This window comes from Ctenocephalides felis, unplaced genomic scaffold (genome assembly GCF_003426905.1).
Source record: "Ctenocephalides felis isolate EL2017-DRISC unplaced genomic scaffold, ASM342690v1 CF-g0.4_SCAFFOLD_01886, whole genome shotgun sequence".
Classification (NCBI taxonomy): Eukaryota; Metazoa; Arthropoda; class Insecta; order Siphonaptera; family Pulicidae; genus Ctenocephalides; species Ctenocephalides felis.
Genome location: NW_020538040.1, coordinates 82,415,160 through 82,476,107, shown reverse-complemented (window position 1 = coordinate 82,476,107; position 60,948 = coordinate 82,415,160). Strand labels below are relative to the sequence as shown.

The following is a 60,948-nucleotide window of genomic DNA, read 5'->3' as shown; positions in this document are numbered from 1 at the left end:
CAAAAAATAATTTTGAAACAAACAAGTTGAAAAGATGGTAACTGTTGTGAAAGATCACCCTATGTTGTGAAATTGTTAACATGACATTGAATATCATTTGTATTTATATTGTATTGTCTTATCATATAATATCCAATAATTAGAATAAATTACTAAAAATTAAATGATAACATATCTATCACTATGTAAAATTATATTGTCAATGAAACAATTACAATAAAGATATATTTATCGCATTATATTCTTTATAACAATAAAATAAAAAAAATAGATACATTGAAATGGTAAATGTAATATCATTTAAATTTCAATATTTTTTCAGACAAAACTTGAAAAGACAAAATAAGTAGCTTAATATTTCGTTTATACCATTGTACATTGTAATCTAAATGTGTTTTCCAATTTGTATCTAGAAACGATTTATAAAAAACACTCATTTCATCCGCTGTCAATGTAGAGATATTTTCCTTCGAAGGATTTTTTTGTATAAATTCGTTCCGTTCCTATAAATTAATAACAAGCAGTAAGATTATTTGGGCATAACTCTTTCATAAGACAGAGCATTGACTAATTAGCTTGTGATTGAATAACATATTATCGTACCTGGAAAAATCTCTGATTGTGTTTAAACCAAAACTCTTGGTTCCATTTATGAACTTCGATACGACTTTCTCTTAGAAGCTTTTCTCGAGGAGTCTCATTTTCTTTTTTGTACAACAATAATGGTCTTAAGTTTGATACTTTATCCGGTAGACCAATGAAATCACATTTTTGTTTTTGCGGATCAGGTAATGGGGCATTGCTTATCGATGACCTCTAAGACAAAGTGCATGTTATACTGATGGAAATAATTATAACACATTTTGTTGTGAAATATATAATAAGTTTATTTTGGTATATGGTTCATTGAAAGAATAGTTAAAGAACAAAGAGAGGTGACATAACAGATTAAATAGTAAGTAAAAGTTAACCTCAAAAGTTATTATTCACCTGGTATAAATCAAACTTGAAATGTTTTTCGAAATTATATATACATCTCCTAGAAATTGAATTCATTTTATGAAATTTTTGTAATATGAACATATAATCACTTTTTACATTTTAAATACAAAGTTATCTAGCATAATAATTAACTCGCATAGCTGTCAGTTTGACAGCTCAGGTGACAGCTAAAATAAGTCGCTGTCATTGGCTGCCGCATGCCGTTGGTGCTCCTGAGAAATTGCATTCATTTCATAATTCGACTCCTGTCATTGTGAACCACGTTTTCATTTGTACTGTTATTATTTAAAGGTTATACTGTTTTATTTTATGTATTTACCTTCTTTTAAACACATTTATTTCAAGTCTTTTAAGTATTACTTGTTGTATACTTGTTTGACGTAATTGTGATATTTGACACAAATATTTAATTCCCATGTATAATTTTCTGAAAAGATCTCTTGTGAAACTGAAATGGAAACTGAAACTGGATATGTTGGAAAGAATAAACCAGGTGTAAGTATTTGATCCTGAAACTAATATGGTGCATGACATAGTGTCTTAAGGCAAATTGCTGAAACTTCTCGCCAAAAATTTGTAAAAAGATTTAAACTTTTTTTTAACTTTGAAAAAATTAGATTTCTAAAAAAATTTAAGGGGCACAACTAGTGTGAAATTTCGAAAAAATCTGTTTTTGTTTTTATTTTCATATTTCGGTAGATTACACCTTTAAAAATAACATATTTGAATTTCAAATCGATATCTCGAGTTACATCCATTTAAAATAGTATATATATAGTATATAGTATATAGATTACTCAAAACAAATGATCCGATCACTATCAATTTTTTTTACATGTTCATATATAGTTCTCCGTAAAATGAACTATCGATTTTTTGATCGGATCAAAAATCGAATTTTGGCAGTTCAAAAACGACCAAAATTTTGGGTAAAATTCGACTTTTATTTAAACGCCGCCATTTTGTCAATTTTTTATTTTTTTTCCATCGTAGGTCATTTTACAGACAATATTATCTAGTTCAACAAGTTTTTTTTTATTTCATCCACGTAGAAGGCCGGAATCACTGCAGCAGTGAAGAACTTTTTTTTCGCGCCGTTGGAGATCGACGATTACTTAAAAAATATTTAATTTTTTTCTTCAAAAATTTTACTATATATTCTTAAAACATGTGTAAATATATTCTTAAAATTTTAAAAATATAAATTCCCAAAAATCACATTTTTTTAGGCGGTTACACTAGTTGTGCCCCTTGAATTAAAAAAAATAACTTTTGAAATTTTGAACTTTTTTCGAAGCTATCGCACTGCTTTAGCTGCATAGAGGATAAAATCGTAGAATCGAATTGCCAAGCCTAGATAGCATTTATCTAATAAAACTTCTAGTATTCTAAGGAAAAGCGAATTGCCAAGACTGGATAGCATTTGTCCAATTGAGCTTCTGGTATTCTGAAAAAAAAACGAATTGCCAATACTGGATAGCACTTGTTCAATAAACTTCTAGTATTCTAAGAAAATAATAACAAAGCGCGTAAGCGTCGCGTCGCAGAATAAAATCATCGAAGTGCTTCTAGATTTATAAAAATATTTTTAGAACTATAAACAATATTTTTCAAAACTATAATTCTAAACTCATTATTTACTACTTAATATTTTTCCAACGTCAAATATATACGAACTAAACATTGATGTATGTTCAGAGAAGGTAATTCAGTGTTATATAAGAAGTTATCTTCGCGAAGAATATGTAACTCTTGTCAATTGTAGCAATTATGGTCTGGTGTAGTATTTCGATACTTATCCTGTTTATCAAACTTCAACAAAAATCAAGGAGGCCGTAAAATAGACCAATCTTATTGCAAGCTTTTACGTAGCAATTTTCGTATAAAATGATACAAAAAACTGTCAAAATGCTATCTATTTGCTATGCAGTAAGGCGTTTTACACATAAGATACTCAACTCGTATACTACATAAACATGAATATATTATATTCTAATATTGTCTAGACTACATCACAAAGAGCCAGTTATAACATTCTTTTTTTTACGTTTGTGCGTTTTGGAAATTAGGTTTTTTATCAAAAACGCCTGACTGTACAGGAACCACATGAAATTTTGAAAGTTTTTAGTACCACTTTATATGAAAACTGCTACGTAATATAGTCTTATCATAGCATTGGTCTATTTTACTGCAGAATCTGCCCATAGATGAGTAGTACACAAATAAAAGACAAGCCAAATAGTTTTCTTTTATAAGTCACTATTAAATAACAACCTTATTACTCAATGTCTTTCTATAGAATAGGCAGATAATGATTTATATTTTATATTTATCTTGTTAACTTCCCGTAGTTATGGTGATCGCAAAAAACCGAAAATGAAAATAATAGAATATCTTTACGTTTCAACAGTTTCTGAATATTTTGGCATAATTTAATATGTGTGTGTATGTAGTATGTCTCTAAAAGAGTTTAGCAGCGCAATTGCTTTGGACAAAATCAAAATTTTCAAAAAAATTTAAAACTTTTAAAAATATTAAATTATGGTACGGGAAGTCTGTGCAATTTGCCTTAAGGTACAGATGCCTTGCTCTAACAGTTTATATTGTTTTTATTCGAAATTGGTTCTCCGTTGGACTTCAGAAAAAGATTGTATATTAACTAGCACTAAAAAGAGCATTTGAACAGATTCAAATATCTCTAATAAGAAGTATATCCCTAAAAATCGTTCTATAAAAGGTACGTTGGCTGATAATTCTAACTAGTCGTGCATGGCATTGTGCCTTAAGGAAAATTGCTGAAACTTCTTGTACAGTTTGGGCGAGTTAAATCTATGTTTATCCATCTACAAGAACAAAAACATAAACACCGTCAACACAAGGAATATGCTTTGTGAATCACTCTAATCGGATACGCCGTTTTCTCAAAACTGCTACTTTCTGCAGTTTTTGCTTCTTATCTCCGAAACTGCTGGACCTGCTTTTGCAAATTATTTTCTCAATCAATAGGAATGTTTTTTTAATTATTCTAGTCGGTAAAAAGATACATAAAATAATTCATTTTCGATTTTTTTGCGATTACCATATAACTCATCCAACGGGAAGTTAATTATATATATATATATATATATATATATATATATATTTATTATAATAATTAAATTGTTATCAGTTTTAGTTTCTATAACGAAATGGTTGAATGATAAATTAATTTTTGTTTTTATTGAACATCAACCAGAACTTATGAGTTGCTGTAATGATGCTTTATGTGGTTTTTTGAGGAGCCAACTAAATGATTTGCCTATGCCTATTCTAATTTAATATACTTACATTTATTGGGGCATCGAAGCTGGAAACTTCGGCTAAAAGAACAAAGCTCTTACGACAGAGCCACGTAGAAATACCATTTAAAAATTATGTCCATTACCGCATTACTATTACCCTTTTGTTACTACTTGCTTATCAATAGATAAAATAATTGATTGCAATTCACAATTTTTCTATATCTGAGTATATACTAGTTAGTATAAAGCAGTTATAATCATCGTTGCTTATATTTAATTTTAATTTGATATTTGTAATTAAATAAATATATTTTTTCTTTTTCTATTTCACAAATACAACTGTAAATCAAGTGTTTGTTTATTGTGCGTGGTTTTTGTGTGTGCTTTTTAAATAGCTGGTGTGGTAAGTTTTCTATATTTTATTTATTTGTTACTTTTATTATCAAAAATTGAACGACTGGACCTGGATTAGGATTCTGGGTTCGATACCCACTTCGAGCAGCCTGTTGTCAGGCAGCAGTGACAACGATTATCACTTGGAAATATAGATAGCAATATGTTTTCAAGTGAAAACAGCCCTAATACGACATTGCTGTACCAATTAAATGCATCACTATTACAGTAATCGTAATAATAAAAATTCAGCTCATAGAGATGAGAACTGTTTGGGTTGCCATCTATAATAAAAACAAACGTAGTTTGTAAGATATTAATCACAACAGCTCATAGAACCGAAAAGTTCTGATCGCTGTTAAAAAAAAAACTGTTGTTATTCTGTATTGTTGGTGATAGTGCATATTATAAATATTTTGTTCTTCCGAATCATTTTTTTCATTTAGTTTCAGTCCTTTTTTGTTGAATATTTTATGAATTTTAGATTTAGAGAATTTATTCATTATATTTTCTTTTGTATTATTTTTTGCAGTATTATCCACAAAAGAGTCAAAAAGGGATCCGAGGTTTGATTTAAAAAAAAAAACAAAATTTTGTTTTTTTAGTAACTGGATGGATAATTGTTAGGAACCTTTTTTTGTTTGTTCACACAAATGTATATAGAAAGATATCACTCACTATGAGAAATATCCAATAATGATCTTAGCGCTACCTTTCCAATAACTTCAACAATAACTTGGAAGAAATCATAACACCACAGCTCATAGCACAATAATTATAAGAATAATGCTTTTAAAAATATTAATAACTAGAATATTTCCAATTTTACGCCGACCTGTGTAAATTATGCTTACTACGAAGCTTCTGCATCAACTCTTTTATACGCTGTACCATAATTGTTCCAAACTTATTCATGCTGAGAATTAAGGTCTTCGGCTGTCTCTTATATAAGTTAGAATTTATGTGCCGATTTTGCCGTAAAAATAGACCATTTTTATGACAAGATTATGTTACGTGGCAGTTGTCATACAAAATTGTACTGAATACTGTCAAAATGCCATACATTTTCGGATCTTTTTACACATAAAATACAACTTCACTCATGTTATTGAACCATGTCAGAAAAATCCAGTTATCATATCGTTTTTTTTACATGTGTGCATTTTCTAGGCTAGGTTTTTTATCTAAAACGCCTGACTGTATAGCAACTATATGGGTTTTGACAGTATTTAGTACGATTATGTACAACTGCATAACATTGGTCTATTATATAGCAGAATCGGCCACTTACACTACTTTCATAATATTTTTGTTAATCAAGCTATCAGTTGATGGTTTATAGTCTAGTCATTTAAGCTTAAATTAGGTATGAATCTCGGAACTCGAGATACTCAGCTGCAAGTCTGTAAATATTTGTATATTACCACCCTAAAGTTGTCTCAAAACCTACTTATGATAGGGTGTCAATACCATATGTAGGTTTTGAGACAACTTTAGGGTGTCAATATACAAGTGTTTACAGACTTACAGCTGGGTATCTCGAAATCCGAGGTGAACTTACTATAATGACTGGACTATTACGTTAGATGTATACAATTAAAATTTTGTGATCTTTAATTATATTTAAAGATAGAATATATAAGTAAATTGAGTATATTTAAATTCTGCTCGAGAAAGTAATTTAAATGTAATTACCAGCATATTATTACAACAATAAAGCTTTAGTCAATTTTTTGCTTTGAGAGATATTTGGACCGACTTCAATTGTTATCGCCCACCTTCTCTGAAAATACAATTGTTTACAAAAAGTTTATGAATAGTTCTCCTGCTTATGGTACACATTAAAAAAATTAATTGGATTATTTAGAACTTAAGACGTGAAATGATACCTACGAGAAGGGTGTATGAATTTAGGACTTACACCTTCTTCATTTTCAACACAACATGATTTCACTCGAAGATAACGCATAGAACTTTAACACTTTGGGGACGGCTGTCCACCTGAGTGGACAAACATACTTTGTGAGGCACAGGCTATTTTATAAACAATGACTCAGTTTGCATCGAAAAGTTGAATGAATTATATATAGCAATGATAAACAGCGTTGTGTTCTGAAAATAATTTTAAGTTATTTTAGTAGTATTTTTAGCCTTTTTTTGCTATATAGTCTTTTTTTAATATTTAAAACAACCGAGCGCTTTTAAATATGGCAAAACGACTGGTAAATTTTGTGAATTAAGCAGTAGTGAAGATGAGTTTCAAATAGACATTCATACAGACAATTTTTACGAAATTACTATTCGCACCGCAATAGTGATGAATGTGATGATGATATTATCCAACCAACAAAAAGAAGAAGTTCGACAAATTAAATGAAGAGCGGAAAGACATTAGCGAATGTGCCGATTCTGCTTCAATAATCGAGTTTAACATACATCAACAAACAACCCGACTACAAATACCAAGCAATATAAGACATCCAATAAATTATTTTACTTTATATTTTACAAATTAATTATTAGACAATATAATAGAAAAAACAAACCATTATGGCAGCACAAAAATGAACAAATATACTGACTAATCAGTAGCATATTCTAAATGCGAGAGAAAAAAAGGGATTGTATTGTCTGTTCTGACAGAAAAGCACCAGGAGGAAGGGGGCGAACAACATTTTATTGTAAAACATGTCAAAATCAACTAGCTATGCATTTTAGAAATTGTTTTGAACTCACTATTCTTTATAAATTGATCAAAAATAAATGAATATTATAAATGTATGACCTTCAATGACCACAAATTTTTATCAAACAAATTGCATAGCATACACAATGAAATCAAGTTTACAACCTGTACAGTAAATTGTTTTGAAATCGGTGCCGTCCCGTAAGTGTTAAATAATCCTGATTATTTTTTAATTCTGTTTACTAACACCGAGCAGGAAGGACAATGGATGTCGATCGCGCAGCAACTCTACTTCAACTGCGGACCAGGTGTGTTGCTCGGAGTACAAGAATTGCAAAGTGATTAATGTTAATTTGCATCGATAGCATTTAGCAACAATATCTAGAAGTGGCGGATTATGCGCTGCCGCGTAGGGAACAGGTTTCAAGTCTCTCAATGTGGCGGGGATCGACCGGGAGAGATCATCGCTGCTTGGCCGTTCTGTGAGTACCTGGCCGAAGACTATTCCGCGGTCTGGCGCCAGTAGCTGCGGGCAACTCGAAACAGTTGGTCGTCTTCTCTAAAGGATCTCTCGCTGGATTCTTGTTTGTACTTTGTTATTGTTGTTGTTCCGTAATAATACACGGGGCAATAGTGCTTACCCCGGAGTTCAAGCGTGAAGGACCTCTTCAACCTGAGCGCGGTAGGTGCGACATCTGAACTAGGATCTACTGAGAAGACACCGAAGGAAGAACAGTGCACGTTTGATCATGGCGCCTAGTTCTGCGCTCGGTTGTTTTGTGATATGTTTAGTTTACGGTATGTACCTAATTTTATTCTGACTTTTAATTATAGATTTGACATATTAAACTTTATATATTAAAATTATTATTGAATTTAAACGATTGATTGAAGTCACGATTAAAGTGACTTATTAAAAAATATTACTAAGTATAATAAAGTGGTAGCAGCATATTCTCAATTCCGGTGTGATATTATTTCGAACATTTTTTTTTTCATTTTATAATACTCCAAAATAGAGGATCATATTTAAAAGTTAATTTTGCTTAAACACTCACATATATCGTGAGTACAATGCACTCATCTCCGTTTTGTACACATGATTGATATCGAAGTTTTGTACAAATTGTAATACGTTGCATTGTATTATTCGTCCTTTAATTTTGTTTTTTTTTAATTTTTATCTATGTCAGTGTCAATATACAGTTTCGATGCGTTTTTTGAATATCTTCGAACCGAATTATTCATTGCATGATCTATGTTTGCGTGTAAGAACTCCCAATCCTTTCATATTATGTTGCGTATAATCGAGTTTTTTGTATTGTTTTTAGTTCATAATTGATGCTTCTAAGATTGTGATGCAATCTGGTACTTACTTGTAATTAAATAAATTACAGTTTGCAACTTTAAAATAAATTTTAATACCGTTATGCTCAATCATGATAGAATATAATTTATTACTGCTCATAATTTGGTTAATTTGTAACAGCAGATTATTTATAAAAATGCATCCTGTGCTAATGATGTACTTTATTTTCGAAACATTCGATTCAAAAATACTATTGAAATATTTAGGTAAAAATAAAGTTTATAATATATAACAATTATCTATAAATAAATTTGGATAATTTATAACGCGCATAAACACAATAAAATTAGAAAACCGTTAAAACCATATAAGAATATGCGAATAGTGGTCGTTATTGTCGATAAAATCTATAATTATATTGCGGGAATAGTATTTACTTAATTTTTGAATAATCATCATACAGTAGTAACGGATCTGCAATAAACATATAATTTGTTAAATATAAACGGGCAATAGATTGAGTAGGCCACTAGGCTATATTCCCTTCGGTTCACTGATTTAGAAGCACCGTTGTAAATTCTAGTTATTTGTACGGAAGCTTTATGATATATGGATTTAAACGATCTTAACATATTTACCTACATAAAATGCAAAAATCAGAGACCTACAAGCACAAAATGCTGAAGCTGTCTCGGATACTTGTGATACGGGCGAGCATGCAATCCATTGAAAATATCAAGTTATGTGTTAACCGTAATGTTGTTAAAATTACCGGATGATGCATTTATCTTCTACACTACATATGTATACACACGATTGTGAATCTAGAAGTTTTTTAAACAAACTTTCGATCAACACTCGCGTTTGTCCAAATTAGTTTTTTATCATGTTTTACGGCGGCATCGTCATAAAAATTCAATCGTGTGAATAGAGTTAATTTTAAGAATCGAGAGTGGTCATAGGTGAAAATTTTTTAATTAGAATAAACCGAGATATCGCTTCGTTTAAACTGGTATTGAAATTTTGCGTTGACCTTATTTGTTGATTTCACTGCAAAAATAACGTATTCTGACTGCAAGCAGAGAAAGTATATGCTATAGCCTCTTCACCTTTAAGAAATTGATGTGTGAATTAATATTAGTAAATTTTTGGAATTAGATATTAATAAAAATAAAACACCTTAGTAGCGGTACTGCATGTACAAGCATAATTTGATAAAAATAGTTTTTTTAATAAATGTATATAAAATGCATAAACTAAAGAGAGTGGTTGCTGAAAAGGAACCGCTACTAAGGTCAAGCAATATTTTCTACTCTGCATTGAAAAATAAATATTAGCTTTAGATGTTGGTAAGATTTAATTTTATAAATGATGAACATTACATATTAAATTTAGTAGATATAATAATAAATGTTACTGCTAAATATCATTTTATTGCAGTTTTATTATTGTATATTTGTCTAATATCATGTGTATACACATCTGTAAAATATTGTTTTGGCATATATGTGTTATACACAGACTATATTGTTACTTTGACTAATTAATAATTTATTCGTTTCTTCGAATTTATGTAATATATTCATATATGTAATGAGGTGGAGGGTAATTAAATTTACTATTTATTAATATATTTGAATTCGATTAAATTATATTACAAATTTCAAATATATTTTATTGTCGCATGCTTGGCAAACACTTACGGTTTTGGAATAGGGTAGAGCAAGGCTTAAAGGTCCGCGGGTGAAAAGGTCCACCACCGATATCTCAAAAAACAGTAAAGTCAGGTATTTTTAAAAATAATATTTAAAAGTAGACGGAAATAGATGTATGACCAGCCATCACCTTGATTCTTACAACGTCGCTATCGGGAGATAAACGTCGAAGTTTGAAAATCCATAACAAAAGTATTTTTATTTGTTGTTAGTTTTTTTGTTTGTAAGCCTAGTTGTTTAGTTTACTTTTTTAATTGTTTTATAAGAATTATTGGTAATTTTACATTAGATTCAATCTATATAAAAGCTTACATTTGGGTGATAAGACCAACTGAAAATTTACTTTGTCAAAGTTGTAAAAAAATAGCAAATAAATAAGTGAATTAAGTTAAAAATGTAATTTTACAAGAGATAAATTAAATAAATAGTCATGCCAACTATGCTGATGAATATACCTGACGAAATATCTGATCAAGTTTATATCCATTGTTATCTTTGTAAAAAAATGCACTTATGAAATTTATATATTGCATTGGTAGCTATTCTTTTGTAAAATCGCCTGTTTACCCCCTTGCCGTCCCAATTTACCCCGCCTATAGGGTAAAAAGGACCAGGTCACAAATTTTTGAAAGACAGCAAAAACACACATTTCTACAATTAGCTAGGAGTTTTACTGATCATAGTCAGATAGTTGTTTGTTTGATATGTGTCATTTGTTGTTATATAATTAATTGGTTTGATTTTCACATTATATTTACTCAAAGTTAATTTGGATCTTTGTGCCCCGCCCTACCCTAGTATTTTATTGTATAAGTAAATATTTAGGATAACCGTTTATTTTTACATTTATGTTTCAGTGGCAAGTGTTAGAGCAAATTATGTTGGCCGTAGCCTTGGCCCCCTGTCTCAGTTTCATCATGGCGTAAGAGGCGAAGTGTTTGCCGTGGATTCCAGAACCATATTCATCAAGGGCTTTAACTACGACGGAGAAGGACCCGGTGAGTAATGAACTAATTCTAAAAGTCTACAAGTTAATGTGTTCCGCGGGATCTGCATATCAATCTCGCAGCGATCGACACGGCTGCGCAACGGGTTGCGATAAAACGTGAGTCGCGCGCGTGGATTCTGATGCATGTCAAGTCAAGCACTCAGAGGCCCTAATTGTGATAGACGTTTAATCGATTCTGGCGTTTTGATTTATTTATCGACCTGTCGGGGAAATTTCATTCTGCTAATCAAGTGCAATTACTTATCACGACCTATTTGGAATCTTGTTGAATAATTTATTACGATTTAAATGATTTTGCAACAACTTCAAAATATCTTACATATTCTACATCAGAATTGTGAAATGCTTCAAGCTTATTTAACTATCGAGTTTAATTTTTGATTGAATCTCTCTAAATTATTTATATAAGGTAGTAAATATTACGCTGGTCTTACGACATTTGAATACTCTAGACCTCTAGTGTGATTGCTATGAATTCTTTACTTCTATTTCGGTTTTGTGATTTATATCTGTGTTGATGTTTGAATATTTGTGAAAACGGTAGTGCTTTAGATTCGAAATTTAATTCGATAGAAGAGATTTAATTAAGCATAGTCTATAGGTTATTGTTAAATAAAATACCGGTTATTATAAAAAGTAGACATATGGTTCATCTTCCTCACCACACAATTGATAAGTATCTTAAATATTTTTTTATGGAAGCAGCACTAAATAATGGATTAATTTAAAAAAAATAGAGCTAGTTTTCTCAATACGTCTGTCGAGTTTCTATATGGAAGAGCTGGGCTCAAAGATCCGCGGGCAAAAAGGTCCACCGCCGATATCCCAAAAACAAGAAAAGTTAAGAATTTTTCAACAATATTTTAAAGTATATCGGGAGATAAACAGCAATGTTTAAAATCCATAACAAAAGTATTTTGTTTCGTTGGTAGTTTTTCTGGTTGTATGCACTGTTGTTTTGTTCACGAGCTGTTAGTCGTTAATGTAGCTATTATTTCGCAAAATTTCTTCAAAATTGGACCTGTGTGCCCTTGTTTCGGGTTCGATTCCGCTACCGCTAGATTGATATTAAGCAGTATATCCGATTCTTACTTGATATTATAGATCTCAAATATGATGTCAAGTGAAAATTGTTTCAGGGGCATTGCAGAAAAATAATAAAGACAGTATGTTCAAAATATAGTACGACTATAAAGAACAACTACTATGTTCAGTTAAGTTAACAAATCAATTACTGAAAGTTTCATATAATAACAGAGCTATTATAATTCAATTGGAATTAAAAAGTGCAATACGCGCATTTACTCTGTACCGGATGTATTTTGCTGACAAAACGACCGGCAAAACATCTTTCTTGGCCGAGTGTCATTTCCGTTCTCTTATGCATACAAACAATACTGCAATTCGCGAGAATTTATGCGTCCATCGCGTGTTAATGACATTTTCTGTTCGGAAATTGAATTCTCAATAATTGAATTGTAATAAGTGAAATAACAACTGTTGGCCTTCTGGCGTGTGCCTCGGGCCATACGCCTGTTTGTTAACTGTCTAACGGCCTATGTCATTACAAATGCGTGTTGTATTCGTCGCGGACCTGCAGCATTCATTGTTGCGCTTTGAAGGGTATCACAGTATTAGAAAGGTGTCCTAAATCCATCTCTCATCTACTGGGACTTGACGGGTCTTGCTTTGCGGTATGCGGCAATCTCGTGCCATTGATACCCCATCAGCGGGATTCAATGATGTGACCTTGTTCGCGTTCGACGATTGCACGCTGCAATTTACGCTGCCGCCGCGTCGTTTCGCCTTTGACGCGAGTTTGCCAGCCTAGATGCCGACCGATGCGGCCGGGTCTTCGATCGCTTTAACAAACACTTGTCATCGCTGTCATTCATAATGTTTCGAAACGCCCTACACAATGACTCGGTGCTTCTTTTGTTGCCGGTCGTTTCTTTTTTATTGCGTTTGTTTTACGGCCGCTGAAAGGACTACATCTCGTAGATAAACGTGCTTTTACTATTGTTTTGTTTGCTATTAAAAATTACCAGTCTTTAGAGTTAATGTTTACACGATGTACATACATAAAATGTGATCGATATAAAGCCGCTATAAAATGTGTGAAGTGATATAATATTGCCTGAGATTGAAAAAAATATGCATTATTATTATAGTATTTTTTGTATGTATTAATGCATCATTTTACATTTTATCTGCTGCTATATATTTGATGAGTAGGTGAGACTGGGTCGGGTGTGGACTTTTTTTTCATCAGCAATAATTTTATTTATTTATCAGTTAGCTGGAAGAAAAGTCAATTCAATGGTAATTTGAACATTTGTCTACGTGGAAATAATACAATACTGTCCTAAGATACCATGTATATTAGTAGTATTAGTCAAAAATCAAATCATACAAGTAGCACAACCGTCAACACCCGAGGATAATGGTATTCAACGACTTTGTCAAAAATATATAACAACACAACACAACATAATTATTTAAACAACCCTTAGGAATATAGTATAACAATATATAACTGAACATAAATTTCTAAATAAGAAAAATTTGTAAAATCTTTTGTTTTATTGTATGGAATTTTTCTTTTCCTTTTTCTTCCGCATTTTATGTTAGTCAAGTTAGATTTTTTTATCTGTTTAATCTTCGCCCGTTTAACCTTCTTAAAGAACAAGAAATGCGTGTAACACATATACATATCACATAAAACATAATGCTGGTAAAAAACTACTAATGCTTACAGCAAAATAAAGAAAGTGATCTATCTGTATACAAGTAACAGTTAATATTGAAAGAAATCGAACAAAAAACATAATTTAAAGCAAAGCGGTCTACAGAACATGTTAATCGGGTGCTGATACAATGCAATAATGGAAACTTGTTCGAACAAACATACTTTATTATTCTCTATTTGGACCTCAAAATAAATATAGTTTAGCTATAATGACGACTGTCACTACCGTACCCTAGCAAGAACCGTGCCCAGTCTCCCCTACTTTGGATTGCCATATTATATATGCTACGTCAAATTATATTGTTAGTTAAAAAGATTTCTCTGAATGGTATCAATTACAAAATTATGTTAATGTTAAAATAGTTATTTAACAGGTTCAGCTTCTCGAATTACGCTATTTTATCTAAATTAAAATTTAACTAGTAATTGAAACAAATTAAACAATTTCAATCAACGAATTTACATAAATCTACACAGACAAAAAAAAATCAATATGACATTCAATTTATATTTAAACGGACTTCACAATGTACTCGTTTATAATATAGTTTTTAATTAAAATTTCAGCTTGCAGTGTTTTTGTTAATTTTTGTAGATTTCCTTTCATTTTGAAGCACTATTAAAATATTTTTTTGCAATAGAAAGTTAAAAAATCAATATTGACCAAGCACTTGAACAATCATTGTTTTTTTATGCTATTACATGTTTTGTAATTATTAACATAGAAGATTCATAATTACATCGTAATTGGTTTTGACAAAACATTATGAGATATAAATTTAAAAATCTAAAATAAATAAAGTAATTTAAAAAATTTATATTAAATTTTGTTATTTAACAGTAAATTATTTTTTAAAAATTTATTGTAATAATATGATTGAAAATATATTTTACATAAACAAATTTCAGCTTTGCATTGGAAAACATTATGTTTTTATTAGAAAAAACATTATGTTGTTAATTTCGTTTTGTCAACGTTTCAAGTCATTCTAATTCTAAATTTTAAATCGTTTCGCGCAAAATGTTAAAGAATTATGAATGCGCATAATCAAAAATTTGCATTTTGCTTACGTTTTCTCGAAAACTGTTTAAAAAACTTTTAAAATGTAATTTCAATCGGTTTTTACATAAAAATATAGATAGCACTACCTTTCCAAGTAGCCCTTACCCCGGCACTATTGCATCCAATAAGAAGTTCATCAGCATTACTTATTCTGATAATAAATTCTTCAAAAAGAGATAGACCATCTGTCGCCATCAATAAAACCACGTTATCAAGAAGCCATTACAATAAGGCAAGTTCTTATTGCTGTTAATAATATAAACATATTATGTTAATAATTAGTATATGTCAGATAAACCTAATAATTCATTTTTGAAAAAAAAACTCTCACAGTAGTTTTAAAAACAAGGCATATATTTTTTTACAAAATGGAAATTATTATCGATCCGAGTAGATATGCTCACAGGAATATTATGATGATTACATAACACATCGATTGCTTATTAGGAAGAGGTTCAGTTACCGACTTCATCCAGTCTGACATTTTATGCAAGAAACTCGTAAATTTGTTTGAGATTCTCCGTCTAATCGATCAAATTGTGTGTGTTGGCTTTCATCGTACAAGAATTACATATTTTGTGTTATGTGCAATATCTTCAACGGCAAAAAAATAATAAAAAAAACTTTCATTGTTTGTCGAATGCGTCGGCATACGTGTCTACATAATACTAACGCCGATTACATACATTACAACCACTTGTGGAAGCACACAGCATAATATTTATATATATATATATATATATATATATATATATATATATATATATATGCATGTGAGGGAGTTCATCTTCTAGAGGATTCAAGTATAAAATGCCAACGACCTTAAAAACTATTAGAAAGTATTCGATCTTCAATCTTTTCATCTCGATGAAGTAATGACATGTAAGTCAGATTATAAATTGCAACTGGTGCTGCACTGTTTCTTATGCAAAATATGGAATATAATTAGCAGGTTGTAACATTATGCATAGATGACCTTTCTTGTACACAAGAAATTGTTGAAATTATATCATACACTGTAGTTTCAGTCGGCTTCCTCTATTGTTATGTATTGGAATAGTCTGGTTGTCTGTAGTTACACAGTAGAAATAGAGCAATGTAAGAAAACATTTGTGAGCAGGAGTCACGAATTCTGTAACTTATTTTTCAAAATGTCTTTTCCTCGTGAATTAATGTTTTGAGCTGTGAGATTTTAAATCAAAGATTCAGGTTCGATATTCTGATCAAGCAGTGGTTACTTCGGGTTTCTCTTGGAAATATAGATAGCAATATGGTATCCAAGTTAAGATAGCTCATCAATAGAACATTCTTCACTATTAGAGAATTTGCAATAATGAATTTATTAATAAGAGGTAGACCAACTGTTCGTTTGCCTTCTGATGAAAACCGACGTAGGCCCTAAAGTTTTGGTTGCTGTTCAAATAAAAAAGAAAACAAATTCTTAAAGATTAAGTTATCTTTAAATCCCCCTATCTGTTTTATTTTACATTAACAATCAATTAACTCGATCTTGATAATTTCTCATTTTGCCGGGATGTTTTTCAGGTCAAAGTTAACATATTTTTATTAATAATTGCTTTTTACTAACAATAAGTTTTGCTTTTTGAATTTAATAATAATCGACGAAATAGTCGATATTTTTTATTTTTGAAAATGTATTGGAGTTACAAATTAGAAGTTTTTTTTGTCATGATTAGATAACTTCATAGCAATTGCAATATTTCAGTTAAAAACGCTCACATGTAAAATATTATAAGAATATCATAGTTATATAAGTCAGTCAGAATCATTTTACTTCCGATTAATTCTATCTATGTCAGGATTTCAATTAATGAAATTTTATATTTAGCCCAATCGCTATATATTTGAAGTAAAATTTTATTCAATAAAATTAGCGATATAGTTTTCTCCTCTCCTCATAGCACTTGTTCATTTCTAAAGTTTCTATAATTGGTCTATTTGCGTTCATGTGTTCAATAATTGATTTTGACATGATTCTCAACTTTTTTATCGGATGAATTTATTTTATTACTTTCACTATATTCAATTTGAGACACGATTTTAGTGCCAGGTGCTTCATCATGCTAATAATGTAAATGATTATCATTTGTGATTTTTCACTGTGACCTTTATCATCGCATTTAAAACTTGTTTTCGTATTAGTAAAAACCAACTGCTGTTTTTTTATGAATGTATTTTTTATGTGTTTTTGTTTATTCGCACTGATTTTACCTACAAACCATGGACATGTAAATAAGATTAATGTCTAGTTTTATCAATTGATTGTTGACACTAATTGACAGGGTACATTGTTAAACGTACATTTATATATTGGTAGCAACATACATTTGTATACTGATTGATTATATCTAATTTAATTTTTTTTCTCTAAAATTCCAAACACCACTTTGCAATCTGCAAGGAACAAGAATTGACATTCATCATATTTTTAAATTGGTTGTGATTTCCGAAATTTGATTAAACACCATTCATAAGGGTAGTCAGATTATTACATTTCATTCGTTATATACGATGAATGCTATAACATCCCATATCAAGGCTTCTATTCTACACATTGTGTAGTCATATATTAGGACTAGACAAGAAATTAGAAGATGAATTAATAAGAAAATACATAAAGAGTCAGTTAGTTATTACGTCGACAGGTATTACAATAACAAAAAAGTAAGGATATATAAAATTAAATTCGAAATCATTGACTGTGAAATTTGGATGCTATAGCATTCATGTGATTCTGCATTACAATTAAAATGAATGCTTTAGCATTCACGACCGCGAGCGTGCTAATGGGATGTTTGTAGCGTCGTGGTAAATTTCTGTCTTTGTTTTTATACAAGCCCGGGTTTAAATTCGCGTTTCGAACAACTTAATATCGAGGTGTAGTGATAAAATGTAAAATACAATATATAACAATATATAAAATACAATATATGTATATAAAATATACATCAAAATAGATAGAACAACCTTTAGTTGCCTGCTAAAAAGCGACTTTTACTAGAAATATATCTTAGCTCCGATTGCTGTTCAAAAAAAAAAGATTAATGTTGACGTTTATTAAATATGTTACGTGTTTCGTAAATTCAATTATATTCATCTTGCATATTTCTTCAAATTGCAATATTTCACCTCTTGCATTAGCTTTTAATTTCAAGATAAAACACCATCATGCGATGGCAATAAGCAATTATACGACCACGATTCAGAAAGGCTACTGGTACCTTCCTTTTTGCAATAGAAAGGTGCTTTACTGCTCGGTCAACAGCAAAAAACTGAGATTTTATATCGAGATTAATTCAATGTGCTTCCAAATATACCAAAACTTTATCCGGTGATTCAATATGAAGATTATTACGAAATGTAGTCATTACATATTGTACAAACATCACATATTCTTGCTCGTTTGTATTCACGCGATACATCTTATAATAACTTATAATCATCAGGTTACCTAATACCTGCAAAAAGTTTACAATTGTATAAGACAGGACGTACGAAATTTAGAGTATCATAATTTACATTTTGAAGAGGCAATAAATTTTAATGCACTCTGTTTAGAGAAAGTGAACTAGCAGCCGGTTGACCTTCACCGACATATATGTATATAAAACATACAAACAAATCTATATATATATATATATATATATATATATATATATATATGTGTGAGAAAATTATATTTGAGAGTATAACATAAATGAAAATTATTTCCGAAGAGATATTTTCCCATCGTCACAATACTTGTAATATTTGAAGCCCAAAGTATTATTACATTTAGATTTATTAAAATATATTTTTTTTCATACTTTAGCTATGTATATATATATATATATATATATATATATATATATATATATATATAATGTATGTATGATGTGAAGGGTGATGGTTAAGTTCACTAACTCTTGTCGACAGTGTCTTGTAAGTCTTGTGAGTTTGTTTTTGCATATAAATCAAAAATAAGTTACTAAGTTACTAGTTGTGTAATAGACACTCTTTTCAAAAAATGGATCCGATTCAGTTTCTTCTTTTTCGGGATCGTGCTCAGTAGAGTTCTTTCTTCGCTGTCTATACTCAGCACTTCTTCATTTGTTACCATTAATTTCTACTTTATCTTCTCCATTCGCTTACAGCACCATATTTAAAAACTATCCAGATAGTTTTTATCGGCATTTCTTAGATTCCAAGTTTCTGATCCGTACAGAGCTATGGTTCAGGTGTTACATTTAATTAGCCTTTTCCGCAAGTCGAGGCTCAGTTTGCTCGTCAGTGATGTTCTCTTCTTTGTGAATTTTTAACTTATTTTTGAATATACTTTTGGACCTACGTATTTGTGAGATTGTAATGTGTTTTGAATTTACTGCTTATAAAGACATAATTTATATTCCAAGTTTAAATATTATATCACTCTATACTATTGACGCTTCAATGGTGATCTTTGGATAGCTTTTAATAGATTATTGTAAACGTATACTATTTGATTTGCATTATAAACTTTAGACAATTTTCAATTACCATTCCCCGGTCTTTTCGGAATTGTTCACTCCGGTTGTGGACAGGGTTTTTTAGCGCTGACTTTTCATTCGGCCCGCTTTCCATGAATGATCGTGGCACATGTCAACCCAAAGAAATTCTCGATTTTATGTCGGGCATAAAATTGTTATAAACCTCGATGGAGAAGAGAATTCGCTAACTGTACACACATTTGTGTAGGTACAAATAATCATGATCGCGAGTAAAGCTGATAGCTCGGGATATACAGTTACAATCTGTAACGAGACAGTTATATATATTATATTATGCATCGACTCTGGACAAGTAGGCGCCCGCGCCGAGCCGAATTGTGCTCCAGATTGTCATAATCGGCCGTCAATCGTAAAGTTATGCTTTCTAGACCAAATGTTAGTGCATTGATAATGTGCTGATCCATACAGAGAAAATTGTTGTGTTGATCTTCAGTTGTGCTTAGCCAAACACAATTTTAGAACATTGATTGAGATACGATCATAAATGTTACCACAACTAATTTTTAGTATTATCAACCGTAGCGAAGTTGGTTTAGTTTCAAGATTCTGACACTGACATAAAGCCATTTAAAGATGGTTTTTATTTGAAAATACAGGAAAAATAATTTCAATTGAAAAAAGATTGCCACTGCTCTTGAACTTATGTAATATGTAACTCAGAATCGAGCTATAGACCATACCGACTGTGTCAACAGAGTACTATTTATCAAGTTATTGCTACATAACTATTTTTGGTTTAGACATCAATCAGAACTTAAGAGTCCTATGAACAATTGTGATGAAATTCTTGCAAACTACCTTGTTTTATAGATAGCAACCCAAACAGTTGTCCTATCTCTCTATTATCAATTTTGTCATTACAATTTTTGTAATGACAAAAATGAGATGCCTTTTTATAGAGTGCACTTGATAATATATTGATATCTATATTTCCAAGTGATAATCGATGTCACTACTGGTTGACATCAGGCTGCTCGTGACGGGTATCGAACTCTTTTCTGACTTATTGTTAGATCTAGTTGTTTTAACCACTTAACTATGGGCAAGCCCGCTACCTAACTTGAAGAAAACTAATATATATATATATATATATATATATATATATATATATATATATTACAATGTTCTTAAAGAGAGATTTTTATTTTCGGATCCAGAGTGACCAAATATACAATAGAACAATTTGTATGATTTATTAGAAAATTAATATCCGGATTTATTAAAAAAATATTTGTCTTTAGATTTTGCTTTTCATCTAAATTTTGCTACAAATGTAAATTACTAATTTAAAGTTATTGATATTGAGTAGTTAAAATCTTAATTGTTTAAACTTGTGAAATGCAGTTTTTTATAATTTTATGGATTCAAATTATTTTGGAAGTAAAAAACCAAAAAAAAAAAAATAATAGCTCTAAAATCATTTATGTATTTCTCTTCGAGTTGAATAGTAAATCTGATTTATAGCCTAACTAAAGAAAATGAGTGAAACATTACAATTGATTAAACTGCTATCTTTGAATCCTGTTTTTTGAGTTTCATAAACGACAAATTTTCATACGATATTTCTTTTATTAGGTTGTCATACGAATTTTATTTATTTTATGCAAATTATTGTCATAACTATTAAGTTTAAAGCACATCATTTTGTGCTGAATTTGAGTCAACGCAAAGTGAATATTTATTCATAGCCAAATGTGCACTCCCAATTTTACATGCTCTTCATCAAAATTTTACACCGTTTGATATTCGACGCTTAGCAGACAAGTCATTAATTTTACAAATAGTGTGTGATAAAATTTCTATCCTGAATCATAAAGGGTGTAGTGTATCAGGAATTATTAAATTAGCAATGCAATTCCAAAGTGTTATGAAAGTGCAGGATCTAGCACGACACCACAACTGGAGCCGTTATTATCGTCCGCTTGACGATTCTACGAGTTTTATGTACACTTTCCGCATCTAATATTAACATTAAACTATTTGGCATAATTATATATATATATATATATATATATATATAATATATTTATATAAATCAGTTATTACATCTATAAAAGTCTTTATAAATTTTTCAACCATTTTTGTTTAAAATCAATCGTTTGTATAAAGTCAAAGCTTTTTCAATTCATTGAAAAAGCAAGTTTGATATTTTTTAGCTTTGATAGAGCATGTACTCTCTTATCCCTTTCTACTCATCGTTCTAGATTTCAATTTCGTCAAACTAATTTCCACTTTTTGCACAGCTTTTGTGACCAATACGGCTATTTGCAATTGGAAATATATGTTTAATACAAATTTTAACATGATAGCGGATACAACAATTTAATGATTACCTTTGTCCCACAACGTAATTTGGATATTAGTCTCATAACCAAATAACACTAAATCAGTCCATGATTATAAAAATATTTTTAAATAATTTTTAAATTAGCAAAATCTGAACTTACATTTATGTTTGTACGATTCCCTCTCAGAAACTGTTTTACCTTCAGATTTCATTAATCAAGCTTTACATTTGTTCTGCTAAAATTGATTTTGCTGCAAATTATTAATGAACTATTTACTGTGTGTGCTCATCAAGAAATATTTATACAATGCGAATCCATGATTGTGCAATCTAGTTTTGTCGATGGTAATCTTTCCTTCGCCACGGAAGATCCACGAATTGTTTTGAAAATTTTTTAGCGGATAGAGCGGATAAATATAAGCTTTACCATAAGCTAAGAAACTTTTTGATCGAAATTCAATGAAGAACTTTTACAAAAATGACGATAATAGATCAATTATTGCTAGTTGTTCCCGTCGGATTTTACTTCAAAATACTGATCATTAATATGTTTATAATCGAATATATTCTTAAGATTTGAGTTGAAATTGGTTCACAAACAACAACTCTATCGTGTACTTATTTGTTATATTTTATGATTATGATTTACTTTTAGAATAAAAAACTTAACGATTTACTTAAGAAAATTCACATTATTTTGTTGATTTTTGTAAATGAGCGATGTTCCTTACTTCTGAAATTGCTTAGTATTGGCTAGTAAATTAGCTTAATATTGTCATAATAATGAATTTTCTCACAAAAACACAATTAGATTAAAGTTTTGATTGTAAAAATTAAATATAGTAAATGAAAATAACCTATAACACTCTAGTTTTTTCTACATAATTCTATATGTCTCTATGAAAAAAAAAAAAACAGTCAGTGCTATTAGGAATTTATATATTTACATATGTATTATTAATACACGTCTATTCATGTATATCTTCTCATGCGTAGATCAAATGCTAATTAGGAAATTTGTTTTCATTTATCAACCTCATGTATATAACATTGCTGTTCTCACAGTCAGTGATACATTAAAATTCTAAAAATATCGCACATTTGCTTACATGTGTTTATTTTCAATTGCTAATTTATTCTAATTCAAAATTCTCATGATCCGATGCTATACATAAACAATATTTAATGTCTCTGCATATCGATATTCGTTAGCATATTAGTCAAAGGAAGTTTGAGAAAGTGTTTGACCCACTTGTAAAATAATGCAAGCGATGCTAATTAATTGATCATTTATTTAACCGTGCAAATAATTAATGTATTAGATGAGTGTTTGAAGTAAACAAGTGTTTGCTATGCAAGAGTGGTAATACGAGTAGGTTCGGTGGGATGAGAGGAATAGTAACAGTGATCGGAAACATTTCTTGAAACTGCATATCGTTTTCATTCGCAGAATTTCTTATTAAAAATTTATATTTGTTTTATTTGATACCTTTATCAACTTCCCGTGGAGTAAGTTATAGTAATCGCAAAAAAACGAAAATATTTTTTTTTACATACCTTTAAGTTTCAAAGGATTCTGAACATTTTGGCATACCTTAAAAATGGATTTATATGTGTATTTGTGTGTTCGGATACAAATTTTCGTCGACGATTTTGGGGAGACATGCTGATTAGTTTTCGGCAAGGTCAGGTCCAGTTGTTTCGAAGAACTGCACAAAATGTGACAAAAATGATAATTTATTTTTTGAGAGAACAGAGCGCCGGATGTGAATAATTCAAAATCATTTCATTTGTATTGACGAAAAAAACTGATTAGATTTTTGGGAGGGCAGGTCCAGCGGTTTTGGAGATCCAATAAAAAAGTAAAAAAAGTTCATATGCATATAAAATTATCAGATATTTTATAAAGATTTTAATAATAAGTACAAATTTTCTTAATGTTTCTATGGTTCCGTACCAATGTTTATTCTTTAGATTCGGCGCTTTACGTGCTATGATATTTCGTCTTTAAAACAGCTGTGCAGCACGATTGGCTTGAAAAAAAGTTCCAAAATAATCCAAGTATTAAAAAAATTTAATTTTTTCAAAAAAGTCGATTTTTTCAAAAATTTCTTTATTTTCTACATATTATACTTGTTTGACGGGTGTCCAGAAATTGCCATAGAGAAAGAAATAAAATATAAATTTACAAAATTATATATACAAATTATATTCACAAAATTATATAAGAAATATTCGTTTGAACAAAAAATTTATTTAACATGCAATGTATGAGAATACTGCTTTTGAAAAGAATGCTTTTATTAAATTTCTCGAATATGGTTTAGAAAATATTTGAAATTTATTACCAGTTGAATAGAAAATGTGCATTAAATTAAGGTTTATGAGTAATTAAAAAACCAGTTTGCATGTATGATATATTTTAGGTTCGAATGTTTTTTTTTTTAATAAAATGATGAGATATGAAATATGAATCAATCAAGCTTTTAAGTGCAACCTAGAGCTTTAGTGAAATTATGACAATTTTGTGGTTATTCTGGTTAATCACAAATTTTGTTCATTTAAACTTTGGAACCGTAACTGTGAATAACATCCTCAAAAGTTGGCGCAATTATACAGTATTGTAAAATGATAATTCTATAAATTTTCAATACAATAAATATCAGACGTGAGTGTGTCTATTTGCAAAGTTTCTCAAAAAGGATTGCACTGATTTTTAAAAAATAATTCAGTTATTTTAGATTTTAAAATTTCATAATTTTTCTCAGAGTTGTCTACCGCTGGTGTAGTGCAATTATCGTCAGACATTCTATTGACAGCAATAAACTTTGTATTTGGACATAAATATTTGCGAATCATCGAGCGTTTTGCCTGACATATGTAAATTGCATAACAGAACTTCCCAGCTCAGCCGGTAGTTGGTGAATTGCAAGTTATTACATTCTCTACATAAAAATTTAATTTGCATTTACTAAATGCATACTATGCATTTATGACTTTTATTAAAGTGCATTTGCATGTGGTTACACAAATCTTTTATAGGTATATTTGCATACTAGATATTTTGAAAACGGATACACATTTTGATTTGTTTTGAAAGTATTTTTTTTTGAACATAGAAGTTAAGAAGGCACTTGTTAAATTCATAAAACGATTATTATTAATTTCGCTGATATAACACGATTATAGAGAAGAATCTCATTATTTTTAGGGATGTTTGTAGCGTCGCGGTATTCGTCTGGATTTGTAATCACAAAGTCACAAGTTCAAATCCTCGCTTCGGAATTGAGCAAAGTAGTTTTCACATCACATGAACATATATTAAACATAATATGTTTTCAAGTGCAAATAGTCAATAGTCAACAAGTTAAAATATACCAACAGTTTCAGAAAAAGAAAAATCACCAGGTTAGTTGCTTTCTAAAAAGCTGCATTGATGAGATGCATCATTAAAACAGATTATAGTCTCTTAGTTCAACTCTTAGTTCTTAGTTCTATAATTGCTGTTCAAAAACAATAAAAAAGCTGATAATGGTGTAAGCAATATTTTCCGGTTAAAATTTTGCAAACCAGTACTGAGTTTAGTAACATATTAACACATCTTCTCTAAACATCATGTTTACTTTTTCTATAGCAAATCAGAAAATCATACTGCTAATTGTTTTTAATACTAAATACTTGCTGTGCACTATCAATTGAATTTTTTCACACACAAATCTTGTTGTTAACTATATTATTAGCTTTCATAATAATGATTAAGTGATTTGATAATGAATAACAGATGATTATCAAAGATTTTATACATATAACTTAATATTTTGAAAATAAAAAGTGAAGCGTCTGTCTGAAAATTAATATTTATAGTCTCATGTTGACTTTGTTTAAATTATATGTCATCTCAATAATATCTTATGTTCTGTTATCTATTTATTATTTTTGAACAACCAACGTCGTATTTTGGTACTTTTTCACATTTTGTTAAAATTTGAATTCTATTGATTATTTAGGTAGTAAAACATCTATTGGAAAATTCATACTCAATTTGAAATATTATACAAAAACTAATCTAACACAACAATTTAATTATTCTTCGAGTCATGGTGTTCTATAGGAAATCAATCAATAAACATTGTTTTATTTAACTACAAAATGAATATTAACTGACTTCAATAGTAATCAAACAAAATTAACCGTAATACGATTGTTTTACTATCTTTATTCAAGCTTTGTTTTTTTTTTTCAAAGGAAATACAAATGCTTGATTCGTAATTTTTCAGGACACATTGTTTTACTTCAAAAGTTTTCAAAATTATGTTCAAATTTCTAATTTGATTTTGCAATATTCAATAAATAGTATGCATTATTGAATATACATTTATTCGCACAATGAAAAAAGGAAACGATACGATGTGTGCAGCTGTTTTTTTTAGCAACCAATAACCATAAATTATTTTACTTTTAGAGTCTGAGGTTTTTGTAACATTAGCAATGATAACATCATTTTACGCGTCAAGAATGAGTTTTTGATATTAATTTTTATTATATTTCTAGACCAATTTTTACTTTTATTAGTGTAATTTATAAATAGCTAATTTCATATCCCATAAATAGTACTTTTATTTATAGACTTCATTCAACAGTTTAATCACGCTATCATTAAAGCAAAAAATTTGCACGAATATATAAAATTAATCAGTAGAACATGACGATATATATATATATATATATATATATATATATATATATATATATATATACCATACCTGTATCTGTAACTTTAATAAATTCACAATATTTTGTTTGTTATGTAAGTATGTGAAACTGTTTAACATTCTTTTAAATATTCATGAGTAACATATTTGTGAAATGGATTAAAATCTACAAAATCATTGATAAATCAGTTTTGCTTTAATATTAAGTTGAAAACATTTAGTATGAACGAAAAAAAAATAGAATATCAGCCAGAAAATTATTTACAGAAAAGAGAAACGAAATTACAAGCTTTTCAAGCTTTAAAAAAAAGGAATAGATGGATAATGATTTTTTTTTTTTAATTTTTATTTGGCCTCGCTTACTCTGAGCATTTAGCCAACATTTTTATTTATTTACATTCTATACCAATTTTTATATCACATTTAATCTATATATATCGTATTCTATATTCTTTTTTTTAATTTCTTCAATTTTTGTTTTTTTCTATCAAATTTCTAATTCTATTCAACTTCTATCTTCATTCCATTTTTTCTTCTTCATTCTTCTTTTTAATCTCAGCAAATTCTGATATTTTTTCTTCCCAATACAATTCAGCTTTTCAAATTCTGTAATTCCTATTTTTCTTAATTTTTATTCAATTTCTACTTAACAAATACAATTTTTATTTAGTTTTAAATTAACTATACATATTTTTTTCCGATATTCTAAGTCAATGACAGGATTTGATCCGAAGATTCCTGCCGTGTGAATCGAACACGCTACCAAGTAAACTATGCTCACCACATGGATAATGATAAAAATCTATTAATATTTTATATGAAGAATACAAAAAAGAGACAACAGCGAAAACCAAATACTATTTACTCGCTCTTTGGTGTTCATTGTTTTAGGAGACCAAATAAATGTTTCATATAGAATTATAATAATATAATATTATATATATATTATTGCACCAATATATTTAAATATTGCATAAATTATTATAAACATAAACTATTCGAATATAACTTTATACATATTTAATTCAATATAAAAATTTCCTTTACTTTTCAATATTGCCAGACTATTTCATGACTGCTAAGAGCCTACATGTAATTGTTGATAGAAAAATTTGGCATTTTAAAGTTTTTAATGGTGAAAATGATTTCAACATAAATAAAAAAATCCGCAAGTTTTATATAATATGCATAATATTTTTTACTGCGATCGTAAATAATAATAATAACGACTTGAAATTTCTTTTGAGGTATAATAGGCAATGAATGTGAATTATATTACACATAACATTATACAGTATGCAAATTGCTAATACTAAAAGCTTTGAAACTTTAAATTGAAAACTGTATACATTCAAAGTTGTAGACGATTTTAAAATTTCCTTCATTTTCTAAGTAGTTAATGCAAAACGTGTGTAGTCCTAGCAATAACAATAAGTTATTGCACTTTTATACAAGTTTCTAAAGTAGTGAAATTATTGTACTTCCAGTAACAATAAAGCACTCAAGATGCATGAAAGTGCACGTTAGAAATAAATCGAACGAATTTTTCTACAATTTCACTTGCAACACGAGATAATTCAGCGGCATAGAAGTTGTTGATTGCATGCAAATCATCGATTGAAATAAATTATCCAAATCAACGCGAGACGAACTAGGTCATTGTTAATCATATTTTACATATTTATAGGTATATGTGCATTCAGGTGATTATATATGCGTGCTGATCTACGTATAAATTATAAACAATATATATATATATATATATATATATATATATATATATATATATATATCTATAACTTTTTCTGATCAATTAATATTATTTATGATTTAATTAATTTTAATTCCGTTTTTTTTCGAAGTGTTTTTTTATTTAATATTTTATTCATTTAATTATGTTTATTCGGATACAGGTTAAAACTTCTTACAGTAAAAAAAATAACACTAAGACGAAATTAATCCTAACAATAAAATTATGATATTCAATTGACAATAATTAAAAATACATAATAAGACAGATTACTTGTACCAAGATTATATAATGTTCCGTATTCAAAATGAAAAATAAAGTTAAAAAGAGAATAAAATTATTGATGATATAGAAATTAAATGATGGTTATTTTGATAAAGAAAATGGGGAAAAGTTTAACTTGAATTATATCATATATTGTTTATACTCAGCAATATCGTAAAAACATTGGACTTTTAAAATTTTGACGATGGTACATGTAATGATAGTAAATTTGAAAAGTGTACTTGAACACCAACTTAATAAAGTTACATATTTGGGGATTGATCCTTTGATAAAGGTCCTCTTTATTAAATAATAGAATTTGAACATAAAAAATAAGTGAGAGCGTTTGGGATTATTTTTATGAATGACAACTTGATTAGCAAAAATATGCAGGGGACAGAAAATGCTACAGGGATGTTAAATGTCGAAAAATATTCCTATGTATGGACCAAAAAACTCAGAAAATAAACTTTACGTTTTTTTAATCCAAGTATATTTTCTAAGAACAACAAAAAACAATTTTTTTGTTATATATTTTAATATTACGGTTATGAAGATACGGCAAAAAAGTGCAAAAAATGACAATTCATTTTGAGAGAACGGAGCGGCCGATTAGAATAATTAAAAAAACATTTGACTTGTATTGATTGAGCGCAGTTTCGAAAATACGGAGCACAAAGTGCAAAGAAGGAAAGTTTTTAAGAAAACAGCGCATCCGATTAGAGTGATTCAAAGAAAGAGTGCGTGTGTAAGGTTCACACGCGATTGAAGTAAAACTTATTTCCCACTGTACAAGATGGCATTTAAGTAAAAATAAATACATCATATAACAATTTTGAATAATGTTTATTTGTAACAAGGTAACACTCGTGATGCACACATTTATTAGTGTCAACCATTATTCACATTTATATATTGATAAATTTTAAATTATATATTTTTAATAGCATTAAAAATATGTATAATATTTAAAAACAATAATGTTAATGAAGTCATACGTCAAATATGACATGATCGGTTTGTCATTGTAATTAGCATTTAGAAATGAACCTTCATTAGAGAAATGAAGTAATTGGTGATTAATAAATTCTATAATATTCGTTCACACAGTGGATTATGTTAAACAACGCCTAAACAAATATTGTTTTCGCAACATTACTGATCATGTGAGTGTGTTTGAAGAACTTCATGTAATTAATATTAACATACATTCATTGAGTGCTTGTATTTTTTACTGTTTTGCTGGCGATATAATCTCATTCTTTGAACAGCTGTAATATCTGACTTGCTTAAAAAATATTTTCCATTTTAATAACTTCAAAGAATTATAGAAACTACTAATAATATAGAAATAATTTCTAATCAATAAACTTACGGCACAAATGTTTAATTTGTTTTATTATTTTGCCATATACCACTAGTTTAGTTCAATATGAATCATATTTTAGGTCGAGATACAAATCTATGCGTTGTATCTCGTAACACACATATTGTGTATTAATTGTTTTTATTATGTACATATCCCAATCATAATCACTCATTTTGTGCTTAATTTTTTCATCTGTATATTTTTATTTTATATGTACCAAGGCTACATAGCGTGTGCGAGTACCAGTTTCAATTAACAGAACATTTTTTATCAGCAGACAATCTGTCTAGATAGCAAAATACCACTTTTTATAGAGAATTGTAATAAATTGTTTTTACCGTTGTCTGTTGATGTAAGTGAGTAATATCTGAACTATGACCGATGCGGTTTTGTAACAGCAGTGAGTAATTTTAATAAAAGTTGTCGGCGGGAATGTATGATGCTTCAAGAAGTTTTTGACTGTGCATATTTTTTTAACACTTTGCAATTTGTATGTTATATATTATACTTGTCGCTACTACTGCTAAAACTGTAATGGACTGATAAGCTACGAAGAGTTCTCGCCAGTTTAATTAAATCTACTAATGATACTAAATTATTTTTTTGTGTCAGATTTTTTTGAAGAAAACTGTAATGGATACTGATAAGCTACGAATAGTTCTCGCTAGTTTAATTAAATTTACTAATGATACTAAATTATTTTTTTGTGTCAGAGTTGATTAATGATAGATTTTGTAGTTCAAGAAGTAATATCTAAGACTTTTCTGTCACTACATGTCATTTTATTCTTGATATGTACATGTTACGAACTTACTTACAGAATATATAATATAGTATAACATCTTTTAAATCAAATTAATATAAACAATGTGCATATAAAACTACTTCAAAAAGCAATCACACAATATTTGAAAATGATTAAAAAATTGGCAAAGAAGAAACACAAGATTTTTTAGTAATTTTATCTGATATAGAGTAGCGAGGGGCCCAAAGGTCCAATTTGACATGGAGCAATTATATTGTGAAACCAAACCAAATATATCACAACAAATTATACATATCAAACAAAAACTATCTACCTATGTTCAGTAAAGCCCAGCTAATTCATCATTGTATACATGCTGTTTTTGCTGTTTTTCAAAAATTTGTTACCGCTCCTTTTTACTGGGTAAAATGGGACGGACAGGGGGCAAACAGGTCCTATGTCTTATTTTTAATTTATAAGGGATTTTACGAAATATTTATCCAAACAATGCAAAATATAAATTTTATAGGTAAATTTTTCACAGAAATAACACAGAATATAACCTTTATCTGGTAATTTTCCACAAATATTCATCAGCGGAGTTGGAATAATTATTTATCTAATTTATCTCTTGTAAAATTGCTTTTTTAACTTAATTTACTTTTTTATTTGCTATTGTTTATTGTTTACACCTTTGTCAGGGTAATGTTATGTTAGTCCTTTTTACTCCACTCACGTATAAGTTTTTATAGGTGAGATATGAAAAAACTGTTGAATCTAACTTAACAATACATTTTATTAAATAACTGAATAACTTTGATTAAAAAATTATATTAAGGTTCCGTAAATTGAAAAACAGTGCTCACAACCAAAAAGAAAAAACGATCAACGAAAGAAATTCTTTTGTTACTGATTTTTAAATATTGTCGTTTATTTCCCGATAGCGACGTCTTAGGAATCAAGGTGATGGCTGGTTATACATTTTTTCCTCTACTTTCAAATGTTGTTGTGAAATTCTCATCTTTACTTGTTTTTGAAATATTGGTAGTCGACTTATACGCGGATCTTTAAGCCTCGTTTTACCCTAAATAGGTGTATTATTAAGTTTAATTAAATACCCCGAATGAAGGGCGAACTAGTTTATTAGAGACTAGAGTGCGCGTTAGAATCACACACGGTTGAAGTAAAACTTATTTGCTACTGTACAAAGTTAAATAAACTATTATTCACATTTATATAATGATGAATTATAAGTTATATATTTATAATAGCATTAAAAATAAGTATAATATTTAAAAACTAAATGTAATTAAAGTCATACTTCAAATATGACATGATCGGTTTGTCATTGTAATTAGTATTTAGAAATGAACCTTCATTAGAGAAATGAATTAATTGTTGATTAATAAATTCGATAATATTTGTTCACACAGTGGATTATGTTAAACAACGCCTAAACAAATATTGTTTTCGCAACTTCACTCATAATGTAATTATGTTTGAAGAACTTCATGTAATTAAAATTAACATACATTCATTGACTGCGTGTATCTTTTTTACTTTTTAGCTGGCGATATATCATTCTTTAAACAGCTGTAATATCTGTCTTGCCTAAAAAATATTTTTCATTTTAGTAACTTCAAAGATTTATAGAAACTACGAATAATATAGAAATAATTTCTAATCAATAAATTTACGTTAAGTACAAATGTTTAATTTGTTTAATTATTTTCAAGGAACAGGGTAAAATATTCTTCTGATTCAGGCATTTTTCATTAAATCAACATTTGTACTACGATGTAAAATGTTTATTTATCTATGCCGATTTCCTTGTTGGTATCGGTACGCATACAACGACAGATCTCTATTCACATACACAACGACTAATCATATTCGACCCATATAGAAATGATATCATCGAGAGCGAATGACGAATCATTGGCACTCGACTCTGCCGTAACGCACTTCCGTTGCATTTGTAGGGATTTACACCCTAGTCGCGCGTAAAGAAGTTTCACTTCAAAAATTCTTTGCTCGACGCTGGATTCAATACGTGATCTGGTATAAAAGCAACAATGACTATCAAAAAATCTAAGCTTATACAGTAATGTATCAACTTATCAAACGTGTATCTAAATTACATAATATGTTCCTGCTATAACATTAACGACATATCATTACTCACCCTGTATCATATTTCAGCCGCTTACTTCTACGCCGGCACTTCGAAGGCGCCCGGATCGAACGGCTTCCGTTTGCGGGATGAGCGCGGTAGTACCGGCGTGTTGCGTCGTTACCGCGACAAAGACATCACGCTTTCGCTACCAGAGGGACAGACGCTTAACTCCATACGCTGGTTTTCTGTTTGGTGCGATGAATTTGCCGTCAATTTTGGCGATGTTCGCATACCAAAAGGATTTGAATTCCCGAAGCCACAGAAGATCTCTGGACTATCCGGAGTCCATGGAGTTTCCTCTGACAACATTGTTATTGTGGACGCTCAGACTCTACTTGTACCTAACTTTAGCTACGATGGTGAAGCACCCGGTGAGTATGAAACTAGCATTATTCTGAAGCTATTTCTATAATATTTGATAGTGCCATTTCAAGTAATCATGTATTGTTATTATCAACTTCCCGAAGAAGTTTGTTTTCACCAAAAAAAACGATTTCTCAAAAACGGCTGGACCGATTTCAAAAATTTAAAAGCCATTCGATGTATCTCGATGAGGACTATCGTTTGTCAGTTTTGTGCGACAATCTGCCAAGCCGTTTCTTTGTCGTTTAGAGAAAAGTGTTAAACGTTTCGTCCACATTTAAGCTCATACTACCGAATCGATTTTGAAAAATCACAAACTGTTCGAAAGATATTAGTTGGACATGATACTGATTAGTTTTAGATGAAAATCTACCAAGCCGTTTTCTTGTAATCAACTGTTGAAAAGAAATTAAGCCGATTTTTATTGGACTTTTTTTGGCGATATATATCATGGTCTTATAGAACTTACTGAAATATTACGGCCTTACGACAAGTAGTTTAATTGTAAAAATTCATCAAAGTTTGACAACATGAGTAGTTTTTTTTGACGTTTGTTAAAATTAAAATTAGACGATTTACTTGGTATAATATACGATATAATATACGATAGAGTACTTGGTCTTAATGAATATACTAAACTATTAAAGTCCTACGGTAACTGCTTTAATTATAAAAAGTGTTGATTTTTGAAAATTTGCTCTTAGAATATATTCCGAGTTAACGTGTTCGTTCGTTTTCATACTTTAATCACACATAAATTAATTTATTTTTTATTGATTAAGCCGATTATTTACACATTTCGGGAAGTTCATATAACTTGCCTCAAGGCAAAATACCAATACCAACTAGTTATTATTGTAATAGATTAATTTAGCAATCAGAAAAATTACAATATTTTTATAAACGAAAGTGAAGACCAAGTGAATGTTCAAATAAGATAGGATCTACTGATCTATCTTTCAATATGTTGTTTAAAATGTATACACCTAAGTCTGTTTTTACACGGAGATTGGTTCCAGAAGAAGCCGTGTAAAAAAAGACATTGATCTTATACAAAAATGGGTGATTTGTCCTACTCTCTAAAACCTATTAAAATTAGTGAAAAACAAGTATTTTCAAGAACAAGAATTCATGTTTATTTTAATAATAATTCCCCTAAATTAGTGCTATTCACATTTGCTTTGACCAGTAAAAATTGTTTGTACGCACTAAAGGGGAATTTACTTAAATCTTTAAGCTAGTGTTCGCAAACTATCGATACTATCGATGGTTTCAGACTTTTTTCTTTCATAAATACTTTTTTGTGATATGAACATTCTTCGCAAAAATTAAATTTGACAAAAAAATTTAAGTACATAAAATTTCAAATCATGCTAAATGGAATAAAATCGTGTAAAAAAATTAAAACTATTCAATTTTCAAACCGTGTTATATCAAAACCGTGTACAAAAAGACCGTGTAAAAACAGACTTAGGTGTATCTTTATTTATTGTAATTTTTTATTATCTAGAGGCCATTTTCTCTTTAAACTTGAGTTTTGGCGGGGGCTAAGGATGTCCTTTGAATATTCATTTAGGTACATCTCAAATCTGTTGCAATATTTTGTTGGTTTAGGTAGATTTCGTACATAGTCAACATTTTCAGATCGCCGTAGACAGTTTGATTAGTGACATACCAGGGAGAGTCGAGTATTGTTCTCGATATTTTATGTCTCATTTTAGTTTGCATTCTCTGTATAATTTCTGTGTAGTGTTTTGTTTAAAATTTCTATGTTGATTGCATCATATTATTTTAATATATTAAATTTTGAAGCTATTTCTCATTTATTGTTAAATATTGAATTATAATTGTTTTTCGTATACACCATAATGTAAAAAACGACAACAATTTCTGCTTACACTTTTTATACATGAACTAAGATGTAGTTAATCTATATAAATATTGTACATGTTTCACACGTATATCTAGCAGCTAATAAATTATCGTTAAAGCATTTAAGGAAGTATACAAAATAGAAAAATCAGCAGTATTTTGGTTGCTTATATAAAGGGTGTCTGGAAATGGATTTGTTTTTTTATTTTAAGAATAGAAAGATAAAATAGAAAAATCAGCAGTATTTTGCTTATATAAAGGGTGTCTGGAAATGGATCTGTTTTTCTATTTTAAGAATAGATAATGCAATTTTAAAGTTATTTTATCGATTTTTAAACTATATCACGTTTTTCAAATGTCCATAAAAATGTTTGCTTAGTTAAAAATGGTTAAAATTTATAAAACGTAAGGTGTATTGCAAACCCAATAAAGATCGCTATCTAATCACATTTTTATGATAAAAGTGATATTGCTACAAATATTTTTTTATGAAGAAAGTCGAAGATATATACTTATAAACATATATATATATAGTCAAAATTTGAATTTTTTTTTCCAGATATTAATTAGAACTGAACTTGTAGTTTACTCTCTTACGGTAAATAAAAATATATGATATGTAAACTGTCGCATGTTTTTTTATCTATTTTGTCTCGTTTTATTTTGATTTATAGTCAAAAAAAGGATTGTTCGAATGTCCAGCGTTAATTAGTGCGAATGATTTTGTTTTCAATCCGCAGGCCATGAATTGTTTTAAATTAGAATCGAGTGCTAAATGTTGATTTAAAAATATACGTCAATCTCTTTCTTTTAATCAAAGGGAAATTGAAAACAAAACAACAGAAAAAACGATCTCCGTTGGTTAACCAGATAGAATTCCACTCGTGCTTCGTGTCGGTCTATTTACACCAAATGTCATTGTCAATTTACACGGGTTTGCAATTCGAGTTCCAAAATTAAAACACGTGCAGAATCGGTGGTTGAATTTCGGCACCGAAATTCAAAAGTCAACAATTGCCATCGGTGAAAGTTTTTCGTGACTATGCCGATGTAAAAACATATTTGTCAAGCGTAAATAAATCGCAGTGCAAATAAATTTTAAATGTATTATTATCGCTAGCCATCATCAGCATTGATTGACAATCAATCTTGAGTCTGCGGTTGTTGTATTTTGTGACAGGTCATAGTAAAAGCAGTTGAGATTTACGAACCGAGGAATTAATTGTGGCGTATGTAACACATGATTTGTAGTGTATTTTAATAGCATGTTACAAAACACATGGCACACGTGTAATTATACATAATTCTCGGTTGCTTTTTATTGCATTTGATCAACATTCTACATTTATTAGCAATGACACGGATTGGCATTAATGTCTAGTTTTTTTTTAATTCAACTTGTAACTTGGCTTCTTTGGCTATTTAAAGTAATTTATGTTAATGTATCGAATTATTGGTTATTAATAGTTTGCACGACAGCATAACTAGTTATAAGACCACCTTTTCGAATTTTGCGTTATTAGTAACTGATAATCAACTTTTCTTGAATATTCATTGGAATATCTGTTTTATATTTGTTTATATAAATATAGACTTTTTATGACATAGCTCGTTTTTGGCAGTATTTAGTTATAAAAATATTATTGGCAGTAATAACTTATAAAATTTAAAAACTATTTAATTATACCGTTTTATTGTTCCATAAGCTATTATATAGTATATTATGTGGATGAATTTATTGAAAGATGTTCGTAATGAATTAAAAAAATATATTTTAAAACCGCTAAAATAATTATGGAATAAGCTACTGCCAAGCACATCATATAGTAGATTTGCATCTACGAGTATATGTATATTGTTATTTTGCATTTGGATTGTATTTTTATATTTTACCGGTAATACATTACCGGTATAAGAGAATAAATTATAAAATTACTAGAAAATTATAATGTAACTCATTGAAAAAAATAATTTATTACTGAAGTGGAGAATTAAACCTTATAATTTATTTTAATTATTATAACCTAGACTGCATTGAGATGACTTATTTTGATCGGAATATATTTCAAAATTGTAAAGTCGTTAAACCTTAGCAAATATATAACAGAAATATACACACCATAATAAGAACGCAATAGAAAAGTAAAACTTAATATAGTATGTATATACTACATTAGAAGTGAGACTTTTTTAAATGGTTTTTTATACTTGTTTTGCAATTGTGTGATAAATTGAGAACTGGCAATTGACATGTACTAAGTGAATATTTGCCAATATATATTGATTCCTTAAATTGGTAAATTGGCTACTTTGTTATATAATTATTTTACTGACGAATATATATATATATATATATATATATATATATATATATATATATATAATGCGAATTTTGTTTCAGATGCAAAGTTTTGGGTAGGCCGTGGACCAAAACCGTCTCCAAATGGCATTCGCATTCCTGACGAAAATGGCAAAGAAGTCCCATTGCGGAAATACGATCGCAAAACGATCGTTTTAACTTTACCTGGAGAATTAACAGTTTTCGACATTGGGCATTTCGGTGTGTGGTGTGAAGCCTTTACCGTGGACTTCGGACACGTACAGATTCCTTCTCAAATGAATGTTCCTCCGTCACTTAAAATGCTGGGTGTCAGTCCTCAAGTAAGTGGAAGTTGTATATAGTATATAGATTATTTTGCGTGCATTTTTTTTCATATTTATTGATCATTAATTTTTGTAATTCTAAGTTAAAACGATATGTTCAACTTACATCACGGTTATAGGTATGTTGCACTCTGCACATCATATTGAACGAGGGTAGGTGTATTTGTTGCTGATATTATATTAGGGAGCATTAGAATATATATATATAATATAGATTAGCAAGACTTATATCATACCATTAAATATCTAAATCGATTAGAGCCCTCCATATTCATAACTTTATTACATCTAGTTACCATAGTTAGAATTGTATTATCTATTGACAAATTTTCACTTCGGAATAAGATTCTCTTATATCCAGTTGCAATTATTTTATCTAATTAACCGCAAAATTAGAAAGTAAATACATGCGTACATAATGCTATGTCATAGCCTTGTTTTAATGCATAGTCATACAACATTATTAAGACTAAAATGAATACCGTTATAAAAATTACTAGCGCAAGGGAAAAAGTGCAGGTGTCGTTTAAGATTTAATTTTAATTTAACATTTCATATCACCGAGGTTTTAATCTGCAAAATGTTCAAGAGCACGGACGTGAACTGGAGAGTTTTATACAATTGCAGGAAAAGTCAAAGTTTCGTTTTATTAGCGGTCGCGATGCTGCAGGAATTGCTAAGTAATGTCGGTATCATATGAGAGATCTGCCGAGTCTTAAGATTGGCCGTAAAACTAGCCGGAACTAGTGTTTTCTCCTTGTTTAGTTTCATTTCTCGAAGGAATAATGGTATGTTATAAAACTAGATTTCTTATTTTGACTCGGGTAATGTTGAATTAATGGCAATAAGTGCAGTTGCAAGCTCATGGCGTACTCATTAATTTTTTCCATAAATCGTGTGTTATTTATCATTTAACTGACATGTTACATATACAAATAAACAAACGGTACTATAGGGAAGACTAGGTACGGTTGTGCCACTTTATTTTGATCAGCCTTAATAAAAATGGATTAAAAAACAATAAGTAACACTTGTTGGTAAAACAATAAATTGGCGACACCAAAATGATTTATAACGACTTTTATTGCCATAAATATGTAACGCAACACGGCATAACCATTTACACAACGCTCATGAATTTACTTTAACAATATATAACAAAATATAATATTTCAAACAAAGTCAATAAGAAATCTTTGCAAAACTTTTTTTTTCTTACGCTGAATTTTCCCTTTCCTTGCATTTTGGATTAGTTGTGTTAAAAAGTTTATTGTTTCATCTTTACCCAACGCACACTTTTGGAGACAAAATATCGTTATAATCGAGCTAAATTATCTTCACAAAAACTGATTGCTGGTAATTAACTACTAATGTTTTACAAACATAGTAATTTATCTGTATACAAGTAATAGTTATTCTTAAAAGAAATCGAACGGAAAAACTTACTTTTGACTCTTTAAAAGCTATGCGGTCTACAGATCATGTTAACTTAGAGCGCCAACTGAAGGCCATAATGGGAACTTTTTTTCCGCTTGGACCCTTTATGTAAATCAGTGTAGTTTTGCTGTTATGTCGACTGTTTTTTTTAGTTATTTTTGAACAGCAATCAGAACCCAATAGTCTTATAAGCTGTTGTGCTAATTTGACTTAATACTAGTCTGTTTGACAAATGGCAACCCAATCAGTTGTCACTCTCTGTATGATATATATTATTATTACAATTTCTGTAATAGGGCGAGTATTTTTATTGGTACAGCAATGCCGGGTGTGGGCTATTTTCACTTGGAAACATATTACTATCTATATTTTCAAGTAAAAATCGTGAACTGTCAACAGGCTGCTCGAAGTGGGTATCGAACCCGGGACCTCTGATTCAAGTCCCATCGCTCTTAACCGTTTACCTACGGGCGATCCCATGACGACTATTACTGCCGTTACAACCGTACCCAGCCTCGCCTACTACAAATTTATCGTATCGCTATTTGCTGCTTTTTATGATTTTTGATGTAAATATTTTGTGCTGATCACGTTTCCGAATCCTTTTCGACTAAAGTTTCTGCAGTTAATGTACATTTTTCAAAAAATAAATGTCTCTATTATATTTTTTAGAATTTCACAGTATTAGCTGGTTTCCATTGCCATAATAATTTACAAAACGTAATTTATTTTAGTTGAATCCAAATTTTATTCATGACTATTATATCATAAAATCTTTTGCATATGTTTATAGTACTATTTGCTCATATAAATGCAGTTTACGCAATTTTTTTACATTGTTGTTTAGTTTGTATAGGTACTTTATTGACGCGTTATGTGAACTTGATTTTTGAAAAGTGATAATGCGGTAATTTAAAATTGTTCGTTATAAATCATATCGTATTTAATACGTTTTCAATAATAGAAAAACTATAGTTTACGTAAATTTAATTGAAAAATATAGCATTTATGTGACATTTTTAAATGCCGGCAGCGATTTTATTTCATATCGTTACGATGTCGCTAACAGTATTTTTAAATGATTTCAGAGCAAATTGGCAGTTTGGAATTATTGTTGGCAAAACAAATAACTTTTATGATTTGTGTAAATATTATAGTGTTGTACCATGAAACTATATATCTATTATTGTGTATATAAAATTTGTACGTGAACTTGATCGCGTATTTACGAGCGCATTGACCATGCGCACGTAGCGGCACAAATCGCCGAAGCGTGCCACTGCGAATAATATATAATTATTTACAGACCATAAAACGCGCGTTCGCAGAAAATCGTAATAACGCGTATTAAAACAGCCTTAATTGATCATACAGCATCCAATCGATATTTGGATATTTCTGAATTATTTATTCGCAATTCATGCGATTCATGCGATAACGTTACTTTAGCACTTTAATTAAATTATATACAGCGTATCACAGATATATTATTGAAAGGTTTCAAAATATTTATTTAATTTAAAATTGGTATGAAAATTTATTAATTTTTATTATGCGATATTAGATAAATTATATAGGAGAGACTGTACGATTGTGTTTTTTTTTTGATCTGGAAGAAAAGTATATTAAATGGTAATTTGAACGTCGCACTTCGTCCTTACTGTCATTGAAGACAATGGATTAGTCATAAAATCAAATTACCCAAGTAAAGGGCGAGTGTCACAACATTTAAACAAAGCTTCTGAATATAATATAACAATATAGAGCAACATATAATTTTTCAAACAATGTTAATAAGGAATCTTTGTGAAATCTTTTGTTTTCTTATATTGAATTTTCCTTTCCTCTTCTCCGTATTTTGTCTTATAATAATAAAGTTAGATTTTTCTTTATCTGTGAAAAACAAGACCCACAACCACATGCCACTTACAGCAAAATGAAAAACAAAGTGATCTATCTGTATAATAGTAACAGTAATTGTTTAAAGAAATCGAACAAAAAATCAACACCAAAGTGGTTTATAACGACTTTAACTGTCAGAAATATGTTACCAAACGATACATAATAATAATTCAAACAGAGCTTCTGAATATAATATAAAAGTATAGAGCAAAATATAATTTTTCAAAATTGTTAATAAGGAATCTTTGTGAAATTTTTGTTTACTTATATTGAATTTTCCTTTTCTTTTCCTCTTCGTATTTTGTCTTAAAATAGTAAAGTTAGGTTTTTCTTTATCTGTGAAAAACAAGACCCACAACCACATGCCACTTACAGCAAAATGAAAAACAAAGTGAACTATCTGTATAAAAGTAACAGTTATTATTTAAAGAAATCGAACCAAGAATCCTTTTTGTCTCTTTAGATGCAATGCAGTAACGGAAACTTGTTCCATCAGTATAGTTTAGATGTTATTGCGACTGTCACTACCATATCTTGCACAACCGTACCTAGTCTCCCCTTTTGCCCTTAACAATTATCTATATTTCTATTTATTTTATACACCTACAAATAGCTAGAGCCAAGATTGAAAATGTCTTGTATGAATCCTAATAGAAACTCTAATGTAAAGTAATAAAAAAGTTCATAATCTAAAAAAGTACTAGTAACGTTTTATATACCATTTATATATGCATTTTTATGCGAAGACTACTAATATATTTTGCATAATATTTTCAACTTGCACTATTTCTAACAAAAAAATGAAAAATTACCGCATTGGTAAAACTAAAATGCAAGGGTTGCTAGTATTCGGAGTCACATGATTTTGAAACTGCAAGCGGGTGATTGTTTCAAATATTTCCGATAATTTTTTTATTTTGTTATACAATACAATTTTAATCAACATGCCTAGAGTTCGTTCGATGGAATATACCGGTACATGTAGTTTTGTTCCGATTTTTAGTCGTGCCTCATTGCGTGCAGTAATTCTGGACTTCATGTGCACGCGATATACAAAAAATAGCTAGCTCGAAAAACTCGTTCGCATATTATGTATAATACGATTAAAACAGAAATTAGCTCAAGTATTAATAGTTTAATTTTTTGTGTTGCTTGTTTGTTTTATTACCTTGATCTATTAATAGCTATTATTTGAAAATTAGCATTTTTTCTGCATTGTGTAAATAATATTCATTGCGTTTAGTTTTTATATCTTTACATAATTAAATTTGTGTGTTTTAAATACATTGCAAACTATTTATGAACATGTCATTGAACTTCTAAGATGCAAGTCTTACTGTAAATATTTATTTTGGGTAATTAATTTTAAGATTATATGTAAATTATGATGCATGAAGGTATGTATGTGCATTTTGTATATATACATGTATAGATGTAAGATATTATATCTTTCTTGTTGAGTGTTCACATTTATGGCATGTTCAATGTATAAACTAATCTTTTTCAAATTGGATTGTGGTTACATATATGTTGATATTTTTTATTAGACTAATCTCATTAACAAAGTAAAATATTGTATATACTTAAATTGATTAGATTTTTACTTTTTTATCAACCAGACTCCAATCCAGTGTGAAATAAAATCCTAATACTTGTTTTCCTTCATGCAAAATGTCACTTGAATCCCATTAGGAGTTGTTTCTTTTCTGTTGTTACAGAAAAGTCTGCATCATTTTTCGCCATCAAACTTCGAAAACGCCAACGACCACCATCGTCACCATAATTCGCGCGCACAGCCACAAATCGACTATCAATCGCATTCGCAAACACAGTTCAACAATAATAATGCATTTGACGCCAACGTAAAACCGACCACATTTCGTCCGCCAATTCACAATCAGTTCAGTCGCATCGCGCAATCAGTTCAGCCGATCCAATCACAAATATCGCAACACAATCAATTCGATCGAAACAATCGCGCATTGGATATAGGACGGACCAATGTTCAGATATTGCAGTCGGTCGAATCGACCTTAGACCGCAGGCTGGATAACAACCCACAACAATATTTTAACTATCAATCGCAGCAGCGAGATCAGCACCTTGTTCAACAACCTCACTCTTTTTTCCCACAACCATTCAATCAGCAGCAGCAGTATCAACCTTTCCAGCAGCAGCGTCAGTACCAAACACAGCAGCAATTCTTTCAGCACAATAATAATCCAAATTATCAACTGCAACAGCAGCAGCAGCAGCCGCAGCCGCAACAAGGCGTGCAGCATTTCCAACAGCACCATCACATTTTCCAACAACCATTCCATGCACAATATAATCAACAACATCTCAATAATCAACTCGCACAAAACATTCAATACCAACAGCAGTACAATCAACAACAACAAACAGGAAACAACTACAACGATTATAGATTTAACCTAGGGCGTTAATGCTCTGACGAATCATCTACAGATCGTGTCATTGCCAGTTTTTGTATCTCGACAAATTAACTATTTATTGTAGCATTCTAATAATTTAAAAATTTAGTTTGTAAATAACATAATTCATAAAAATCACTGCTTTGCATTTAATAGTTGAGTGGGTGGGAAAGTAATTATTGAATTACTATAAAACAATTGTGATCTTACAATTAGTGCACATGTATATGTATAGAAACGTAACTAAAAGTAGACATGATTGATTGCAGTATTAACGAAGGTTGTTTAAGAGAAGCCATTAGTAATTACAAATAATTTGTGATAGAAATTGAAAATCTTGCAGTATTTTATTTATTATCATGAATATTATTGATTTAATTTTATCTTTGTCTTGGAATAAATATATTGTCTGTATACGCAATAGTGCTGTGTGCATCTTCAGGAAGAAGACTCCGCCGAGTCACAGAGAAAGTATTACATCAGACATATCCGCGTAGGGTAATAATTATACCACCGTACAGCACAGCTGCGTACATATTAGTATGTTTTCCGAGTATTTATGGATATGCGCATTCATATGGCCAGGAAAGATCAAGCAAATAATTAGTTTTATATAAGATATAAATGCCAAGCTAAGACGCTTGGGCATAATTTTCTTCCATAGTTTTGGTGACCGGTAAAATGCTTGCGTAAATTTTCGATTGATAACAGCTAGTGAGCTGACGAGTTATTGTCTTGATTTAAAAATTTACGTTGGCGTCAATTATGTCACAGAAACATGGTCGGAGGATTATTGAATGGTGTTTTATAATAATCTCACAATAATCGTGTGTTTATAATTAGCATGCGGAATGGTTTTTAATAACATGAAGTGATTGCCTAAAGAAAAATAAAAACAAATGCACAGAAAATTCAAAGAAATGTGTTGTCTCCTTTTTGCAGAAAACTTAATGATAGCTTCTTGATAGTTATTGTACTCACGATCAGTCACACACGAATTGCTCAACATGGACTCAACATTAATAGTGCTTCAAATTCGAAGATCTTCTCTTCCGCGTAAAATTAGTGTGTCGATTTACTGAATGGAATAAGCTATTATATAAGCACATAAACAGCCATTACATTACACAATATATTTTGAATCATCGCGCATTTTGTAACATTATATTTATTTTTAATTATTAATGCATGCACTTTTGATAGTAGTTTAGTTCTTTCTCATATTGGCCAGTTCTTTTCTATTATCTCATTTCATTCATATGATATATACTGACTTTATTATTTGTATTATATGTATATATTGTATTTTTATATAAAAATATATAATTTTGTAATATCATTTGTACAGTTTTTATCAAACGTAACCAGCCAAAATATTGCTAATACATTGTATCTTAAATTTATTTATGTAACAAACAATTTAGCTTGCATTTGTATATTAACAATAGTGTAAATTATGTTTCTAACGATAAGAATCGTTAGTAAAATCTGTTCAAGCTAAACGCAGTGAATCAACAGTTATGGGAAATTGCTGTGAATAAATCGGGTGCTTATTTTCATTTAATTATATTATATCATTTAATCTATTTTTTCATCTAATGTATATTTTTCACGCTTTTTGGTCTTTATATATTATAATTAAATGCAAATTCATTAAATTATGTAAATATGCTTAAATATAAAACCGGGAGTATTAAATTATAATGACCTAAATTGTCGCATAATATTACAGTTCTTACAATTTTAATTAAAAATTTAATTATTCTCAGATATATTTACGATATTTTGTCACATTTGTATTGCATAGGGAATTGTTAGTCAACAGTTTACAGTTTGTGATTCGATGTTTCAGTGACGTTTTATTTATTATTAATTATACTTATTAAAATACGTTAATGCATTTCTTGCTTTTAATTATTTTTGAAATGGAAAGTATTGGCTCTTATACTTTGGACAATCTATAATGACAATCCGTGGCAATATATATATATATATATATATATATATATATATATATATATATATAATTATACTCCGTTTTTTAAGTGATAAAAGTGATAGTTTTAGGTTTCAATTATATATTTGAATTTATGTGATCGTTTTACATTAATATGTTTTAAAAGTTTGGTTTAGTTAAAAAGTTCATGAGTTTAGCCATAAAGTATTTATGAGAGCATTTTCAATTACGATTTGAACTCACATCGTAATATCGCCTTTAGTAATGTTTAGCACAAATACCGGTTATTTGTTGCTTCGCCGGTGTAGGATTGTGATAGTTTAGTGATAGGAAGAAAAAAAGGAAACGGTTCACGCCTTGTGACCCGTTGACATTCTGGTTGCAGTCCAAGCTAAATTGCGAGGTGCTCCACGATGGTATCGCCTTCGAAGTGCGCTGGGCCGTCGCCGGGGAGAGCATCGTCGTCCAGCTGGTCTCCCGACTCGGTGAGTTCAATTTATTTATTTGAAAGACATATACATTTCCGGCAAATCATCTCACTCGGATAGGTGAAATAATAACTACGATGCCAACTAGTATTTGAAAGTTTTGGCTAATTCCATTGCATAATTTTGTTTGATTTATTTGAAATGATTTAATTTATATGGCTATTTAAAGTTATATGATAATAGTGACTTATTTATTATTTATTAATATTATGTCAATATGTCTCGGTAGCGTATTGGGTTGGTGCTAGGGTTTATACAAAAACCGACATTTCAGAAAACCGATTTTCGAATTTTAATTTTGCTAAAAAACCGGTTTTAGCCGGTTTTCGAATTTTATATAGGAAATAAATTTTTGCTCGAATATTCTGTAATTTTTCCGCAAATTTAGTGTGATTTAGAGCAGTATTTGACTGAATTTATTTATTGCTCAATTTTAAGGATAGTAAACAAAATTATTTTAATTTTAATTAGTAGAACTAAAAAATAATAGTTTATCTTGATTAAATAACTTTGAAAATAATTATTTGTTATTTATGCATCATTTACACATATAAGAATGCAAATATTTTTATGATAGTGAAAGGAAAGTTTTCGAATAAATAAAAATAATAATATAATAAAATAAAAAAATAGATACATGTTGATACATACTTGTTAATATTAATTTTAGTTTTAAAAACAATTAAGCTAAACTCGGGTATTGCCTGTTCCGAGCAATTTTAATTAAGTAATTTTAAACATTCTAATTGTTTTTTATTTGTTTAATAAAATATGATTTCAAAAACTGAGAACGTCTATCGAATTGCAACTGAAATAGAAAATACTCTCATACTTGGGACCAAATTATGCTTAATTGTTTTTAAATCCTGATATAATAATTCTAAGCTTTTGCTTCTTTTATTTGTGGCTTCTAGGGTTTAAAACTCTTTTTTTTATTTGAGTTGAGTAGAGGAAGTTATTTCTTCAAGAAAAAGTCACACTGATTTAAATTCAAATATACTCTAGTATAAAAAATCTAAATAAATATATACAAAACCTTTCTGTGGACCATTGCAAACTGATAAGATATCAAATGTTATTAAACCGATATGATTTCAAGAATCAAAACGCTTTCATCTATCTTTTATATTTGGCTATATTTGTCATTTTCCATTTATACAGTGAAAACCGACTTTTTTCACTAAAAAACGGTGTTCGAATTTCATAATATTTGCCAAAAAAATTTGAAAAGCGACAAACCCTAGTTGGTGCGATATACTACCACTTTTTATGCTCTATATGTTTGTATACTTAAATATTACATTAAAAATTTATAATTAATAATTAATTTCATATGTACTGCGCGCTGGCCATTTTCTTAAACCTAAATTAGTTTTCAAAATTAAACCACTTCTCATAGGCCTAAAATATTTTAAGGCGTTCGGTTTGACTATTAACTCTATCACCATGCGAAGATTTATCAAAATCCCAGAAGACTTTTCTTTGTCAGACGAAAGAGTAACAAAAGAAAGGAAGAAAAATTTATGCATGAATAATAAATTAAAATATAATTTGTTATATTTTAAGCATAAAAATATAGTTGCATATTTTGCATTATGTGCAAACAAAGTTTTAAAGCGGTTTTGTCCATTTAATTTATATTAAAATGTATCTTATATTAAGGTAATATTTTTTTAAGAATATTCAGAGTTTAAACAAATATAAAATTAATTCGACTTCATCTTTTTTTTCTATTTCTAGTTTTTCATCTATTTGATTTATATGTGTACGAAAGTATTTGGTTAAAATTATAATACTACAAATTATTTAGAAACGTACTTTTAGACAGATTAACATATGAAGTTTTAAATGTCTAAATTTATTTTGATAATTTCCCTTAAAAAATATTTCAAAGTAAACGAATATATACCTTTTATAGAGTATATTAACTTGCAATCAAAGTGCATTTTCGAGTCTAACTACGTGCTGCCGAGATGATTTGCTGGAATGTATATGATTTTGAAGTCATTTTCTAGCGTATTGCTTATGCTATTTTTTATTTTGTATCAATTATATAAATGCTCGTTTTTACACAGAAAATTGTTGAGGAAGAATATATATATATATATATATATATATATATATATATATATACACATTTGTGAATATATGTCGTGACCGAGAAGTTATAAGCTTCTTCCTGATGCAATAACATGTGCCGCTCATATTGTTCTTTGAAAATTTATTATTATATGTTTAAATGACAATTATGAAAAGCGTTGTACGACCTCTTCTATAACTTTTATATCTTTGCATCATAGTTGTTGAAAGTTTATATTTGATCATTAGATGTGTTATAAAATAATGTGAAGTTTATTGCTCACAAAGTCATGTGCTTGATCGGGCATGAAAATATTAAGTTTTGTTAACGAAAAGTTACTCTATTGTATCTAAAAGCATAGTTACGCGTGAAACTATATACATATATATATATATATATATATATATATATATATATATATATATATATATGTGTGTATGTATGTATGTATGTATGTATAAGGAACTTCAGAAATTTAAGAATTATACAATATCTTGGATTTCTTTTGAAGCAATTATTTTGTAACATTTTCCAAGATGCGTCGTATACTACTTGAAGATTTTGATTAAGGCAGTTGCACAATTTTGAATGATTGATTACATCTATTATCTAAATCTCTATATGTAAATTTATTAATATTGCCTTATCGAGATAATAGTATATTATTAGTTAACACAAATATAATCACAGGATACGTTAGTGCATTCATAAAATGTCATCACATTCAGAACTTTAACCTTTTTAATTTAATATTCCTTTTTTCTCGATTAAATTGACTAATTATGAGATTATAACTACTACTAACTTTCAAATAAATGATCGCATAATAAAATCTGTATGTCGGTGTCATTAAATACCGGCGAATTGACATTTTATAACAATTATTTAACACGAGCGATAGTGTTGCAAATATAATGTCAATATTTGCAAACAAAATTAACATTATTCATGTGCTTGGCGAAAAAAGTAGTAAAAGTATATTTTTTATATGTGTTACAAAACTTTCAGATGTATTGACGAACGAGAGCAATCCGTACAAAAAATAAGCATTTGGTTATTAATACGAAAAGAAAGTCACTTTCGCTCACGAATTGCCTTGGAGCGATATTTTGATTGCTGTATAGGCATTTGATTCGTTCATTGTTATCTAAATGTGCACTTTAAAATTAAAATAATTTGAATGTATTCCGTAAAAGCTTTAGTAGTTCACTATGGTTTCTAAATGTGCTTTGGAATATTTACTGCAGGAGAAGGAACTCGTACAATGAAATTGGGTCGATGCGTTGCACATTACGGTGTTCATTATACTCGGGCCGTACAAAAACCTGCGGCAACGCAAATGAAAGAAATAAAGTCATCATACGAAGAATGTGAATATAATCTCGGTGTGATTTATTTTAACAATGTTTGCAATCCAACTGCCTTTCACTGAAATTAATATTGTCTTACTAGATCTCTCCATCCAGGTAAAAAGCTATTTTAAATTGAGTATTTTCTATCATAGTCTTCTTGTGATAAGTCAGGGTTAATTTTAAACATATATACACGTCTTGATCAGAAGCAACAGACACTCACAATCAGATAGAGACATACTTGCAATCACATATGTACGTACATACATACAACAAGCGAGGAGTTGCTTAGCACATATATATTGAAGGAACTTTTTTCTCTGATTAACTCATCCAATCTTTATTAAACTTTTCTCCTTTTGAATTTTAAGGAGACTCAGTATTTATCTAGGAAAGGTTCAATTTGATCTTAAATAATTATACTGTATTCACCAAATGAGCTATATCACAACACATGGCACATATCAAATAAATAACCATCTAACTATGCTCAGTAAAATTTACAGTTAATATCTAATCATAGAAATGTGCTTTTATACTATTTTTCGTAAATTTGTCATCTGTCTTTTTTTACTCCGTCGTAAAATGTGACAGCCAATGTTTTATTCTTAATTTTAAACTTGATTAAATTCTTGAAAATTTAGTTAATTTGCCTCTTGTTGAATTGTTTTTTTAACTTAATTGTTTCTATTGCTTTTTTAACATCCTATGCCAGGGTTTAGTTGATCATTTTTACCTCACCAACATGCAAACTTTTATATTGATTAGAAAAATTAAAGACATTATTAAATAACTTATACATAAAAATTTTATTGGGGTCTTGTAAACTAAACAACAGGGCCCAAAAAAACTAAGAACGAAAGAAAATACTGTTGTTATGGATTTTTAAATTTCGTCGTAAGAATCAAGGTAATGGCTGATTAAACATCTTTTGCCCTCTACTTTCAAAAATTGTTGTTAAACAATCCTAACTTTACTTTACGTTTTTGTGATATAATCCCCCCGCTCTATTCTATTGCAGTATTCAATATTTTATTTAAGGGTATTCGTGGCGTAGTGGTAAGCGTCCAGCTCATAGTTATCAAGCATTAGTGATATTCGCTTTCATTTGTAAATTTAGATCAAAATATATTGTCAAGTATAATTAGCCCTTCCTGGTGTTTCTGCAAAAAGTTTAAATATATCATGATATAAATAAAAAGGACAACCGGTGAGTAGCTTTTTATACAGCTAGGAGATCGCAACATAACAGCTCATAGACCTCCTTCTTCTGAAAACCAGAAAAAATAATTTATTGTACGTTTTAAACCACAATCCAATTCATCTTTAATCACTTTCAAATACAAATTTCTGTACCGGCATCTCTTCACTCATAGAAAAACGTGAAATAACATATAATTAATCTTAAAACTGTGAAAACCGAAGCTTATTTTCATACTAATTAGGACGGAGTTTCAGAAGCTTCTGTTTAAAACATGTACAAAAATTTAGCAATTTCAGAATACTACTTATTCTGACATGTATGTAATATTACTTGAAAATTCTATATTAGCTGTGCGTCATATATTTTTTATTTCTTTATTGTGCATTTAAAATGAACAAAATGTGCACTTCATTGACCTGTCTCATCTGTCAGGAACACGATCTTGCAGATCGCCTCGAAATTTTTTCTTTTGAATTGGTTATGACATCACTCTAGTCATATTTTTATTTTTAATGTTTATTTCGTAAATTTACCTTTGTTTATGATAACTTTGAATTACTCGATTACTATATAAAGATACGTAAACTTGAAGGAATGCAATTTTCAAGGATATATTTTACTCTTGACAGCAATACGAAACTACATAAAAGCGTGCTTCTTTGGAGATTATATGACTTAAAACGACATTTTTTGAAACCACAGAAAAGTATTAATAGAATAAAGTTTTTTTTCGGTTGATAGCTCATTTTTATTTTATTAAAACTAACAACTGAGTCGATAAACTTACTGTTGAAGATTTACTAAATCATTTTTCAAATACATAAATTAAAATCCAAAATGAAAATAGAAATTTTAAAATAAAAATGAGCATTTTCTCAAGAAAGTGCAAGTTTCATCATTGTTTTTTAAATCCATACCCACATTTATTACATTTTGCATAACGTGAATTCTATTACACAGTTTCTTTTGCTAATTTTACTCTCGTCTAGAATTAGCACTTCTTATCGTAAATATTTGCCAACAGCAATATCGATGTTTTTGTACGCAAACGTGTTGGATAGGATAGATTGTTCGAGAAATTAACTATGGGAAATAGCACAACGTGAAGTCATATGTAACATGTTTATAAAAGTTCAATATTTGGTGTTAATAATTAAAACAAATGTAATAATAAGTAGATTTGTGAAAAAGTAGGAGAAAGCACTCACTTTTATGCTCGTTTACTTAAACGAATAGATTTATTTGTTGTGTGACGTGTACCGATTAGTTTTATTACTGCTTATTATTATACTGTCTTATTATTTTATTTTTTAAATTTTATTCAATTATTTTTATGGTAGACATACAAAAATGTGTTCTGCTATAATATAATCATCTCGAAAACGCTTTCTAACTACAGTAGATAACCAGTAAAATTATATTTTCAATTTTATTTTACATTTTAGTATATTAGATTTGTAAACATATTAAACTGTTGCCTAATAAATCAGAAACAACTATCTGATTACTATTTTCGGTAAAACTACCCGCTAATCCATCATTGTAAAAATGTGCAAAAATTTGTCACCTGGTCTTTTTTTAAGGCGGTGTTTAAGGAGACAAACAGGCCTAATGTCTTATTTTTAATTTTAAAGTTTTACGAAATAATAGCTACATTATTCAACCAATGCAAAATATAAAATTTATGGGTACATTTTTTACAGAGATATCACTGTATATAACCTTGATCTGGTATAGGTATATTCATCGGCAGAGTTGGAATAAATATTTATTTGAATTAACTCTTGTAATTTTTTTAAAACTTAATTTACTTCTTTATTTATTATTTTTATTGTTTACACCTTTGCCAGGGTAAATGTTCAATTGATCAATTTTACCCCACTCACGTGTAATCTTTTATAGAGGTTTCATAAGAAACAAAACCGTTGAACCTAACTTAACACTTGTGGTGCATGGCATTGTGTCTTGATGCAAATTGCTAGAACTTCCCGTACCAAAAATTAAAGTTTTTGAAGAAACTATAAATCTATAAACGCAGCCTAACGGATAATCGTTAGTGCGAAACACACATAAATGTATATAAAATTTGTACTCATTATACAAATCTTTATAAAACATCTGATAATTTAATATACAAATGTTTAATGATCATTTTTGACCGTCAAATGACATATTTTTCTACTTTTTTCATTGAATCTCTGAAACCGCTAGACCTGCCTATACAAAAATTGTTCATTTTGTCAATACAAGTAAAATGTTTTTTGAATTATTCAAATCGTGCGCTCCATTTAAACTGAATTATAATTTTTAAACTAAACAACAGTCCTCACAACCAAAAAAAAATAACAACGAAAAAAAATAGTTTCGTTATGAATTTATCTAATGATCGCGACATCGTAAAAATAAAAGTAACGGCTGGTTATTCATTTTTACCTTTCCGTAGGGAAAATTAGTAATCGTAAAAAATCGAAAATGAACATTTTTATATATCTTTACGTTTCATAGGTTTTTCAATATTTTGTCATACCTTAGAAAAAATGCGTATGTGTATGTGTGCGGATACCAATTTTTGGTGACGATTTAGGGGAGCCGGATCAACCGATTTGAATAATTCAAAAAACATTCGATTCGTATTGATAAGGAGCCGTTCAGAAGATACGGGGTAAATAGTGCCAAGAATGGTAATTCCATTTTTGAGAGAACGAGGCGTCCGATTTGAATGATTCAAAAAACATTTTATTTGTATTGACGAAATAAATGATAATAACGATATAAATGGCAGGAAGGCAGGTTTAGCGGTTTCGGTGATCAAACAAAAAAAGTAAAAAAAGAGTCATTTAGCGGACAAAAAAGGTCATTGTAGAAATATGCACATCAAATTATCACATGTTTATAGAAACCTTAATAATAACAAATTATGTGTACATTTCTATAGGTTCAGTACCAATGTTTATCTGTTATGTTAAATTCAAATATCAAATTCAAAAATTTTTTCCAATCATTTTATAAATTTCAAAGGTCGATTTTTTTCAAAGTTTTCGTACGGAAGGAACTTTATTTATTAAAAAAAATTATTATTTTCTGATTTTTTTTCATACGGAAAGTTCAAGCAATTTGCCTTAAGGCACAATGCCATGCTCCACTAGTCTCCCCTTTACTTCCAAATATTGTTGTTAAAAAAATTTAAACTTCACTTGTTTTTGAGATATCGGTGGCGGACCTTTTTATCCGCGGATCTTTAAGCCCCGCTCTCTCTCTCTCTCTCTATATATATATATATATATATATATATATATATATATATATATGTATATATATATATATATATATATATATAATTTTTTCGATTGTCGTAGAATTAAGTATGGTATGGAACAAAGTATTGTTAGATAATGCCCGCGGGATCTCATATCGTGTCCGCTGAGAACAAAATCAGACATGACCTACGTGTGTCGGACGTGTGAACCGAAAATTCGCACTTTCGCTCGAGTCATTTGTGCGACCGAGTCAACGACCGTTGCCTCCTCGGATAATAATAATTGTTTGTTTTCGGTATTGTCTTATTACACGGACATCCTCCGACACAATGTGGATGTTTGTATGTTTTCGATTAGACTTTATGGATGTTTCGTAATAATTTCATTCGTATTCATTATGTGAATAATATTGAGATGCAATTGAGGTGTCTTTGCTATTTTAAAATTTATATGTCTAGATTATTACTATTATTTATCTATCACTGTGCTTTGTACTAAAGCTTTTAAAACGTTTCACATGTTAAATGCCAAACATGCTTTTGCGTTGAACATAAGATATAACTAGTGGTATGGCATCGTGCCTTAAGGCAAATTGCTGGTACTTACCGCACCGTAACAAAATGTTTGAGGAATATTTAATGTTTTCAAATAGATTATTATAAATATTGTAACATTGTCTAATATTTATAAGAATTATATATACTGAATTGCAAAGTTGAAATTACATATTTGTTTAAAGTATATTAGAACTTTGGTCAGAAATAATATTAAAATCTGAATTATTTTCAATATACAAAAAAATGAAATACCTGCCTTTGCCAAAAACTAATCAACACATCTCCCTATCAATAGGAATCGAATGTTTTTTGAACCATCCAAATCGGTTGATCCGTGCGCCCGAAAACGTGGACGAAAAAATGCGGACATACAAAACACACATACACACACACACATACATTTATTTTTTCTGAGGTATGCCAAAATGTTAAAAAACCTTCGAAACGTGAAGATATGCAACAATTTTCATTTTTGATTTTCGGTCCATTACTATAACTGCCCTACGGGAAGTTAAATACAAATAATGATGTATGGTGTCTGTACCAAATGTATGGTGTATTTTAGGCTTAAGGCTAATTGTTATCACTTTCTGTACCAAACATTAATTTTTATATGAAAGATTCATTTTTTTTTTAACTTTGAAAAAAAATTAGATGTTTGATAAGTTAGAAATTTTCTGAATAAAAAATGTTTTTCTTCATATTTTGGAATTTTTTTAAAGCAATCGCGCTGCTTTAGTTGCGTAGAGACGAAATATCGAAGCGCGTAAGCGCTGTGTCGTAGTCTGTTGGATAAACAATGTTACAGAACCCATAGAAATTTAAACAATTTTTATACTTATTATTAACATCTTTATAAAATATCTGATAATTTTATGTGCATATATCGTATGATCATTTTTGACCGCCTGATGGTATTTGTTTGTACATTTTTACTCGATCTTTTTACACTTTTTGCCCTGTATGGATCTGCCTCTAAAGCGGCTGGACCTGCCTTGTCCAAAAATTAATCAGCACGCGTCTTCATCAATAGGAATCGAATGTTCTTTTAATCATTCAAATAGGTTAAACCATGTTTTCGAAATCGTTGACAAGATGTGCACAAACCTCTGAAACGTTAAAAATTTAATTCAAAATTCTAAAGTTAAAAATACAATTTGAAAGTTACACGGTTATAATACACAACTAAACAACAGTTATAATCTAGTAATCTTGACATCTTGCAATGTAGGATTTTTAAATAATCATTTCATACATTCTCAATTTGTCTAAATGGAAGTATTCAGTTTTGTTGATCAATCACTGTTAATAATTTTTTATTTTTCATTACATCAATTAGATTTTTTTTTATAAATCTCACTCAAGTTTGTTTTTATAAGCTAAACAGTCAATAAATAAGCTGCTTTTCTGATCAAAGTATTTCTTTTACCCTAAACTTTTTATACGTTAATGCTAAACATTTTTTTGTAATTATTCAAACACAAATTAATCAAAAGTTCATAATACATTACTTTTAAAGTCTTATAATTGTGAAATCTTGCAAAACAAGGATATTTTAAAACTTGATTGTTTCATTTCCAATAATTAGTAATTTTTCTCTTAACATTTGTGATCGTATTGTTTGCTTTGTAGCATTTTGAGACAATGATTGAGATTGAACAACTATTTTGCATTTTTGACCTTTAAATCGGAGAACAATTATCGTTAAATATACACAACAGATCAATGATTCAAAGAATTGTTTATGACAAAATGCTTCTGAGAAATTCTGAATGTTATTGAAATTGGTTAACAAGGTCTATAGGAGTATGGTAAATGTCAACTTACCTGACTGATATATATATATATATATATATATATATATATATATATATATATATATATATATATATATATATATATATATATGTATGTATTCGTATACTATGTAAATTTTTTTATCATATTATTTTGGGTTTTGACTATCTTCATACACTTCAGTTATCACTCCAGACCTGAATATTGTCCTATAAATTATAATATATTTATATTATTATGCAAACGTTTTACCAATTTCTTCTTTTGATCAAATGTTGATTATAGTATTTAATATTTTTCGAAAGTGATCGATATAATAGTACTATTTTTGAGAAACTTTTCAAAATTATCATTTGCTAAATACTAAATTTTTTACCACTGAATGACATGTTGCTTTACATTTTTTTACTGAATCTCCGAAATCATTTTTTTGTTCCCTCAATACAAATAACATTTTTTTTTGAATTTTGAGCTATTATGTTATTTGAAATGGCTTGCCAAAAACTAATCAGCACGTCTCCCCATCCCCGAATCAAATATTTTTTGAATTATTAAAATCGTGTTCCCGAAATCGTCGACGAAAATTTGTATCCACACTTAAATACTCGCACACACGCACATATGAATATTCATTTTTTCTAAGGTATGCCAAAATGTTCAGACACCCTGAAACGTATGTTTATGAAATATTTATTTCAAACTATCAAAATTCTTGTTCTATTGTTCAATTAATAATTAATCAATGAAGCCAACCCAAAAACCATGCAAGGTTACCATATATTGCAATCTGTTTTCAGAATATAATTAATTAAAATTTACTAAAATATTAGGTACTTTCTTTTTCAATCTATTACGTTCTTAATTAAAGTTCTGATTCACTTCTGGTCTTTCTCATAAAAACGTTCCCATACTTTAAGCCGTTTCATAATGAAATTTTAAATTTATTTTGCCGGAAGGATACACATAGTATAAGTTGTTGCACATGTGTTCTTTAAATGAATTTTATGGCACTATTATTACAAAGACATGTTTAGTAAATAATAATTTTCCATGAATTGTATAAGAAGGTCGTATTGTGCATGGGAATGATAAAAATGCAAATTTCTTATTATTCGTCGGCATGAGAAAAGTTTGTTAATCTTACAATAGACAAATATTGCAAATTATGATGTAATGTTTGAATTAGCTTTGGATGGAATTTTTATTTATTATACTTAACATATTTTATTGTTTAATTCAAATGGAATTAATAGATTTAGTTGAATCACAATTAAATATTTAAAAAAATAATTTATTTCGAATTAAGTTCCTTTGTTGCGCAATATTTCAGAGCTTTTGTTTTTTGTTATAAATTCTCATATGTTTGATCATAAATAAAACCCATCGAAAATATTATTGGATATTTATTTTGCATAATTATGTGTAATTGATAAAAATTGAAATACCAAGTAAAAAATCTACATATTATATTAAAATGTTATTTATTTTGGAAACTATACGATCAAATTATTAAATTACGAGATTTCACATAAAACACTTACTCTAACGAGTTAGAAATAATTATAGTGTAGAACGTGGCACAAAGGTCCAATTTGATTCAGGGCAATTATATTGTAAAAACCCAACCAATTATATGACAAAAAATAATACATATTAAATAAACAACGATCTGACTATATTCAGTAAAACTCCCAGCTAATCATTGTAGAAATGTGTTTTATTTGTTGTTATTTTAATTTGTCCCCTGGTCCTTCTTACCCTGACGGCCAGGGGAGAAAAGGTTCAAAGGATTGTTATTAATTTTAAAGGGATTTTACGAAATAATAGTTACAATATTCAATCAATAAAAAATAAAATTTTCAAGGGTATATTTTTCAGAAAGATAACACGGTTCATAGCTTTCTGGTTCTATTACTGTATTGGACATCTTGGATTCAAGCAGTAGTAATATTTTTTATACGTAAAGTAGATTAAAGTAGATCTAAACTATGATTCTAAGAAAAAATAGCCTTTCTGGAACAAAATAAATAAATCAGTCGAAAAAATATGCCAATCAATAAATCAGTCGAAAGGTTTAGTAATTCGTTTTCATGTCTATTACAATTTGTAAAGCAAAATATTTATTAAATTATGCTGCGTATAATTCAAAAATTTTACTCTGTGGTTCCATTTGTTTATAATGTATGCTTTTATATTATATGGAGTTTTTCCAACTTATTGATTACTTAATAATTATTATACATGATTAGCGAAATATGCTAAAAATAAACATATCAATGAATAAAATAAACAATCATAAATAACAGTAATAATCGATTATTATATCTAAAATATTCAAATTTATCGCTTTGCCCGAAACCACAATCTCGTAATTTCCTCAGCGCAATAGTAAATTGACCCAAATTGCTCGGCAATCGTCAATTCAGGCTCAACTGGCGGCAAATTAAATTGAAAGTTCTCAAAATTTCTTGAGTTTCAGTAATTGCTAAAGACATATCGAATGACGAAACTTCGTAAATACTAATACTCCGGGAAAATTGGATGGCCTGTAAGGAAATGCATAGGAAAAACTTTTCCCTTGGCTTATTACGTGGAAGTTAATTAACTTGAGAGATTTAATCAGTATTGATTGTAGTTTTAAAAAGAAGCTTTGTTAACGGGAATGTCATACACAAAAGTTTTTTCTTGTACGTGCTCATACACTAATTAGTTTCGATAAAATAAAATGATTTAGATATTCAGATAAAATGAAAAGCGTTTCTGAAGACATTGATGAATTTTATGCGAATACTAAGTAAGTAGCAAATCTGAAACAATTTAATCATTATATACCTAACAACTTATTAACTTTTAATTTAATTATTATATCATTAAATTGCTGTACTGATTACAGTTTACAACATAAAAAATTCAAAATAGCTTTGTTTCATATTATAATTATAAATACGACTACATGATATATTTTTTAACTTCCCGAAGAAGCTTGGTTTCGACAAAAACTCAAATTTGCTAATATTGTTTTCTTCTACGTTTTTCTAGTCGTTCTGAATTGTTTGACACCAAAATTGGAATAAGTTTAATAAGCTAAAATTTGATACTTCATAGTCATTTTGTCAATTTGACAACTTTGATTTCAGTATTGAACCATTTGATATAAGTCGAGACTTACGTTTATCAGTTTTGTGAGATCAGCTAAGATATTTTTTTATAACTAGTTGAAAAGTGTAGCATTTTTTTTGTCTACGTTTTTGCAAAAATTTCTAAATCAATTTTTAAAATTTAAAAACTGTTCCAATAATACCAGTAGGTACCAGTATGCTGATTAAGTAAAGGGTTTTTGGTAAAGGTCGCCCAGATAATGTTTTCAAAACTCAAAACTTCTTATGAGCTTTGATGAAAGAGTTCATGATCCTAACGTACATGCTAAGATATTATATGCCTAATATAGTTTTTTTTCTAAAAAAATATGAACATTTGGAACGATGAGAGTGATGAGACGTGTCAAAATTTCAAAATTTCAACGTGACAATTTTAAAAGTTACTAAATCTTTATTATTGATTCAGGCGATTATTTACGAGTATATGTATGCATAAGGAAACCTGTTATATTTGCTATTTAAATATAAAACTATTTTATAATGCTTGTACTATACATAATTAATTCGTGATTTACCACAATTAAAAATGTAGTACAACTATTATAAAAAACAATGACAAAACTTATCAATTTATTATATTATTGCAAAATTAATATTTTTTTGAAATTTCACTAACTATGAATTTAAATTAATTAAATAATGTTTTTATTAAAATGGTATTTTTCGCGTGTTGATTATTACTTTTCAAAATTGTTACAAATACTTTTGCAGATAAAATTATATTTAAATGTTTGAGTTTGTTTTAATTTAATTTTCGATACGCGTTTGTTTTAAAAACATTATTTTTGTTTTATTCTCTGTAAGCATAACGTTAATCAAAAAAATTTTATCTGATAACTAAAAAAATATTATTAATTAAATATAAATATAAAATATTTAAAATAGATTTGATATCTCATGTTTATATTCATGGATTTAATATTTGGAACTCGTTAATTAATTTGGTTTTATAATTTTATAATTAAGCGTTTTGTGAAAATTGATAAAAGTTTGATCGATATATTTATATCTTTTAAACTTTTATTTACGGATAAGTTAATATAAAATTATAATAATTAAACCAATTTTATGTTTTAATAATTTTAATTAAATTTAATGATAGTGTAATGATTGCAAGCCAAAAAGGCTCGAATGGTTGTTTTTTATATATTACTTAAAATATGAACTATAATAGAAACTTACAGAATCGAATTTGTCATAAAAATTTATCAGATCGAATAAAGCAATCAATTTTAATAAGAAATATATGAAAATATAGAATTTTAACTCATTCATCTGCGCTCAATGATTAAAGTGAAATGATTAAATTAAAAAAAATGTTATTACATTGTTAGTTACATTAAGACTGTACAGCCCCATTTTTAAAAT

The 60,948-nt window shown here is 29.0% G+C and overlaps 2 protein-coding genes across 3 annotated transcripts; one reads left to right on the top strand and one right to left on the bottom strand.

Moving 5' to 3' along the window:
- Positions 1-296: 296 nt before the first annotated feature.
- Positions 297-1,176, bottom strand: LOC113375443 (APOPT family protein CG14806, mitochondrial). The gene is made up of 4 exons (XM_026615382.1): positions 1,099-1,176; positions 991-1,039; positions 604-816; positions 297-503 (listed from the first exon to the last, which is right to left on the bottom strand). Exons 1-4 carry the CDS (start codon positions 1,122-1,124, stop codon positions 297-299), a joined length of 495 nt encoding a protein of 164 aa, XP_026471167.1. The 5' UTR covers positions 1,125-1,176.
- Positions 1,177-7,913: 6,737 nt separating this feature from the next.
- LOC113376513 (protein Skeletor, isoforms B/C) lies at positions 7,914-44,876 on the top strand. 2 transcript variants are annotated; one of them, XM_026616460.1, is made up of 5 exons: positions 7,914-8,160; positions 11,244-11,384; positions 33,084-33,428; positions 37,694-37,953; positions 44,673-44,876. In XM_026616460.1, exons 1-5 carry the CDS (start codon positions 8,112-8,114, stop codon positions 44,679-44,681), a joined length of 804 nt encoding a protein of 267 aa, XP_026472245.1. In that variant the 5' UTR covers positions 7,914-8,111; the 3' UTR covers positions 44,682-44,876. The 2 variants fall into 2 exon arrangements, with proteins under 2 accessions (XP_026472245.1, XP_026472244.1); XM_026616459.1 differs by having other exon boundaries at positions 43,014-44,876.
- The last annotated feature ends 16,072 nt before the right edge of the window (positions 44,877-60,948 follow it).

Excerpts from the sequence above, each read along its gene's own strand:
- LOC113376513 (XM_026616459.1), top strand. The coding sequence starts at position 8,112 with ATGGCGCCTAGTTCTGCGCTCGGTTGTTTTGTGATATGTTTAGTTTAC. Across the intron at positions 8,161-11,243 it reads TGTGATATGTTTAGTTTACG|TGGCAAGTGTTAGAGCAAAT; the intron begins GTATGTACCTAA and ends TTTATGTTTCAG. Across the intron at positions 33,429-37,693 it reads CTACGATGGTGAAGCACCCG|ATGCAAAGTTTTGGGTAGGC; the intron begins GTGAGTATGAAA and ends ATTTTGTTTCAG.
- LOC113375443 (XM_026615382.1), bottom strand. The coding sequence starts at position 1,124 with ATGCTAGATAACTTTGTATTTAAAAT. Across the intron at positions 1,040-1,098 it reads GATAACTTTGTATTTAAAAT|GAGATGTATATATAATTTCG; the intron begins GTAAAAAGTGAT and ends TTCAATTTCTAG. Across the intron at positions 504-603 it reads ACAATCAGAGATTTTTCCAG|GAACGGAACGAATTTATACA; the intron begins GTACGATAATAT and ends ATTAATTTATAG.